The sequence below is a fragment of the Ptychodera flava genome, chromosome 15 (assembly GCF_041260155.1).
Source record: "Ptychodera flava strain L36383 chromosome 15, AS_Pfla_20210202, whole genome shotgun sequence".
Classification (NCBI taxonomy): domain Eukaryota; kingdom Metazoa; phylum Hemichordata; class Enteropneusta; family Ptychoderidae; genus Ptychodera; species Ptychodera flava.
The window spans coordinates 35,853,218-35,925,306 of record NC_091942.1 but is presented as its reverse complement, the minus strand read 5'-3'; the positions used below and the strand labels follow the sequence as shown (position 1 = coordinate 35,925,306).

Sequence of the window (72,089 nt, the reverse complement as noted above, 5' to 3'; positions counted from 1 at the left end):
TGGAAAAAATCAAAAGAGAACAAATCACCAATTATCTCTGTTGCTGATTTATGGACTGGCCAGTTTCTTCAGCCTTGGGCGGTGGATTCATAGGGGGGGAGGTCACCGTGCTTTTGAAATGCCCAATGGGGGGGGGGCAGGGTCAGTGTGTTTTCGAATCTCAATATTAGCTCATACTTGTCTAAAATACATAGTATCAGCCACGAATTTCATAATTTAGTTGCATTTTTGGCGCGCCTTTAGAGATATCAGACATATATTTTTCACATGACGTTCATATATCAGACGTATATATATAAAACTGATTAGTCGTGTCACTCTGTACAATACATGATGACAAGTAAAACTGCATACAAATGGAATTTCTGAAAGTAGGCGAGAGTTTTAGACCAGATTGAAAGATTAAAGTTAAACTGGTTCTGCATTTCGGTGGATGGAAAAAAAATTATATCTTGATCGAATACTATATGTATGATCAATCGAGGAAAAATATGATTTGAAGTGCGTGGAAGATTACCATGAAGTACATCATAAACGAGAATGACGACCTAGATCTTACATTGTTTATATACATCAAGAATTTTACGTTTCTTGAATAAAGGGGCACTATGAGCATCATAACTACTTCCTGATATAATACGCACGATTCTTTTTTGAATGACCAGAATATCTGAAAAATATGATTTGAACATACTACCCCATACCTCTAGACCAAAAGAAATGTGAAGTAAAATGAAGGCATTATACAGCATAACTAAAATTGTTTGCGGAAATACAAACCTCAACTTATAAAATATGCCAGTTAATCTACAAATCTTTTTTTTCACATCTAAAACATGCTGTTTCCAACGCAGAAGTTGTCCATTTTGACCCCAACAAAAGATGTACAATCAATCTGTGAACGAGGTAATCCCTAGAAATCTACAAATCAAATTAAAATCAACTGGACAAACGATTTCAGATAAATAAATGTCTTGTTTAGAAACAAGAAAACCGAGCCAAACTTACGCAAATATTGACGTCAGTTGAGCACATCTGGGTCGACTAATTCCTATCAACCACGGATGAGGGACCTTGTATAAACCAACAAATTCGAGAGCGATCAAACTAGTGGTCGCGGAGAAATAATCTTTGACGAAAGGAAAAGATGTTTTCATCAAATTGAGTACATAATCGCAGAGAAATATGCAAATTTCATGATCTTTGAGAAACCTTTGTGAGGTCATAATTAAGCACCCAACAAATATGTTCTCACATTCTAGACAATCCTTGTCGAAATATCCAATAATATTTAATGGGTAGTTTTTGAGAAATCTCGTTCACCGATGATGTGAGATACTGAAAATAAAATGATGTGATGTATATTCATCCAATGTTTTGCAAAAATAGACAGCAGGGAAGATCAATTTTTCTCACATGATTTGAGCACTCACTGGTAACTAAAACATAATAATTCAATTTTAAGAAAACGACAATATTCTAAGTTAATCTCGCTCAGTTACCCAGTTTAAAGACACCACAGAGAGAGAGAGAGAGAGAGAGAGAGAGAGAGAGAGAGAGAGAGAGAGAGAGAGAGAGAGAGAGAGAGAGAGAGAGAGAGAGAGAGTTTAAAACAGCTTCAGGGAACAACTACTAAAGCCTACAACAGAATTGAACACGACTTCGTTGCGGATACTGGCGCTTTAAACATTTCTTTATTGTTATATACTATCATGATAGAAAGTTTAATTTGACCGTGACCTGAATTCAAGGTTCTAGCATATTTACCTCCCTACTTCTTCATTTTGTGAAGGCAAAGTCAATCCATTTTTAATAACCGTAGTCTAATCAAATACCCTGACCTTAGTCCATCACCAATGGCAGTTAGTACAAGTGAGACTACTGATAGAATGCGAGTTGTATTCGGTCCAAACACGATAACCAACCAATCTGTCTCACCATGTTAACATCAATACACAGGTATTTTCCGCTGCACTGTACATGTGTCGAAAGAAATCGCAAACTAATTATTTTTATGTGCCGCGAAGTTAAACATTTAAATTCGTCTCGGCCTAGGAATGTCTGTGACGCATCTAATGATAGTAATGCTTTATTCCCCAGAATAATATTTGTCGGAACGCTAGACTGCACCAACCAATTGCCATCCGTCGGTGTAAACAAGGTCCTTGTACTTTCAAATTCTGGGATGTGACTCAGATCTTTACTGTTCGCTGCATAATTCGTGATGTGCTACAGAGGGCGCTGTTACAGCAGTAAATCAGTTCAGGCTGCGGCTATTCGCCATTTACAAATATTTTTTTACAAAATGAATCATATAAAAGCATGTAGTATTAGGCCTTTATATTTTGGCATATTGATAGCTCAACAAGGTAAATTGAAGGAATGGATTTCAGCAAATGCTGTCGAGTTGATGCGTGTGATCGCGAACCGCCTACACGAGAGCTCAGCTTTATACACAATATCAATGAGAGGAAAATTCATGAAAAGAGATTAACCACTCAGAGATACGCTCATTAGGGAGGGTTCACTTATTACGGCCGGGGGTGGGCAGGCAAAATCCAGGGGGGTCACCTTAAATTTGAAAACTGCAAAGGGAGAAGGGTCATGTATTTTTCATACAGCACAGAGGGGGGCAGGTGTCACTTAATTTTCATAAGTATCAGTCCCGTCAAGAAAGCAGCATCACTGTTCAAATATATTCTGGATGATAAAAATGATTCGCTGCATGATTTCATTCTCTGAAGTCATTAACTGAAAATCTGAACAAAATTATAATTATCTGTCACATGAACATCTTCACTTGGCAACTCTGAGGCTCGTCTGATTGTAAATCGACCTCACTGACGGCAACGAACAATTCCTATTAATTACATATTAGAGATATAGCAAGTTCTGTCAGGGAAAATATTTAACAGTTACCTGTCGACTACTAATACCATGAAAAGGATGTACTTTTAGGTAAAATTCTAATATCATAATTGTTGTCTACATCTGAACTTTCAAATACCCTATTTGAATCAAGTACATTTGTATCAATTGTCAAACACCTATAAAAGCACAGATAAGTTAGTTTAGCATTGTAAAAAAAGTATTCATACTTTTCTCATAGACTCCCATGTATAGTGGATGAACATTTTCGGTGAAAATTTCAAATTTCAAATTTCTTGTACACATAATATTCATCTGTAACCATCATATGCCAATCAAGTACAATTTTATTAATTATCCTACGTTTGTATATGTACAAGTATAGCAAGTTTTTCATTGGAAAAAAATTATTCACAGTTTTATCATAGACTCCCATGTATAGCGGATGAACATTGTCGGTGAAATTCCGAAGTCAAAATTTTGTACAGATACCAGTTGTAACAACCCTATTCCAATTAAGTACATTTATGTCAGTTATCAAATGTCTATAAATGCATAGATATTGCTGTTTTTGTATGGATAGATTCATAGACTACTAGTGAATCAACATTATCAACAACTGATTATCAATTAACTCCAAATATCAAATTTTTGTACACCCACGCTTGCGCAAAAAATAATTGCGATCCACTTTTAATTTCTGTCCAATCCCTTTGAGGTGGAATTTCAAAAATATAGCAAGTCAGAAGAGGAAATTTGAATGTTATCACATTTTGAGTTTGTAAGGTCGGTCATTTGAAAAATTCTGAGAATCTTTTATTGGATTCTATAGCCCCCCTCCAGAGGTGTTTGTGTGTACAGCTTTACTCAAGGGGAGGGGGTTCAGGGTCATGAAATTTTTGTCATCTTAAAAGGGGGTCATCAATTTTTTGGTGCAATGGGTAGGGGGTTCACTTATATTGACTAATGCACGGGAAGAATTTGCGGCCCACTCCCGGCCATAATAGCTGAACGCTCCCTAAGGCCTACAGCTTCTACAGGCCGTTTCGGCAGGATTGGAAAATCTGATCGTTCTCCAAATTGGTAATTTTTAGCATTTTAGTGGCTGTAAAAGAAATAAACATCGTAAAGGAGAATAAGCAAGGCTTAATTTAAAAAGGAGTTTGTTCGGCCTGCATTTTATCTTCCCTAATTAATTGAATGATGAAATAACCCCCTCCCCGAACATGGCCATTTAAAACACGTATATAAAACTTCACGTTCATGATATAACCCCCTACACAGGTCAATGTTCTCTCGTACCAGTCCAACTGTTGTTTCCATCGCTCTCCAAGTAGATATCGACAGTCAAGAGGGCGCACTGTATCGACACCAGCCATATTTCACAAACGTTAGATGAAGCCATCACTGAATGAGGCAATCACCGGTAGACCATAACCCAATCACCACAGAGTTACAATGGGCTTCGACGTCGACTGGAGTGTAACTCACACAGTAATGATGAATCATTTCTGGTGGACAAAGAATGAATCACGTTTACATCTATGATGGGCCCTGAATGTTGCAATGGCATCTAGAATACATTGGTCATGCAACCCTAACAGGCATTCATATTAACCAGCAGGACACTGAACTTTAACGGGGAAGTAAGTGTTTTAATGGGCCTTAACAGTTGATATAGATGCATGGGGTAAATACACGTATTTTCCATTCGAACCCCATGTGCAACAAATTCCTTGTGGAGACGGCTTATGAACAAAACTTCATAGTTTTTTGTTATTATATAGCCTCTGTTGATGTAAAAAGAAAAATCCAATTTGCACAAGTTGTATGCGTGGATCTCCGTAAGATTTGGCAATTTATGGCTAATCGTTCAGATAAAATCAATAGACATGAAACTAAATGGGGACTCGGAGATCGGGGAGATTTTCGGAGAACAATAGACAATTATCTATTCCGGAAGTAAACGGCAATGTCCCATACGGACGGGACATTCACAAATTCAACGGTATTTTCTTATGTTCAAACAGACCCCCTTTGCGATAAAAAAAGAACACAGGGCAGAGATAAATGCGTGCGTTTTCTCCTGTAGCGCAGTTTCTGCCCCGATTGCTCCTGGCGGCGCTTCCGTTCGATTAACAACAAAAATTCACACACATTGAAATACCCAAGAGCATTGACTCTAATACCGGGCGTGATATTCTATGTAGCTATCATACCGTCTACTGTGTATGTTTACCAATTTGAAAGCGCTGTTACTATGACAACTGAAAATCGACACTTAATGTTTTCCTCCTTCATGCGAAGACTGTAAGATTTCGGGTCAAAAATTCAACTTAATAATATGCATAGTCATATCGTCTTAAAAAGCGTGTCGGAGATCTTTTTCACCAGATTTATGGGCTCTGAAGAATCTTGACGGTGACATATTAATTTGGCACCATAAAAAATTTATTGACAACCGGCAAAAATGCCAAATATCTTTTTTTCACCGAAATTTTATTTATTACAAGGGTGGGACGTACACTCTACATGACAATGCATTTTCTTTGGAAGGCATTATTTCTCATCTCGACCTCTTAATACGTTTTGTAACACATATCATCCTATTTTTTCACTGAAAAATTGAAAAGTTTCTCTGCTATCACTTGCCATTGTCTCCGTAGCTGACGATACCGCCATTCTCTCTCTGCGCTATAAAGCGAGCGCATGCGTCGACGGCGCTTTCAAACTTTCCCATTCGACAGTTGTCACGGTTCCAAACTTTAAACCGGTGAACACTTTTGCAAATTAATTACGAAAGAGAACTCGGAGGAGGTGTGCTGCGAAAATAAAAAGTCACACTCATACTACTGTAGTATTGAAAACGGACACGTAATAAGAGGTGTAGCTGTACATAATGGTGTGAATAGGAATACATTTGGTACGAGTAGTTTTGTTTGATCAATTCGAATTCCATCTTTTTACCTAATATGATGATATAGAAGATTATTATATTTTCCTTCAATCTCCCATTGTAACCTTATCCACTGTAAACACTTCTTACATTATAAAAAAACCAAGATTAATTTCTTACACGATTAGAGTACAGTAAACCCGTGGTTTTTTCGTGTAAAGTTTGTACACTGCTGTTTTCGATAGACTCAAAACAAAATTAGTGCTTATTGTTTCTTATTTTGTGTCCTTGATTTGTGGTGTCCATTTAAAACTCGACGTGAAATATATATTTTACGAAGAAATACAAAGAAATACTGCATCCTGAAAAAGGTTTTATGATTGGTGCAAACAGTGTCGTATTCTTGTAAGGTCCAGCCTTCATTTACAAATCGGTAACGCTATGCAATGTATTGCTGATAGAAAATCAGTTATCGAGTCTTCATATCATTTAGTAGACTCGTCCGTTGAATTGTTAAATGGCAGTCAGTTTTCTTTACCGCCCTGACGAATTATCCCTGTGGAGCTCCAAGGAGATATATCACAGTTCATGCAATGACTCGCCAACCAGACACCTGCAGAGTGACCCTTACTAATTATACTGAAGCGGTTTCATCTGTCGGTTTTATCAATGTTCACAAATTTATTTGAATTAAGACAAATATTCATAGTAAGTACGCAATACTACATTCTTCTTTTGTAAATAAAATTGACAAATAGGTACAGTACAGAGGTGACAATTAGACACGTAGCATTACTATGATTTACGAAATCACTGATACCAATCGAAGGTTGCGACACAGACTCGAGGGCGTTATATTTCTGTCAATCAGAATGACCATGGCGAATGATAACATTTAACATCGTTAATTATGTGTTCGGTGTGAGTCATATAAGTCAATAGAACGTTTAATTTGGTTGCTTGCACGACAAATTCCGTATATATACATACATACATATATATATATATACATATAGTGTGTGTGTGTGTGTGTGTGTGTGTGTGTGTGTGTGAGTGTGTATGTGTAATTTTATACTTATAATTCATAGAAGGCAAAATACACATATTTTTCCCAGCAAAGAAATGTACATTGTGGATAGAGAAAATGCAAGGGAAACGGCTCGGTGGGAGAACTTTCTAGAAGCCGGTCTTTCCTGTGCCGGATGACAGTTTAAAAAAAATTGACCAATTCAGATGCCCTCAGGTAGAATCTGCGGAAGTCAGTCGCTCAAAATATGATCCCTTTTTAACGACAAGAGTACCTTCATGGGGGAGTGCGAGAGGGGGTATCCTTCCTCTCGTGAGGCAAGTTTGAAAGACATTATGAAATTTTGATGCCTTTATTTAATAAGTGCAATTTGACATAGAAAATTGCTTTAATGTGTTCCACTTTCAGACACACAAAGAAGAGATGTTTCTGTGGGAGAGAATGAAGGGGGGGGGGTATACCCCCTATCAAATGGCAATTTTGAAAAAATATTCGTTTTTGTTTCTGTATGTACAGTTTGAGAATACAATTGCAGGAAACATGTTTGTAAAGCAAAAAGAAGAAAACTTCGGAAGAGTATGAGAGCTATCTCTCGTGCATCAATTTTGAAAAAACTATCTTACTTGATGCACTTAATAGGTTCAACCTGGGAACGACAACAAACTTACACAACGTGTCATGTTTTCAAATTAAACAGACATAGTCTAACTACAGTTCTCAGTGATATTTTATAGAAATTAGATCACATAGACAATCAGAAAGTCAATCGAATCTACTTTTTATCTGGAAATCTGTAAAATCAGTGAAACTATGAGTTAAATGATGGCTAAGCTTTGATCTCCACTTGATCTAATTACATAACACACACACACACACACACACACATATATATATATTTATATATATATATATATATATAGTCAGAAGTAGTCATACAGTCTCAATTCACTCGGACGGAAATAGGAAATAAGTACAGCAATAGTGTATAGTAACGTCATGCAAATGCAAAGAGTGGATCATTATGTGTTCTCTAAGATGGTGTCAGATGAATGATGAAGATATGACATCAGCAGGATTAGTTTATAACAATTATCATGTAGCAAAGAATGAACATCATCAAAAGCTCCATAAGTGTTCATCAGTTATTTACCAAGGCGACTGTTTCGGGGATTTGAAAATAATACAGTCAACTGCCTTGGCTCCCCAAGCAGTACTGATCAGGTACCACCACACCTTAAGTTATTCGGAGTCTGATGTTATGTATGATGTCTTTAGGTGTTGTATTGAATTTTTCAAAAAGTAGAAGATATCTTGACATAGCTTTATGAAACTGTCTGATGTTTTTCGGCATCCTGTTGTACAGGCTGGCAACTTTCGGAAGAAAGTATTCTATTAGAAGTATTGCACAAGCAGTGCGGAGATATTCTGGCAATATAGTGCCATTAAAGATGTATGAAGGGATGTTACTTTCGCGATCTGGCATTCTCACCATGAAAAACTTAAAATCGTCGCTCTTGTCAAAGACTTTATAGACAAATATTCCATCGACTATGGATATGTCCAATTCAAGAAATGTAGCATGTTGCCCATTATGTTCACATTTCAACTTGAACTCTGCAGGATAAATTTGATGATACGATCTACAAAACTCTTCACCATCATTTAGGAGAGATATGTCATCTACACACACACACACACACACACACACACACACACACACACACACACACATATATACATATACATACATACATACAGACATACATACATACATACATACATACATACATACATACATACATAATACATACAGACAGACAGACAGACAGACAGACAGACGGGCAGAGACACACAGAAACACACACACGCACACACACACACACATACACACGGCCGTGTCCATAAACCTTAGAGAGTATGGAAAGAACAAGGCACAAATAAAACAAACCAAGACACAGAAAAAGCTTTCTCTGCTTTGATGTTATTTAGGTGTCATCAGATAATCACTGATCGGTGCACCCTATAATCATGAGCGGTTGAAGCGTTATTGTTCAATCGTGAAATTTCCCCGACTCGTCTGATATATCTAACAATTTCACAGTTGATTGCCGTGGTCTGCCTGCAGCAGCAAACATTTGCCCATTACTGTAGAACGAATCCACAGAAATTCTTGATAAAACCTGCTGTTCAGTGTCTTCTTTGGGCCTGCAAGATGAACTGCGGTGAATCTATACGGGATCGATGTCTCCATGTACCGATTCCATGTTATCGAGGTTCAATGTACATGGTTTTCGATTTGAAGTTTGCGAGACTTTAATTGATAGCTTCGATTTTGAGATCCAAAACGCAGCCTTGAAAAGTATCATTGGGAACAAATTTGAACCAAATTCGTTAAAGTGACATACTTTGTTCTGACATTTGTTTGAAATTTGCGTGGTATGTATACTCCTGATAATCCCATATTTTTTCAGCCGATTGCTATTTGAATATTTTCTGCAAAAACAGAAAAGCTCTACAATAAAATTTAGCACTTCCGATTTTTTTCCATTTTGGACAACTCCTTCCTAAATCTCATGGTCGTTCCGTAACTTGAAATAGGTGCGATACATGAATGAAGACTTGGCAATGGCAAAGTTGATTATCTACTTAATGAAAGCTGTTACTTACCTTTTGAGTGGTCCCAGTTACATAATAAAACTAAGAGCCGAAGTGTTTGCACGTATGTAGACCATCATGCAATAGTTTTATGCTTTTAAAATGGTGTGTGACCACTCAGAGTGCTTTGAAATTTTTAGCATAACTGCCGGTTTGTTCTTTTTAGATGTGTGCTTGCAGTTTTTCCACAGTTGATGACGACGTCGCTTTCGCGGTTTTTCAGCTTTTACTTTTTCGTCTTTTTCTTAGAGAACGAATATATATATATATATATATATATATATATATATATATATATATATATATATATATATATATATATATATATATATATATATTCATATATATACGTATGTATGTATGTATATAAAATGTTTATATATATACAATATATATATATATATTATGTGTGTGTGTGTGTGTGTGAGAGAGAGAGAGAGAGAGAGAGAGAGAGAGAGAGAGAGAGAGAGAGAGAGAGAGAGTATGTGAATCAACCTGTAAATGTATCTCAATATACACAGCGGTACATATTTTATAAAAAGGTAATACGGTCATTAAAAATAGCATGTCGATGGCAAAAAATAGAAACGCTGAATGAAACTCCTACACTTTATCGTTTGTTTGCCGTTTTACCGAAATGGAAACCGATTGTGATCTCTGAAGACGTTTGATATGGCTTCTCGATCTTTTATTGCCGAAAATATTTGGCAATGCTCAGGGGTGAATCCCTTTTCTGTCATCGGAACACCGACAAACGAATCTGCAAACATGTAACATCCATTTTCCGCTCGGCATGGCGAGACCTCATGATACCATGAATCTACAGTGCTGAAGGTATTAAGTACATGCATTTTAGATCGATATCAATATGCTTTTAACGTGTTAAAGAAGCTATGTTGACATTCCACGAGCGCCTATTCCAGTTTACTTACTGTCTGCCAGCTTATTAATCGTTGCTTTAATCAAATGTCTCTATTTTACATAAGTAAAGCGTAAAGCTGTGAATTGTATCATCTCGCTTACTTCAGGTACTTATCGCTTGCATTATAGATATGCGTCATTTTTTTCAGCCTAGACACCGTCAAAAGTAAGCTGGTAAAAGTCTTTGTTGCGAAACTTCAAAACTTCAACACGAAAACTCTACTAAGTTAGCTATTGCCCGATTTGTCATCATTTGTCATGCGGACTTCAGACACACGATTCTGCATTAAATTATAAATATCATCTGTAGGAGCCATAAAACTGCAAGTAATGACTAACGAGTCATCATTCTCTTTTCCCGAGTGAAAAGAGCGGAAAAAGAGTTGGTCTTTTTTTGTCAAAGCGGCCCTGTCATATTATCGCAGTAGACCCAAACACAGAAAGACCTCTAAAATGATAAACCCTATTTCCTAAAGCAATGACGAGAACGTGACGGGATCTGATTGCTACTGAAGGCTTTGCATGTTACTAGAGATTACCTTTAGATCCTAAGGGAGCCTTGAGTAATTACAGCGGGGTGGGCCGGGGGAATTAGAGGGAGGGTCTCTTTTTAGAAAACAGTTCAAGGGGAGGGACACTTTTTATAAACCTATCTTGGGGGAGGGTCACTTTTGATAGAAGCTGATTTTATGGCCAAAACTTTGATTGTCCGTGTGATATTTCCTGAATACATCCTGAATATTCCTACATTAAACACCTTGAACAGTAAAAACTGATAAAAGACAAGCGACAAAAACATATGCAACAGCTGGAAAAGTGTATATCAATTATCAAATGTACATAAATGCAAAAATTCTTGCGTGATAAATTGCGACTGTCCCTCAAAAAACAACAACCAGCCCTCCCCCCTGTAATTTGTCCCTAACATAACAATTGAACCAACTGTTATATTAATTCACTGATACTGTTTCAGTTATTCGTGGGGAGAATACCGCAGTGGTTGGGGGAAGGGTCAAGTTTTAGAATGTCGGACAAGGGGGAGGGTCACATTTTAGACAGGAGGATAGGGGAAGGGTCACATTTTACGGAACAGGTGTGCGCGAAATTCCCCCGACCCACCCCCCTGTACTTACTGAAGACTCCCTAACCGCAGCACATAATTCTGGGCCCTTGCCATCCATGATAAGTAATTGCCTGCAAGGGGTTGTAATCAGTTGCTGTAATCAGTCGATCGCATAATATATTAAAGCAATGTTCCAAAATTAGCAAACTAGCTAACATTAGACCAGGACCAGAGAATTTTTTAGAAAAGTTTTATCACCTACGGAGATTAACATATGAAAACATACAAATTAACGAAGTTTGACCATTTTGGTTCCGTCAATTCCCAATTTACATCGAAATATTAGGTATCAGATATTTCACTCATGTCCCCCATTCTTAGTTTATAACGTCCAAAGCCACTCCACTTGATGACGAGCAATTTGTCGTGACATGTGTGATCTACTCTATACGGTTTTGATTCGAAGTTCTAGGAAATGTTGTAGGAGTGTTGTTCAGCAAGGAAGTATGAACATTTTATAAAGACGAGTGTTTATCGGCTTCATTGCATCTATCGTTCAAATTCGCATCTTATGAGTTTGCGAGATGTATTTGGAGACAGCAGTATCAAAAATCAGGTAGAACGTTGTCAATTATTACTTGGCCATCGTGAACTTACAGGTAAGCTAATGGCGCAAATCGATAAAACCGTAAACCACCACACATCGAGGCAATATTCTCCGAAGTAATATTGAGATCTTCATTTTTTGTGAAGTAAAACGAGTGTATTGTTTGGTTGTTGTTCTTCTCCTGCCAAGAGTTTATTGACGTAAGAAGTGTTGCCCTTACTAACGCAACACAGTATTTTTGTTGACGAATGAATTTTAGCGAGTCCGGATTAAGGTTAAGTAATTACAGCGACATTCGATTCCACACACATATCGGCAGTGTAGGAGAGTTAAATACCATACATTTCGAAACGATTTGGAATTATTTCGGAAGCAGAGCAATAAACTGCATTTTACAAGGAGAGCAATTATACTGAAAATACATTAATATCGCTAAAAGTCACTGTCAGCTGATGGAGCATGATGTCACTTATCATCTGTAGCGGACAGCACAGCATGGATATAACTATTAAACTTGATAGAATGAGTCAACACGTGTTCGTGTACATACGGTATCAAAGGCAAACATATCAATCAAATTGTTAAACATTGCACAAGAATCACCAAACTTACTTATATGACGCATAACAATACATGCACACATAGACCGGACGGGGTGTCAGCAGCATTATATCAGTATAAATAACATAACATACTTTTGAAAATGTTTCCCTGTAGGCCTTTTAAAGATCCTTCTGCTTTTCAATTTCTGCTCTACCTGAGCTCCCACACGGTATGCGATCTTGTATATACCTAGAACAACGTTTATGATATCGTGCCTCATGTGCAAGCAAATCAGACCCCCTGATTCTAGTGAGAAGCTTTTCATCCCTTTTCTATTCTGCAGAATCAAAACATTCCTCCAGACACTACACTCAATTTTTGAAATTTCCTCTGTTGTCCATGAGCCTTTAGTCTTTTATTTACTTTCCTACGACCTTCTTTGTTACAAAATATGTAGTCTGCTTTACAATCACCATGTCCACCCCGGGTCCTAATGACCAAATTGTGCGTGATATACTAGCTTCTGACGATTGTCCGCAACTTGTTTGAGGTTCATCGTAAACCTTCGGTAACATTCATGATTGATGCCATGCTCTCCAGTGAAATCTTTTGGTATGATCTCACAAGAGCCTTTTGTCCTTTGATGGGATCGTATAGGTTATGAAAGCCTTTGTTTACATAATTTTAACATGTTTTGTATTGCTACATGGCATCTATATCAAAAATAAATGTGAATGACCCACATTTTGAATTGGCAAAGTATTAGCTTATGACACAAGTCTGTTTTTCTTCCATCTTTGTCGTGTACGTTCAGCTCCCTTGTGCCTCAATCGTTTCGTCTAAGCCGGGTCCACCGTCACCAAGAAATATTATGTGTTAGTATCCCTGAAAAAAACACGATGTCGCAAACCTGTAGATTAATCATGGTATGACTTTACATGTGTTCTATTATTTTTATTCATATTTTCATACCCTACAGATCTGTAGATTAATTTTGTACTCAATTCTACAAGTGGGTCTCCCCGGTAATTTTACTTGCAGATCATATGCCATCATCAGACGAGGTAATGTTTGTCTTTGAGGTGCAGCACAGTGCTTGAAAGACTCACAGTACCAGCAAAAAACCATATTACAGACCAGGAGGTCACAGAAATATAAAGATAGATGAAGTGAGAATACAGAACAAATGAGAATTCATTCTGTGTAATCGAATCTAGAAAAAAAGAAACAAATTGAATAATTAGCAAGACAGCAGTATCCAGAACTATAGCAAAAACATACACATCAAAAACACAAATCATGAATGACAGTGCCTTATAGCGATGATAGATGTATCACCAAGACAAGGAAGATATAGAAATTTATTCGAATACGTCTTACCAAAATCTTTTGTAAAATATTTACAAAGAATGTTTATAAAAAATAGACAGTCATCAACAGTCTATATTACTTTATGGACAAAGTCTTCAAAATGCAACAAAACGATATACCAGTACAGTAGAAAACTTGCGAGTTTAGTGACGAGAGAAAAATACTGCATGGTAAATTACCCGATTTTGACATTGATTTTTTTCGTCAGCACATGCAATTTAGTAAATAAAATCCATAAATCTGTTGTATTTGCTTCATTGAAAGGAAACCATAATTATCATATTTTCTTCTTGTTAAAAATACTAAATTACCACAAAAAGTTTATTTAAAGAGGTCCATTTCTATGTAGCCATATTTTTACTAAAACTTGTATATTTTAGAAAGACCAGTATGTAAGCTTTCTAAGACTGTAAGATGTAGAGCATTTCAAGCCAGTTTACTTCATTGAGAAAAGAATGTTGTACCCGCCATAGCTTTTGCGTGCCCCATACGATACACACGACTCCAAATTGTCTCAAGAGAAGTCACGTAGTTTATTGTGAAATATCTGTTAACACATATTTTCTTGTTTAATATGTAGGAATAAATAATCTAAACACATAAGGTGGTCAAAAGTTTGAAAATCACAATTGTTACTTGATATTTCGGGTAAAAAATTTCAAAATTGTTAACAAACAATCATTTTAAAGTCGTCCTATTCTATGTAAAAAATTTATTTTGCTAAAGTTGGTGTCTCTTATCAAGAGCAATGTCTGGGCTTTCCAAAAATGTAAGCTTTATATTATTTCATGCCAGCCTGGTTATCTAAATCTAGGAGAGGATATAGTACCCTACTACTACCCATTTCCCGCCTTTTGGAATGGTACATGCAAATCAAAAAATAGCCCAGAAAGGTGTGCAGCCCAAAATATCCAATGCTAGTATCTTTTTTTGTTCAGCAGAGTTTTTTTTCTTTAGAATCTGATTCTAAATAAAAAAAAATCCGCTTAGTAGGTTTATGCGGGGGATCCACGCTGGGCCCCTCCAGCCCACGGACTAGAAAGCCAACAACTGCATTGAACACGGCTTCGTTGTGGATACTATAGCTTTAAACATTTCTTTATTGATTATTTTGTTATATGTAGCAAGTTACATACTACCTCATGAAAGAGAATTTAATTTGGCCGTGACCCGAATTCAAGGTTTAGCCTATTTTTCTCCCTACTTCCTTCATTTTGTGAGGTGAGGGCAAGGTCAATCCATTCCTAATGTATAACTATCAGTCTAATCAAATATTCGGACCTTATTCCATCGCCGATGGCAGTATTAGGCCTACATGTTGAAACTACCGATAGAATGCGAGTTGTATTACCATGTTAACATCCATACAGGGGTATTTTCCTCTGCACTGTGTCAAATAAAATTCCAAAAGAATTATTTCGATGTGCTGCGAGATTAAACATTTAAATTCGTCTCGGCCAAGGAATGTCTGTGACGCAACTAATGATGGTAATACTTTATTCCCCAAAATAATATTTGTCGGAACGCTAGACTGCACCAACCAATTGCCATCCGTCGGTGTAAACAAGGCCCTTGTACTTTCGAATTCTGGGATATGGCTCGGTCATTTTCTGTTCTCTGCGTCAGTCGCTATGTGCAACAGTGGGCGCTGTTACATTAGAAAATCAGTCCTGGCTGCGGTTTTTCGCCATTTATTTGTTACAAATTGAATCATTTACAAGATGCAGTAAGGCCTTTATATTTGGACTCATTGATAGCTTAACAAAGTAAACTTAAGAAGCAGATTTCAGCACATGCTATCGAATTGATAGTAGTGTGATCGCGTACATGAGAGCTCAGCTTTATACACAATGACAATGAGAAAATTCTTGATAAGATATTAACAACTCAGAGGTACATGTACACTGATTATGTTCATGGACCGTTTCGACAGAATGGAAAATCTGCTTGTTCTTTAAGTTTAAATTTGTAATTTTTTGCATTTTAGTGGATGTGAGAGAAATAAATATCGTAAAGGTGAGAAAGCCAGGCTCAATTTAAACAGGAGTCTGCCCGGCCTGCATTATTTCTTCCCTGAAGAATTGATTGATGAAATAATAAAAAACCCAGAACATAGCCATGTAAAACACGTATAATTTGCTTTGATATAACCCTTACACAGGTCAATGTTCTCTCTGACCAGTCCAACAGTTATTTCCATTGCTCTCAAAGTAGATATCGTTAGACAAGAGGGCGCAATATATCGACACCTGTCATGTCTGAGAAACGTTAGATATAGCCATCATTGAATGAGGCAATCAGTAGACCATAACCCAATCACCACAGAGTTACAATGACGCTTCGACGTCAATTGGAGAGTACACAGTACTGATGAAACTTTTCTGTTGGACAAACACCATGTGTACATCTATGATGGTCCCTGAATGTTGCAATGGCATATAGCATACATTGGGCATGCAACCCTAATACAGTTTACAGGTATTCATATATTAACGAGCAGGACACACAGCTGATATAGATGCATGAGGTAAATACACGTATTTCCATTCGAATACCATGTTTACTGTGCAACAAATTCCTTCGTATTCTTTTTGGGCTAATGTGCAGCGTTGAATAAGCTGTTACCCAATTGGGTAGCTGAATCTTTCCAATATAATTAAAACAAGGCAGTATTGCTGAAGGCAATGAGTACTAGGGCCGTGATAGAGTAATTTTGAGGACAATATATACTACTATTCAAATATGGTCTTGAATTTCCTCCTGTCAATTAGGCATTTGATTAACTGGTTATTAAACGAAGCAATGGCATGACAACGGCAAAATATGTCTAGCAACTTTTGTGGAGTTTGAGGCAGGGGTTCTTTATTTATAGTGAAAATTGCTTAAACTCCTTAAATATTCAAATTACAGCAAATTTCTTTTGTTCTCGATGGTAGATGTCTAATATTTAGATGGGCATATTTAGATTTCTACCCTATAGTTATCCCTATATACCAAAAATCGGACATCCAACTCTATTGGCTTGCTCAGAATTAGATATGCGCATAATTAATGAGGTACAATATGTGGTGTCATAAAGGTGTCCCATCATACCAAATATGAAGGGTGTCGCACTTTTGGTTACTGAGTTGTGGACAAATATATCTATTTGAGGTCAAAGGTCATTGAGGTCACTTGACATTTTGTCAAAATAATTGTATTGCTAAGTTATTCCTATATACCAAAAATCAGACCTCTAGCTCTATTGGCTCGCTCGCTTGAAAACAATCTCATAAACCTGGCCATATGGGCAACTGTGTATGGGCAGCTGGATGCTTGACTTCCCGGAGAAGGCGAGCTGTCACGTTCAAGCTCAGGATTATTTGTCGATCAAATTTCAGTAAATTTACCTTACCTAGATGAAATTTTGTCTATAGGCTGAAATTTCGCCGAATTTTGACGAAATTGCATCGATTTTTCAGGTTCATATCCGACATTTTTGAGTTTTGAGTGCAGACAGAAATAAGTTTTGAGGCAACATGGCTGCGACCCCATGTTGACCCCGGTATATGCTAAAGTGAGGGTTGCGGGCTGCGGGCTGCGGGTTTTTAGAATTATGGCTAGATTTCTAATATATGTAATATGGCATTTAGTATATAAGAAATAAAACCTTTAGAATGTGTCTATTATCAATAATGATGATCAGGTCTATCATACAGTATCCCTTTTCCTGCGAAGTCCATATTTCACCATCAGGTCAAGATGGTTAAAATTAATGAAACACTACTATATGGTGTATTTTAACGTAATACTGTATATTTGAAGGCTGTTGAAAACATCAATGCTGTAAACTTGATTTTTTGGACTAAAGATGCTATAACAGACCAAACCAAATGGGTGAAAATACGTCATGTTTCTGAAAAAAATCAAAATCTGCTAAACTAAAAGCGGCGATTCCGAGGACCAATTTATTTATTCCGAGCTGCCTGGCCATTACAAATAATTAGGGATCTGAATCACTTTTCTTTCTTGCCATGGATGTGAGTGAGAAATATACGTAATACCAGACTGACAAAAAAAATCGCGCCTCGGAAATGTCGCCACTTATCGCGGAATGAAAATTGTTACATTTACGGTATCAGGCCATAGGAAGTAAATTCTCTGTAATGCATCCATTCACAATTCGGTTCCAGGGCAACTCATACAGAAAATTAAACAATGCCTGGTTAAATGCAATGCATAAGGAAAGATTTGACTTAAAAAAGCGTGGAAGTGATGTGTATTGTAAATGCCGTGTATTTTTCATGAAATCTTTAAAAAGAAAAAGACGTACAACAAAGGACTTAGTTTACTTTGCCGTTTCGGTTCAAGCGAGGTCGCGACCTCAGAGAACGACATTCTGCTAACATTTTACGCGAGAATTTCAGTGGGAAAAACACGCCGGTGCGTTGCCTTATTTTCAGGAATCGATCTAATAGGAATATTTTTGGATGAGTTTGTGTTCTGCAGCTCTCAATAATTTATCTCCTAATTATCATGAACGTATGACTTGCACCTGCAGTATGATAGTCGCTCCATGCCGGTATGCCCCTTCAAGCATTTGATCCAGCGTGACTTTGAAAAGTTTCCTAGGACTATAATCGTGTTCACCACAATAAAATTATTTGAAACGGCGTTGAAAACGATTTTGAAAATTGTGCTTTTATCGGCGGTTGAACTAATCTGAAGTGTGAGAAGGGCGAAAATGATATCAAAAAACACACATTTTTTCATACCCGCAACCCGCAGCCCGCAACCCGCAACCCGCAAAATAGCGCATCCGGTTGACCCTGCCTAGCCCTGCGTACGATGCTATGTGCTACAGCTAACACGCATCGTACGCAGGGCTAGCGAGAGAGTAGCTGTGGGTCCATAGCTGTGGTGTTTTCAGACGGGATTCATGCCTTTTACGGGCTGGTTTTGACTTTTACGATTTTAACCCCGCCACCACAGCTATGGGATATTCCATAGACTAGCGTCCAAATCCGCCGCAAGCACCCTTTGCGCAAGTTTGCTCGACGATATTTCGAAAAATTTTCCATCCAAATTACAAATTGCCAACACTCATCGACAGCTTGGTTATTAGGGACTCACCAGACCAGAAATCCGCTCAAAATTCACTGAAATATCGCCTTTTTTCTAAGTTTGCGCGACATGACTACACGTAGACCGCCATTTTGCTAGCGTAAAACTGTTGGTCGAGGATCCCTGCAGTACGTCACTACAGTGACGTAGGGCCGTGACCTCTCAACTTCTGAACACAAACTAACTTACGGCCAGCATCCGCGCGGCGCGCCACGAATAATTATAGATCCTAGGACTGAACTTTTTTCCCCCAAGTAAAAGTTTGGTTTCAGTTTTGTGAGACTGGGAATGTCCATAGGACGAACGATGGTCATCGATATCACACGATGAATCTCTCAGTTTGTGTTTAGAAGTTGAGAGGTCACGGCCCTACGTCACTGTAGTGACGTACTGCAGGGATCCTCGACCAACAGTTTTACGCTAGCAAAATGGCGGTCTACGTGTAGTCATGTCGCGCAAACTTAGAAAAAAGGCGATATTTCAGTGAATTTTGAGCGGATTTCTGGTCTGGTGAGTCCCTAATAACCAAGCTGTCGATGAGTGTTGGCAATTTGTAATTTGGATGGAAAATTTTTCGAAATATCGTCGAGCAAACTTGCGCAAAGGGTGCTTGCGGCGGATTTGGACGCTAGTCTATGGAATATCCCATAGCTGTGGTGGCGGGGTTAAAAATCGGAAAAGTCAAAACCGGCCCGTAAAAGGCAGGAATCCCGTCTGAAAACACCACAGCTATGGACCCACAGCTAGCGAGAGAGTTGCCGACATCGACGGTTATTTAGAGAAGTGAATAAAAGACTGTCATTTTTGGAAGCGATCGAGTAGCTGAGGTAGGCTGGGATACGACTTGGGCCCAAGAACGCTGAATTTCGGCAGTAATTTGGCTTTTTACGTGAAGTCCCAAAATGGATTTGAAGTCACCGACCCTACGTACGGGTCTTTGCAGGGCTGTGGTGAGCGGGGCGATTAGCTGTAGCGGAACACACAGCATCGTACGCAGGGCTAGTTGACCCCAAGTGAAAATGTGTTCGCGATCAAATCTTCCTATATTTTTTTCAGAATTTTCGACAAAATTGCTTCTTAAATCTTTTGTAAAATATAAAATACTAAAATAAAAATGCGATGTGCCATGTCTCCAGATTTCTAAAACACATCGTTCGTTGACCGTTCGACGGAATACTCATTTCGCAAACTTGTGACGCAGTTGAAATTCAATACTGACCGCCAAATAATCTTAATGAGACGAGATCATTCTAGACATCCTCCAAATTATCCAACCATTCGCATTGGAGTTCAGCTCGCTTAGAGTATCATAACATTCTTCGGCCTTCGTTTAGATCGACCCTAATCTCTCCCATTTAGGAAATAAATACACAAGCTACCTCGACAAAACTTCGTGCACCATCCAGGACCAAACGCACTACAAATCTGTCTTGACGTCATCATCTCCTTACATGGTAATCGGCATACCGTATTTTTTAGCAAAGGAGACACAGAATACGTCGGAGTATTCAGTTTCAAAACGTATTACATTGTGTGATGTTGTCAAAAAAAGGTAATGTTACTGCAGTGGTATAAATTACAAAACACAAAAGTTCAAATCAGTTTATTTTGGACTGGCTTTACCCAACATTTCATATTGTTTCTTATGCCAGATTTGACCACGTACTTACTGGCGACCCCTTTACATGCAAATTTTGTGTCAAATGGTGTGTTCTCCTGGAAAAACAAACGTACGATTTCTATATGAAGGAGGCGAAATTTGCCCTCAAAACTCGAAACCACCCCTTTGGGGTGTACCTAGCTATTTTGAACGAGCTCGAATCTGCAGCTCTATTTCGAAATGATGGTCTGGTTTTCTCAGCTCAAGGATAAGTGTTCTCCATCGCTGTGGGCATTACTATTCTCAACTGGGGGTACAGTTTCCAGTCGTAATGTTTTTCATTGTGTCCGGGATATAAAACCTTTCCTTTTCAAACTTTCACTTTGATTAACACTAGTCCACATCTTGTCAGTGATTAAACATGTTTCAAGTTTAAATGTTAAATTCTGGTCTCGAGCCCTCCTGTTCGACCAAACTGAAATTACCCCTCCCACTTTGGCTCGTCCAGTAGGTGTAGCAAGGGTCGTGCCATCGCTTAGGGAACAGAGGGTGCATTAATTGTTGCATTTCGATGCACATTTTGATTATATTCAGAAGGTTTTGTGGCAAAAACTCAGATAGAGAAGCATTTATATTCACATCTCACTTATTCATGACTGGCTGAGAGCAGCACTTCCATTAAGTTAGCATCATTACGCCATTTATTATGCCAAGAAAGATGAAGCCAAGACATTTTGCCCTCCCTGGTCTCAGCAAGAAATGGTTATATCTTACAGAGTTTTTTCCCACGGAATGAAAACAAATGTACTTGGGGAGGTTTTCGGAGAACAACACACATTCTATTCCAGCGGAAAACGCCAATGTCACAAACGAACGGACATTCACAATTTTAGCGGTATTTCCTTATGTTCACGTAGACTACCTTTGCAAAGAAAAAAGATCACAGACCTCAGATAAATGCATGTTTCGGCCGTAGCGCAGTTTCTGCCCCAATAGCTCCTGGCGGCGCTTCCGGTTGATTAACAACAAAAATTCACACACATTGAAATACCCAAGAGCATTGACTCTAATACCGGGCGTAATATTCTATGTAGCTATCATACCCTCTATTGTGTATGATGTTTGCAAATGTGAAAGGGCTGTTACTATGACAACTGAAAATCGACACTAATGTTATCCTCCTTCACGCGAATACTGTAAGATTTCGGGTCTAAAATTCAGCTCAGTAGTATACATAGTCACATCGTCTTAAAAAAGCGTGTCGATGATCTTTTTATCAGAGTTATGAGCTCTTGAGAATCTTGACGGTGACCTATTAATTTGGCATCATGAAAAATTTGTGACATCTGGCAAAAAATTGCCAGACATTTTTTTACCGAAATTTTATTTAATACAAGGGTGGGACATACAGCCTGCATGACGATGCACTTTCTTTGGAAGCATTATTTCTCATCTCGACCCTTAATATGTTTTTATAACACATATCATCCTATTTTCTCACTGAAAAATCGAAAACAAAAAGTGTCTCTGCTATCACTCGCAATTGTCTCCGTCGCTGACGATACCGCCATCTTCTCTCTGCGCTATAAAGCGAGCGCATGCGTAGACGGCGCTTTCAAACTTACCCAGTTGACAGTTGTAACGGTTCCAAACTGTTAACCGGTGAACAGTTTTGGAAACTAAATTATCTGGCTGTTGGCACTTATCAGCGCCAAAATGATGGATGTCACGTGACTGCAAATTAATTTCGAAAGAGGACTCGGAGGAGGTGTGTTGCAAAATAAAATGTCACACTCATACTTCTGCATTGAGTATTGAAAACGGACACGTAATAAGAGGTATAACGGTACACTTAAAATATGTGTGTTTAATGGCCTGAACAGGAATACGCAAATTTCTTTGTATGAGCGGATTTGTTTGTACCGCGATCCATTCGAACTCGTATATCACCTATTATTTTCTTTCAATCTTCCATTTAAACCGTATCGACTGTAAACAGTTCTAACATTCTGAAAAAAACGACACTCTAATTTCTTACACGATTAGGGTATTGTAAACCCGTGGTTTCTTCGTGTAAAGTTTACAAACTGCTGTTTTCGATAGATTGAAAACGATATAATGCTTATTGTTTGTTATTTTGAGTCCTTAATTTGCGGTGTCCTTTCGGAACTCGGCGTGAAATATATATTTTACGCAGAACTACAGCAGACTGAAATAGGTTTTCTGATTAATGCAAACAGTGTCTTATTCTGTAAGGTCCGGCCTTTATTTACAAATCGGTGACGCTATGTCTCCAGTTATTCACAGCAATTTCATAGATAGCAAAATCAGAGTGCCACATTATGTTTGCGAAATTTCAGTGAAAAATAAGTCGCTACACATCTCGTTTGGAAATTGTACGTGCTAAGACGGATCTTGCCAAGATCAGACTTGCTCTCTATAACTCACAAATTCGAGCCTCCACTTCGCATTGCAATGCTCATTATCATTATCGTGAGACAGTACAATTCTTTTCGCAATTAAATTTACTACCTCAGGTATTCTGCAAGCATATAGTAAAGTATGTGTATTTAGTAAAAGTAACTTGCTGTTAGGTTAGCATAGTTCCCTTTCAGCCTTCAAAGTAAAATAAAAAATGATGAAATGAAGCCATCCCCAGTTATTTAATAAACGTCTTGACGATGTCAGCTTTTGCTGGCAGATTACTTGATACTGCTCTCGGTAGCCAAGCAGCTATCACGTGGTGGAATCTCCTTGAACAGTTATCGACTCTTATTATTGAGTAGACCTGATTGGTAAATTGTGAAACGGCAGTCAGTTTTCTTTTCCGCCCTGGCAAATCCCTGTGGAGCTCCAAGGAGATATCACAGCTCATGCAATGACTCGTCAACCAGCCACCTACAGAGTGACCCTTACTAATTATAATGAAGCGGTTTCTTCTGTCGGTTTTACAAATCTTCACAAATTTATTTGAATTTATGTAGATAAAATGAAAAATCTTCATGGTAAGTACGCAATACTACGATAGAAATATGTATGCTTCTTTTGTAAATAAAATTGATAAAGAAGTACGGTACAGAGGTGAAAAATACACACGAAGCATTACTATGATTTACGAAACCATTGATACCGATCGAAGGTCGCGACAGAGAGAGAAATGAAGGCGCTTTATTTCTGTCAATCAGAATGACCATCATGGTGAATAATAACATTTAACATCGTTAATTATGTGTCCGGTATGAGTCATATAAGTCAATAGAACGTTTAATTTGGTTGCTTGCACGACAAGCTTCCATATATATATATATATATATATATATATATATATATATATATATATATATATATATATATATATATATATATATAATATATGTATGTGTGTGTATAAATTTATACTTATGATTCATGAAAGCAGAATATATATATATATATATATATATATATATATATATATATATATATATATATATATAAGTATACAGATGTCCTCATGGAAATTACAGTGCTCGATGTTAAAGCAGAGCGTTATAAATGATATTATATATAATAATATGTAATATATAATAACATATAATAATATTTATGTAAAATGTATATATGTATAATTTATACTTATAATTCATAGAAAGCAGAATACACATATTTTTTCCCAGCGAAGAAACGTACATTGTGGATTGAGAAAATGGGGGGAAACGGCTCGGTGGGGGAACTTTTCAAAAGCCGGTCTTTCCTGTGCCGGATGACAGTTTAAAAAAATTGACCAATTTAGATGCCCTCAGGTAGAATCTGGGGAAGTCAGTTGTACAAAATATGATCCCTTTTTAACGACAAGAGTACCTTCGTGGGGAGAGTACGAGAGGGGGTATCCTTCCTCTCGTGAGGGAAGATTGAAAGACTTGACGATTTGACAAAGAAAATTGCTTTAATGTGTTCCATTTTCAGACACACAAATAAGAGCTCGTTCTGTGGGAGGGAACGAAGGGCTATGGGTAAACTGATTATCATATGGCAATTTTGAAAAAAATATTTTTCTCCCTGTAGGTACTGTGTGAAACATAGAATTGCAGGAAACATGTTTGTTAAGCAGAAAGAAGAAAACTTCGGAAAGGTACGAGAGCTGTTTTTCATACATCAATTTTGAAAAGCTGTACCTAATTTTATGCACTTAATAGATGCAACCCGAAAATGACAACTGCAGACAACGTGTCATTTTTTTCAAATTAAACAGACAAAAGTTCTCAGTGATGTTTTGTAGAAATTAGATCACAAAGACAGCAAATCTGTCGAATCTACTTGTTATCGGGAAATCGGTGAAATCAGTGAAACTCTGAGTTAAATGATGACTAAGCTTTGATCTCCACTTCATTACATATATATATATATATATATATATATATATCTATATATATATATATATATATATATATATATATATATATATATATATATATATATATATATATATATGCACACACACACACAAAACACACACGGCCGTGTCCATAAACCTTGGAGAGTATGGAAAGAACAAGGCACAAATAAAACTAACCAAGACACTGGAAAAAACTTTTTCTGCTTTGATGTCATTTAGGTGTCATCAGATAATCACTGATCGGTGCACCCTATAATCATGAGCGGTTGAAGCATTATTGTTCACTCGTGAAATTTCCCCGACTCGTCTGACATATCTAACAATTTAACAGTTGATTGCCGTGGTCTGCCTGCAGCAGCAAACATTTGCCCATTACTGTAGAACGAATCCACAGAAATTCTTGATGAAACCTGCTGTTCAGTGTCTTCTTTGGGCCTGCAAGATGAACTGCGGTGAATCTATACGGGATCGATGTCTCCATGTACCGATTCCATGTTATCGAGGTTCAATGTACATGGTTTCGATTTGAAGTTTGCGAGACTTGAATTGATAGCTTTGATTTTGAGATCCAAAAACCGCAGCTGTGAAAAGTATCATTGGGAACAAATTTGAACCAAATTCGTTAAAGTGACCATATTGAAATTACCTCTATTCTGTAAGCGTGAACAAGTAACAAAGTATGTATTTAAAATTGTTCTGGCATTTGTTTGGAGTTTCCATGGTATGTATACTCCCGATAATTTTTAGCCGATTGCCAACTGAATATTTTTGGCGAAAACAGATAAGCGGTTAAAAATCAATCAAATTTAGCACTTCAAATTATTTCCATTTTTGATAACAAGATCACACGGTCGTTCCGTAACTTGAAACAGGTACCTTACTTGAATGAAAACTTGGCAATGACTGTTCGCAATCGTTCTTCTACCTAATGCAAGCCGTTACCTGGCTTTTGAGTGGTCCCAATTACCTAATAAAAACTAAGAGCCGAAGTGATTGCAGGTATGTAGACCATTATGCAATAGTTTTTTGCTTTTCAAATGGAGTGTGACGAGTAAGTCCTTTGCAAATTTTGTGGATAGCTACCGGTTCGTTCTGTTGACGGTCACTTTCGGCGTTTTGCAGTTTTTACTTGACTACATATATATATATATATATATATATATATTAATATATATATATATATATATATATATATATTATATATATATATATATATATATATATATATATATAATGGAAATGGCTGTCTTGAGTTATCTTAAGCAAAGTGGTACAATTCCAAGCTGACACGCTTGTGGCAACAAAAGATAGTCAAATAAAGCACAGAGAAACATATAGGCAGAGTGGCAACACTTGCATGCCTTTTGTTCCATGGTCGTCTCGGTAGACTATTGGCTTTTCATATTAAAATGAGCTTCAAAGGTGTTAAACTTTTTGGAGGCTTTGTTTGTGGTTGATAATTACTTGAGATTATGCGAAAAATACGACGAGATGGCTTCGTACTACCAGTCGCGTAGCAACCATAGTTACTTTGTGAGCTCTCAGGCCAGAAACACTGCCTCACGCCAATCAAAACATAACACGCCAGCAGTTTCATAAACATGTCCTTCCTTGACGCACGTGTAAAAGACGGTATGACTGACCGTAGACCATTGAGTAAAACCAGACAGTATCGATAAAAGACTTTCAAATTTGGTTCAAATACACTCATTATATATTCATAAAAATATGAGAGGAATTTTTAAAACGGTAAAACTCATTTTCCTGAAGCTCAAAACACTCCCGTTTTCGCCAGCACGTCAATTCTGCTCAGCACCACACGACAACAACAACACAAACTTTGCCGAACATACTTTCGCTTAACAATTGGCGAAAATCCGAAAATTACCGAAGGATTCATGGTCGGCACTCTTCGGAAAAGAGAGGCGAGAGCAACCTGAGGCGAGGCGAACATGGATGGGTTACGTAACCGCTTCACGCCTTAAACAATGCCCGTTGCCACTCTATCTATCTTTCTCTATGAATAAAGGAAGCTACACACTCGTTATTGAAAACATTTCTCTATTCTAAATGAAGAACCTCACATGGCAACAGCAAGAAAATAACTTTACAATATTGAAGTTATCTCTACTCTAAGCGTGACCAAGTAACAAGGTATGTATTTAAAAAATAACAGAAAGTGTCCACAGGCCCGACGACGAGCGCTCTCTTAACATGAAACACGCTGGTCCACAGTGCCAACTATGTCCGGACGAATCAGACCACGGAGAACAACCACGTAGCAGCTCGACGCACAAGTACTATAATCTTCGAAGAAAGTCACAGCATGAAACTCCTACCACTAGGACTTTTCTAAATAATTGTAATGTACTCACAGGAACTCTGATACCAGAACTTCCTCAGGCGTCAACAGGCACACAAAGTTTCTAGACGGCAGTCACAATTTTGGTACCAGCGGGAAAAGTCAGTGAAGTCGGGCTCGCTCTTCAAAGTTGGGAAAACTCTTGGACACGGAATTCCGACGATCCCAGCACTTACGAAATGTCAATGTGACGTGGCAATGAACACGTTTACATACGACAAAAATACATTATTAATTTTTTAACTCCTGGTCACGCATATAAGCAAAAGAAAACAAAAAGGAGTTCAAACTATGTTACCTGGTCACTAGAAAAATGATAGAGGGCGTTTCGTTCTGTTCAGATGGATGTTTACAGTTTATCCGCAGTTAACGTTCGCTTTCGCGGTTTTGCAGTTTTTACTTTACGTCTTTTTCTTAGAAAACGAATATACTTACACACACACACACACCCACACCCACACACACACACACACACACACACACACACACATATATATATATATATATATATATATATATATATATATATATATGTGTGTGTGTGTGTGTGTGTGTGTGTGTGGTGTGTGTGTGTGTGTGTGTGTGTGTGTGTGTGTGTGTGTGTGTGTATGTGAATCAACCTGTAAATGTATCTCAATATACACAGCGGTATATATTTTATAAAAAGGTGACACGGTCATTAAAAATAGCATGTCGATGGCATAAAATAGAAACGCTGAATGAAACTCCTACACTTTATCGTTTGTTTGCCGTTTTCCTAAAAGGAAACCGATTGTGATCTCTTAAGACTTTTGATATGGCTTCTCGATCTTTTATTGCCTAAAATATTTAGCAATGCTCAGAGGTGAATCCCTTTTCTGCTATCGGAACACCGACAAAAGAATCTGCAACATCCATTTTCCGCACGGCACGGCGAGACCTCATGATACCATGTACCTATAGTGCTGAAGGTATTAAGTACGTGCATTTTAGATCGATATCAATATGCTTTGAATGTCTTAAAAAAGCTATGTTGACATTCCACGAGCGCCTATTCCAGTTTGCTTACTGTCTGCCAGCTTATTCACCGTTGCTTTTATCAATACGGCTAGTTTTCAATCGGGTTCGAACCCACAACATACGGCATCAGTCGCCTAGCGGAGAGGCCACAGAGAGAACCGCTCGGCTAAATCTCCACTCCCAAAAAAGAGTGGTTCAATAGCCGGCTAAGTTGTTATATTTTTCTGACTGAGACCGCTCCACAAGTTGTAGAGTTCGTGAAGCACTCACGCACGCATGCTCACTATCACACATCGCACAATGTCAAATGTCTATATTTTACCTAAGTAAAGCGTAAAGCTGTCAATTGTATCACCTCGCTTACTTAATGTACTTATCATTGCATTATTGGATGAGCGTTTTTATTTCAACCCATTTATCGTATAAAATAAGTTGTAAAAGTCCTTGGTGCGAAATTTCTAAACTTCAACACGAAGACTCTACTTAGTGAGATATTCTCCGAGCTGTCATCATTTGTCATGCGGACTACAAACGTACGATTCTGCATCTACAAATATCATCTGTAGGGGCCATACAACTGCAAGAAATGACTAACAGTTCATCATTGATTTTTCCCTAGTGAAAACAGTGAAAAAGGAGTTGGTCTATTTTGTCAAAGCGGCCCTGTCATGTTATCGCAGTAGACCCAAACACAAAAAGACCTCTATAATGATAAATCCGATTTCCTATAGCAATGACGAGAATGTGATGGGATGTGATTCCTACTGAAGGCTTGCCATGATTCCAGAGATTACCAATAGAGCTTATTGCAGCACATAATTCTAAGCCCTTGCAATCAATGAATAAGTAATTGCCTGGAAGGGGTCTTCAATTGCTGCAATCAGTCGATCGTATGATATATTACATGTAAATCGCTATTCCGAAAACCAACTAACTAGCTAGAATTAAATCAGGATCAAAGAAATTTTTTGAAAAAGTTTTATTATCTACGGAAGTCGAGGTTAACATATAAAAACATATAAATTAGTGAAGTTTGGCCATTTTGGTTCTGTCAATTCCCAATTTACGTCAAATTTTTAGGTATCAGATATTTCACACTGGTCTCCCATTCTTAGTTTTAAAACGTCCAAAGGCACTCCACGTGATGACGAGCAATTTGTCGTGACATGTAAAGTCTATCCAACGTTTTGTGTTCTAAGCTCTAGGAAATGTGATGGTTGTAGGAGTGATGTTCACATTATGATTAGCAATTTGTCGTGACATGTGTAATCTACTAAACATTTTGATTCGAAGTTCTAGGAAATGTTGTAGGAGTGTTGTTCAGCACGGAAGTTTGAATATTTTATAAAGACGCTTGTCTTTCAGCTTTATTGCATCTACCGTTCAAATTCGCATCTTATGAGTTTGTGAGATGTATTTGGAGATAGCAATATCAAAAATCAAATATAATTGAAATAGAACGCTGTCAATTATTACTTGGCCATTCTGTCTTACCCTGAAGGTTGCAAGTGTTAGACGTTAGAGTGTAGTTTTTGATTTGAACATCACAAAACCCTAAATAAATATATTCTGGTTCCTTTTGTGTTTTTACATCTAAACTCGACATCTACTCAGGGTCCAATAGAATCTCGCAGCTCTCTGAAATTCGAGACATGCTTTTCTTGGTTCGCCACCGCAAATGGGGTTTTCGGTTTCACAGAGAAAAAAATCACTTGCGACCTTCTTTGGAGATAATCCCTTTAATAGAAGTTTAAAGTTTCTAAATAGCATTTTGTGAGAGAAAGTGGTGTGTCTATCCCAAGGGACAAGACCATGCATTTAGCCTGGATAGTACATCGGTGGTGATTAGAACGAAACCTTAAAAGGTAAGCTAATAGCGCAAATCGATAAAACCTTAGAACTACCCCACATCCAGGCAATTTCTGCCCCGAAGTAATATTGAGAGCAAAAAATTTAATCTTCCTCTGATTAGACTGTACCAAAGTCTCATGAAACAAGGACTTTTAGTTTTTGGTACACGCGTGAGCTCTTACATCCACGATACGTGAGCTGCTTAATTTTAGAGCCCTGCAAAGTATATCGTGGACTCTCACTTAAACGTATGCCAGTCACCATCATTTTTCAACAGAGCTGAGCAACCAACATACATGTTGATCATAGTGTTAAAAGAACTTTGAAGTAAAAACTGATTATTGAGAACTGCTGATACACCATTATGACAAGCATTGTAACCTTTCATCACTGTTAGTTTTAAAACCTCTTTGCTTAAAATGGTGTAAAGTCGGCTTTTTTTCAAGATGTTGCGAATGAAAACTGCTCTGAATGTATGTATGTGTGTGTATGTGTCAAACTATTCAGATATCATCTTGGGAAACTTAATTGCTCGATGCTTAAACCAGAGCGTTATAAATAAATAGATAAATAAATAAATGCATAAATTAATTAATAAACAAACAAACAAACAAACAAACAAATCAATAAATAAATAAATTAATTAATTAATAGTTTATTACATTTACTTATTTAATCCGCGCCTGATACTATCTTCCTCTGTGCATTAAATACCCAAGAGCCCGTGGCGGAGGTCATCAAGGTGTGCAATCGAACGTATGGTGACCTGTGATTGTTGGTTTTGAGATTTCTAACTCCTCAGTGAATCTTGTCTGATGTGGCGATGGCACGACACGCTCAGGTGTGAATATGCGAGGAAATAGTGCATCACGTTGCACGTGAAACGTGATCGTTTGTGCATGCGGTATGGCGCCATAAACTGTCAAACTGGCCTCTTTTCTTCAGCTGATTTTATGATAAACAAAATAAATTACTGTCATTCACAAAGTGATCAATATAACTCATAATTTATATGACCACACGCAGTTGTTTTTATACAATTCATTCATCTCGCTACACAAGAGCTGGAGATGACTGTAGGAGTAATACCTGAGTTACATACAAAACATTAGCGAACAATTATCGCCAACTTCAAAACATGAACCGAAGTATGACTGCATTTCGTAATCACATAGAGGAGCTAAATAGTGTAATATGTTTCTGCCTATATTTTTCTGTGTGATCGAATGTCTGCCAAACTGTTCATGACTGTCTGGTTGCATGCACCACCAAAATGATACATATTTCTCACGTTCATTCTAAACGGTGCGGTATACTAATCGAGTACTACATGGAAAATATGCCTATAAGTATTACATTATTTATGTCAGAGGTCTGTGTTTAAAGTGACACTATCTTGTGTTTTAATATAAATGAGAAAATATTTTACTCAATTTTGTGCACTCCGTTCATAAATTCAAGGTCAATTTGTTAGCATCAACAGCCGTGCCAAGTCTGTGACGATTTTTCGAGGTTGACAGCATTCATCAGCATTCAAAACTCGTGAAAGAAGTGACGGATAGTTTTAGACTTACCTGCACAAATTGCTCATTTGTTGACAGTGTCAAAGCGTCATCATAAGCTAACAAAAACGATGTGCGCTATAAGACTAATGCAGATAACTGATTTTTTTACGCCATGAAATATATAGTTATCGAGTAGACATAATCCCGTGGACTTTCCAGGTAGCTGCTCAGATCTACTGTTATAAAAAGACGCAGACTGACTCCATTTTTCAGTTTTCACTAAAATACTTCACATGGATGGCGATTACGTCACATTTTAGAGTCGTGACTTCCCGTGATGCCACAGTGGCCTCTTTCAGGAACAGGTTATTAAAAAGGAGGCAATAACCCACTAGTAGTGCGTGCTTTCGAATCTGAATGGAATAATATTTATGTTCAGAAATATTGGAGATAATAAAACCATTTCTATGATTGATGAATTGCTATTTCTGAACATTTACCCTGATACTTTAGAATATTAAAGCAATATTATTAATGTTCAAGGTATTCATCTATGATTTGGGCGAAAATAAGTATATTCTTTGTTGTACGTCAAATCGAAATTTCCAAAGGTTGCCGGCAGAGCTGTTACAAATTACACCGAAATATACCCAAAAAAAATCAATATGCCTTAATTTGATGTTTTTCCTACACAACATGTACATTCCTGTAACTATAGGCCTCCAGCAATTCATGCTGCCGGTTCACGTACTTGTGCGCCCGAGATAATTTGTTGTGCTTCCAATATACAGCGTGTCACATCTAGGCTTTCAAAGTAATATGACTGCCGTGAGGAAATATTTATTTAAATGTAGAAATCATGGCTTCTTGCAATTGAATATTGCCATCGATGGAAAATTCTGGAAGAAAAGTGGACTTTTCTCTTTGAAAAACTCCTATATCTCGTGCACCTGAGGACGCAAAAGAAATGATTCAGTATTCCTAGAGACACAGAAAGCTGGTTAATTATTTTCACAATTGGCATGCCTAGCATATGAAACAGTGCAGGTCGATCTTAGACACTGGACTGCTTTACAATTTCCGCTTACAAGTGAAGAGCAGGATTAACATTTTGTTAATCTCTCTCTCTACTTGTCAAATTTTAACACTAGCAAGACTGCCCATCCGTCGTTTGTACTCTGTAACACTAATCCTTCTCAACAGAGTACTTTAAAAGAAAAACCCATTTTAAGATTTTAAGATTAAATTCGACCAATTTGAGAAGATTTCATTCCTCTAACGTGTTCTTGGTGTACTTACTCTATCCAATAATGGTTTGCTATGCGACCTTGCATGCAAAATATTGATTATACAAAATAATCAATGTAATCAAGACTGATGTCGAAGCGTTCAGCTGGGTTCATCGAACGAATGAGGAGCTTAGAAGAGACCATTCTCACCGTTACTCAATATTCACCATCGACATTTCCAAATATATTGACATCGAAAGCCTGCTGCGGCTCTTTCGAATCGCTGATGTAGTGTTTGAGACAGCCGGCCTAAGTCTTATCGTCGCTGACGACAAAAGTGCTTTGTAAAGTGATGCTAAAACTTCGTGCGGCAAGTTCACATAGGATAAAAATAATTCTGTCCGATGATCTTACAACGACTTTAGAGTTCATTCACGAAGCTACAATTACACAGCATCGGTTCACATTTACTTTCCGTTAACATCGCGGTATCATTGACATCGTGAAGACAACAATCAAAACAAACAAAAACAAACACATAGACAAATAAACAATTGAGTTTCTTTCATAAAATTCTCACTTTTAGACCTGTGCCTAAGCGTTGTAGGGAGAATCTATATTGGTCACGTGACTACGGCGCTGGTTAGTAGGGCATGGTGTCCGAGTGTAAAAACAACCTGCCCCACGTTCCGCAAATGAGTCCGAGGTAATCTTCAGGGTAGTCCAGGGTAGTCTTCCTCGAAACGTCTGAGAGTTGTGCTTACGCTCGGCCAAATCTCACCGCTCAGTTCGTTTTTCTAACTAATTAGATCACATATGAGGAAGTATTATGGTAATTGTTGTCAAAATAGCTACCTTGTGACTAAGTATTACTAGATGTTGACCAGATAATAATTTAAGGAGACTTTGGAAGCCTATAGAACCAAGACAATAAAAATCATCGGCGGTACAATTTTTAACACTGAGATGTCTCGAGGTTCTTCGATCGATAAACCTGGCTCTATACAACAGTAACGAATTGATTGAATCGGGCAAGAAACTGGTCTAGGCATGCCATTTGCGTCAGAGAATCTGAGAGGGACGACCACTTCAACTGACTTCGATATGTAACATTGATTTTAGAGATAGTGTGCCCCGATAACCCATTCTCTAAATCATAAGAGAGTCGTGTTTGAAAAATTTAGGCAGTCGTAGGTTGTCATCCATGGGATGATGTCATTTGCTTGTATGACGGAATTTTCGTTCCACATGAATCGAGGTCATTTTGACTCGTTTTAATAGTTAGTACCTCGTAGCCTCCACCAGAAGATCAATTACAAAACCTTTGATCAAACTTTTACTAAGTGCAGGGTCATGATTTTGGCGAAGGTATATGTCAGACCTCTTTATCAAAGAATACTATTATATAGGCAAACATTTTAGACTCCATTTTTGGGACACTGGCCATAAAGCGAATTAATCGAAATTAATCGTAAGAATTTAAGATAATTAATCAGATATAATTCATTATAGCTAGCTGTTATTTTGAATGATTCATAACCGTGAAGAGTTGAATTAGCATATTTGCATTATGCAACACAGGTGTGCGAATACGGGAAAGCACTAAGGTCACAATAACGTCTATGCATGGAGTGTCGGGAACTTTCAGTCATATATGAGAGGGTGGGCTGGCGAAATTTGGGGAGAGTCAGTTTTTACAAACCTGCCCTTCGGGGAGGGTCACATTTCCCAAACTTACCCTGGGGAAGGGTCATGTTTTACAGTTGCAATTAAATAAATAACATACACTTTTCCAATGTGTTGTTGTTCACAGAATTTTAAATAAAATTTCCACAATAATCCTGCAGCTGTAAGAATTTAACTAGCTGTACCCAGTATACATATTACATCCCGTGGGTTTAATAGATAAATATGTTAAATATAATGAATAGCGCAGATGACACTGGTATGGCACTTGTATGTCTATAATTTTATCCATTATTGCCTCCAATTTACGGCTGCAGCCACTATTTAGAACACTCGTTGTCTACATATGAAGTTACATTGCATGCATATATTTCCTCGTAATACATCCACTTCGGATACACTGTTTACCATGATTTAAGTTCGTTGTTACAGATGCTTTGCTTGTTCCCTTACTTGATGCCTTTCATTTATCAGCAAAGGTAGGAACTCGAACTCGACTTTCAAACGGTCCTCGACCCATTCCGTGACGCCGTGCCTCAAAGCTATCGTACAACACATACACAATCACGGAATCGAAGATCTAGAGAGCTGTAAATGTTGACCCGAAATTAGCAGACACATCATGAGCTCATGTAATATGCTGTGTGTGTCAAAGACCCAAGCTTAGAGCGATGACTCTTCACATGTCAGCTGCAGCACCACAATTGAGATAACGAAATTAGTACAGTGTCTGGCGCCTGGTCGTTCACTGTACGGTACACGACCTAAATTGCGATATTTTACGTCTTCGCAAACGTTTCAAGGGCATGCGCAAACATTGTTGGACTGCTTACATACACAAATTAGTTGACATTATCACTTGTACTCGTTTCACACTACATGCACACATAGCTATCGAATCGATCATGAGACATAGGGTCGTTCATCCGTAAAATTGTCCTATAGCCCTACACTACAGTTCGACATTACATTCTAGATGTAGTGGAGATAACTTAATCGGCGTCACATCTTCACCGTCAATAGAGTCTGATAGATTGATACAATCCTTTAGTGCGCTACAGAGTTCATTTCTTCATGAATTAAGTCATTATCCTCTTCAATTGTGAAAATGCAGCACTTCAACTCTACTCCGTAAAACTGTGCTAAAAGCTTCGCGTATGATTAATGTGGTTTATTTCTAATGTAGATAACGATCACGTTATATGATTGTTGATCACGATGAATAAATCTTTATGTTTTTTTTTGTAATTTTACTGGCGTGTTTTTGCGTGTGACAGCTGTGCTTATCTAAATTTTAATGGGCTGTTTCCGTGTGTGATATCCAATTATTCTCTAATTCGCCATGTTTCCGAAGAGACCCAACTAACCATAGCTAATTGTGCATGAAACACACCACTCATCTGTACACTTTTTTTAAAACGCTTTACATCACTCTGACAAAATCGTGCAACAGATTCGATTCAGACGATTTTCCTCATCAGACGCCAGCCACCACTGACAATTTTTTAAATTTTAATTGAGCGCCAGACTGATTACCAAACCATGATTATGTTATCGTAATCCCGACAACTCTATCTAAAATTTGCCGACGCTAATTTTCTTGCAGAGAATGTAAGCAAAATCTGGGCACACTGGGTGAAATTATGATCTTCTAAATGGACTTTAGGCCCCTAACAAAATAAGGTTAGGTCCCTTCCATATTACTACATTATCCCATCGTGCTTCAGTCGTACCGAATTTGTTTGCTATCACAAGACAAATGGCAATCATAGGCTTTCTAGGACAGAGCTGTTGAAACTCCATATTATATGTTATCCGTAACTCTGGTCTTCACCATATCCCTGTCCTTAGTTTCACCTTTCAACTATTTCCGTGTTTTTTTTTTCACGGTGATGTCGTGTTTGATGCAAGCGCCCACCTGCTGGTTTCATTTTACAGGATAAGTCATATTAGGTGAGACTGAGTTTTTAAACTCATTTCAAAAATGAATGTAATTTGGTTTACCTATCGTCGTATCACTTCCAAATCGTTCTGCGTTCATCTGTCAAAAGACATTCAAAAGGATCGCATCAATGACAGTCTCAATTCAGATGATAAATTAACTATCGTCATCCAATCGAGCGAGCAAACAAACCTTGTCTGACTGTAATTTCAATATGCGCATATAGACAAGGACATTCAACCGGCATAGATATCGCCGTTGGGACATGCATTTAGCTCGGCTATAAACGGCGGAAATATCAATCTGTATGGATGAAGACACAGGAAGGCCAAGGAGAGTGACAAGTCTTTCGATGGTTACTTGACTCTCCTCGAAAGTCAGGATTTCTCTCAAGGAAGATGAAAATATTGAGGAACCTAGATAGAAGAAGTATCGTGGGCATGAAGGTGTACAGTCATTTGTGTTTTTTATTCTTATTCATGATGTTATTTTGCAGTAGACAAAGTTTTTGACCTATTCACCCGACCATGGACAAAATTGTTTTTCAGTGTTACTGAATTAGAGATAGTTACTCATTGGAGTTACAATGTCTTTTGTTCCCACGATCCCACACTGGCAAGGATAAAGTGATACATATTTTGTTTTTCTTACAATTTACGTCATGACACGAATGACTTCAGAGTTGAAGTACATGCACTGTCCGTAGAAATTGCAGGGATACCCTTGTAAACTTGTCATCGATGATGACTTGAAGGTCGGAATGACAAATGATGACGACAATTTTATGAGACAAGAATAACAGTGGAGAGCATTTGGTCCGTAGAATATGCACTTTAACACTGAGCTTCATATCATGGAAATGGCTCTGCATAATTTCGTTTCTGCATGATTGTTGTTTGGGAATTTCTCACCCACATTCTCGATTTTGCTGTCTCGGTGTCGTAGCTGCACATATATTAACGATCTGCTTCTGTTCGTGAATAAAATATTTGAGAAAGACAGAATTACGACACTTCAGTTTGCCTCGTCTTCTACCGATGAAAGTACAACGCCCGTCCGAAGAATGGCATTTTGAGGTACAGGATTATGCTTGTAGAAACACGTATTAAATAAACCGTTACAACTTTCGCGAAGCCATTAGATGATTGTTATGATGTTCAGTCAAAAAAATTAACTTATCCCCAATCATAGCGAAAAATGCAATTATTGTAAAGCGTGCAGCGGTAATGCCAATGAATTTATTCTCACAGAGAGCAATGACACTGAGAAAGTAAACACAGATTATATTCAGGACACGCCTTGTTATTTCACACAATCTCTCCGAGAGGGCGCAGGGATATAGATGTTGACTGAATGTACAACGGCACCCGCTGTATGCTTTTATACCAGGGTTGTCAGTCCCTCCCCCGGCGATATCCAGGTATTAACGTGAAAAATTAAATCGTATCCTACCTGTGAACGTCGTATCTCAAATGGATGCGATGACGATTAGTGAACACGAACTACATGCGATGAGGAGCTGAGGGCTATTTGAAGTGTTATTAAAGGCACACATGTTCAGGAAATTATGCACTGAAACTTGACGTTTTGATCTTATGGCTGTTACGACAGTGGCACATGAGTTCCGCCTTCATGTGGAAGGAATGTGCCGACTACCTAATTGACTACAAAATATCAATAGATAATGAGAGATTCCCGCTAATGGCAAATTCTGGTTTCCATGACGACATAAACAAAAGCGAGTAGGGTTGGGAGTTTGGTCATTGCGTAGGTCTTACGTTTTCTATGTTAGTCACTATGTTGCTATTATTTATGTGAGTTCTTGGCTTTTGCTCTTACGAGGAACGGTATTGATTCACCTATCCGAATAATTCTAAAACGACTTTCGCAAATAGGAAATAAGTAATGTTCGAAATCCAGTTGAATTGAACTTGACCTCAATGCAGGTGAAGAAAACCTTGACATATCCGTCTGTTTACTAATACAGCTGTAACCGCTCATGTACACTTGTGTCACACATTTTTCACGCTTTCTCCTCGCAACGAGCTCCTCGGCTCATGACCCTGATAATATAGGCAAATATCCACGTACCGAGAGCGAGGTTAGTTCAAAGAGTTAAGGTCTCGACCAACCAACAAAGGAGGTAGAGTGTTTTTCTCAAGATAGCAAGCTGAACGATCTTAACATTTGAAGTTCTAGGCTGTACGTCAAGGAGCTAGAAGACAATGATGGTGTACCTTTCTGACGATGAAATATCAAAGGCCAGCTGATCGTGTGTGTCAATCTTGAGATTGGAAGTTCAAATAATATAAAAGGATTAAACCATGCAAATGCCTATGTAGATTCAATTTGATCTGTAATAGGTTCAAAGTTACTTATAGTCTCCAAATTGTCAAAACCGACGTATTTAGCTCCTCGCCAAAAATGTTGTCATTTTAACAGTTTGATTCATTGTCCGCAGCTTAGACTCCAAAGGAGCAACACAGTTTTCGTCTCGGCCACACTGTCTCCTTCCTGTACGCACGGATGAAGACAGATCAGGTATGTTCTGACCCATTCCAGTTGCCTGTGTTGAATTTCATCAATTGCGTGTTTCACTAGAGATCCCACCTTGGGTCTATACTGACATCAAATCACATAAACGCTCTTTCTGAAAAACGTTACGATAGGACGAAAATAAGATATACAATGTGAAAAATTCAAGACATGTCAAGGAGAAAATAACCGTATGTACTACAGTGATCGTTACTAAGTGCTGTAGACAATACGAATTATCTATGCCACAGACGTTAAATGTGTTAAAAGTGTGTTTTATGTTGATTTAATGATACACTGCGACTATTTTAATCGTCTATTAAGCTATCAAGCTATTGACATATATTGACCTCTGGGGGCAACGAACGACATGTATCTACAAAAATCGCTTGATTTCGGTCTGTCTCTTTTCTGCTATCATGAATGAACTATATGGTCCTATCAGAAACCATCACGTAGATCGGGCAAATTGTGTTGATCGATCGTGTTTTTAATACGAACAAAGCCTTGTAATTTCATCGAATGTACACAACAGTTACAGCAACACCGTAAAATCTGCCTATGTACCTGATCATTTTCCAAAAGCCATACTATCAACCTAAGACACACACATGTATTTTTAATTTGGCCCCACTGGCCTTAAATTACATCCTGTGTTTACTAATAGCGATCGATTCACAATTTATAATGACAAGAGTGCAACACGATTTGCACTTTTTGACCCCACAAAATTGTTGACTCACGGCCCGGCTTCCTGTCAAGTGGGGATTATTAGGTCGGTCTGAATGAAATCCCGATAATAACAGAATTCCGGATGTTAGCACTTCTCGTCTCCCACCTTGACAGGTCGCGGTCACTTGTAGTCCACGTGTCATGGTATTGTACTGGTCTGCGTGCTCATCAACGCGTCAATATTTGTTCAAGCTGGGCTGTTGAACGGCAAAGAGAAATGTTTTTCTCTCCAAACTACAGGCCAGCACACTGTAATTCAATTCGCAGTACATTGTGTCAGAACACTTTAGATCCCTTGAATAGCTGTCTACATTAGATTCATAAGCACACTCAAATTACTTCATCAAGTATACACCAGCATATGACTACAATCTAGAGACAACCTGACAAATGCCTTTCTGTGACATGTGATTTTGTTCGAGGAGAAAGAGACATTTTTCAGCAAGCGAGTTCCAAATAGAAACCACAAAAGGATGGTTGTGTGCACCATAATGACTTGCAGGTGAAGTAAATACGTTCTATCGCCAACAACTTGGAGGTACTCTTGTCTCAGTAATTTGACGCAAGGTTTGACCTTAACTAAAAAAATGCAAATAAAAACATATTTATTTAGAACTAACTAAGATTATCATATAATATCATGTATCACAGCTTACCTATGTTAATACCTTTACATTAATAGCTTATTCATAACGTGCATTATCATCACACAAAGTCTTCCATAAATAACAGAAAAAGGTTGAACGAGTTAATGGAATGCAAAATATGAGACTAATCTCGCACTGATAACTAAATATGGAATGTAATGAATTTAAATGATTGTTCTTTGCAACCTTTGGTCAGCGAAACATAGAGTGAGAAATTACACTTCGGAGCTTCAGTTCATTCAATACAAGCAACCTCATGCATTCGTTCATACATCTGTAGTTGTTCTCCAACCGATATCTAAATTTATTCAATCCGTAAATCCTTGAGATGTATCATAATTGACTGAGTTTTTTTCTCCAGAGTCTACGAATACATATTGCGTTTACGCAGTCTACATCGACGCCAAATGCATATGCATGGATGCGCCTCCTATAAGCATGCGCAGTCGGTGATCATCGACGCGAACTGTGTCTATAACGGCAGTCGAACTTTTGCACAATCATAGACCAAGGTTACTCCACAGGCGATAGATGGAAATCTCGAGGTTGGAGGAGTGTATATCCGGGAAAATTGAAACGTAGATCATACCACGACGACAACTTTGATCTCATTTCTAATATGCGTCTGAGATATTCGGGAGATAACAGTGTAATATTTTCAAGTGTATCTCTCCATGAGCAATCTTTGCAAGATTAAAAAAAATAAATGGAGCACGAATTTAAACAACCCACAAACTAAACTATTTAATAGAACTCTAGCTCATCTCCATCTTGCAGGAGACTCGATGCTTCAAATGCTGGTGACAGATCACAAGCTCATGGAGGAAAACGAAAAATACCACGACTGCACTATGCGGTAGATAATAGTATTATCCAGTGTCAATGTCTATACGTGTCATAGAGATGTCTCTACAAATTTAGGATGTCTTTTGCTGTATGATAATTGTACTTGTATCAGCCTAGGGCCGATAAAAGTCATAAAGCAGCCCACAATGAGAAATAAATACAAAATCACAGCACATCATACCTTACGACATACATGTAACTATGAAAAATGCACGCATCATATCCAGTCATTATATTTTCCATCCGATAGCCATAAGAGACAGAATTTAAACTATTTATAAGTTTATTCGGAGAAATCTACCGTTCCATCAAAGTTTTATTCCTAAAATACAATATATCGTTTAGTATTGCGTTTTTTCACCTCTCAATTTAGCGTTTGATTCGGACTGAAAGCCAGTGAGAATGAGCTGAACCCGATTGTGAGCATTAGGGCATGGATTTTTCACGGGGAACGGTTTTATAATGCACATCCATCCATCCATACACACATGAACATCTACCTACCGTTACCTACCTATACCTGCCTACCTACCTACCTACCTACATACATATATTCGTCAAACAGCACAAATGAATGCAATTTCTTACTTCAAACTGATCACATCGTCGAAAATTACAAAATAAAATCCCTCATAAAGACATGAAAGTAACTCCCGCGAAGACCTGCATAAACATCATGATGACGATTTAGGCTAAACCTAGCCGTCTTTTACAGTGATAAATATAAGGGCTGTAGACAGATCTCAATGTTACTTCATTTTCAACCTAACACAGACCCTTTGGCAAGGTAAGTGAATATTTTGTCCAAGGGTGATCAAAGTTGCTTCACCTGAAAGATGCACCGATGTGACAAAGGTCAAATCAATGTACTCATTGTGTCGTCGTAGATTGAGATCTTTATAGCCAGCGGTATTAAATCGTCCTCCTTCCTTACAAAAAGAGAAAACTGTTAATTATTTTGAAGAACACGTCTTCGGAGTTTTCATGTTGATAATACTGCTATAGGGGCCTACGGACGAAAACTTTTTGCGCTGTTAATGAAGCTTAACACGCCATGTGTCCTGCTTACAAACGTATTTTTATGACATTAAAGTGACACTAGGCGTCTGTTCCTGATCTATGATAAATTAACGTTACGGAGACAAGGCAGTAAGTCCAGGCCACTTATGACCTTCATGATTCCCTTCAGTACTGTATCTTATATACTAATCAGTTCATATAGCTTAGATAAAATGAACGCCGGGGAAATAAGGCTGTACTTTTTTAAAATTCTAATCAGAGCTTGGTCGTTGCTATGGAGATTGAATTTGTACTGCCTTCGGTCTATCACGGAAAATCTCCGTCCTTCTGTAATCCATGGATTGGAAGCTTTTTCCAGGTATCGTATTATTAAAAGCATACCTGGAACCATATTTACGTAGAAAATCATAAACAACGAGCATTTCCATGCAACGTTAAACAGTCAAAAAAACATCTAGATTACCCAGCTTACCTGAAGAGGGGGATGTATACATATCAGGCATTCGGTATTTATTCCTACATTTCAATAATACAATTATCTCTCTGGCAGATTCTTTTGAAGTACTGGAGAAATTAGCTTGACAGGACATGAGGATATTTTCAACAGTCAATAGAGATATTAGATCTAAAACTAGGAATTTTTTTTACCTTGAAGATAATATTTGTACGGATGGGAGTCAGCTGAAGGATAAAGGCATTAAACTTCAACTGTCACAATTATTACGATTACTGTCATAAAACATGTAAGTGTTATGTATATATATACAAAAATATATATATATATATATATATATATATATGTATATATATACAAAAAATATATATACACATGTTTTACAGATGACTTGTGGAAAATATGAGAAAATATCCTAAAGGTAAAAACAGTCTGATTATTGCTAGCTGCATGAAACTTAAGTAATACAGATACAATTACTTTGTGCTTGAAGTAATATTATTAATTATTATGTATATATTTGATCATATTTCTCAATAAAATTTGAAAAATGATCAGCGGGGTTATCTTAAGAGGTACACATTTTGTCCATGGGTCACACGATCCGAGATATTTTGATTCCTGGGTGATTTTTATTTGACGGTTTTGCTAAATATTGACAGTAAATGCAGACGGTAGGTATATTTAAACAAAATATCACTGAGCGATGTACCAATTTATTGCAATTATGTCTTATTTGGAATATACTATTACTGCCAATCACGAAATCTGCATCTTAATTTCATACAGATTGAAAAATTGCTGTCTTTAAAGGATAACAAGTGAAGTATGTTTATTTCCGAACTTTTAGAAAATCTTTGCTTTGATTCATACATCACATTAAGATAGAATGCGCCCGGGGACACATGTTTTGACTCCCAAAACTTTACCTTTTTTGACCTACGACTTTCTTGGGCTCACTTTGAAGCCCTTTAGCTAAGAAAACTTCCACCGTCCTAGTTTTAATCGAAAATTTTATCCCCAGAGAGTTAACACAATGATGGTAGCCATTTTGAATTTCAAATGTCGGTAAATCTTGTGTATTTTGTTTCTCTGGTAGCAAAATTTGCACGGTGACCCCCGATTTTTATTCTTGATTTTGAAAGTGAATGATTGAATGATTCCTCTAGGAAAATTGGAGAAAAATGAAGTCTTTCACTTTCGAGGCGCACACTACCTTAAAATACAATATGATGATCAATTTTGGAACTTCTGCCCTGTATATGGTTTCTGTTAAAACTTACGACTGTGAAAGTCTCCTCAGAATGGATATAGGTTCTGTACATCATGTACATCAAACACTGCCTTGAGCATCAACCGTGCCGTTTGTAAAATGCACATATTTATTAATGCATCAATGTCGCCCTATTTATCGGTGTCACACTTCGAAATGAAGTTAGTGAAATTTCTAGCTGTAGGCCAAATGTCAGGGAGCCCGGGTAGCCTGCAGAAAATAGACCTTGTTCTCGTAAAGTTTCAGATGTTAGACTAATTTCAAATTGATTTGCATTGGGGCAAGGTAACATACTACACAGTCGGCCGACTAATGTCAGATATAAATAGTACACCGAGCTGTGCTGTGCCTTACATCGTGAATTCATGGAATTATACACGCTACACTGCTCGCACCGCCGCCAGTAACGGAGAAAAGCGGAAAGTGAGGCTGAACATTGCACGTACGGTACAGGACTCACAGGACTGCACACAGCAGTTTTCATCGCACTGCTAACGACACTGCTGAAAGCCCTCATTATTTCTGCATGTTTTCGATGATTCATTCATCTGGGACTGTTGCTAAGGGCGACAACGCACACGCGTCGATTTCAGCATAATCTGTTGTAATACACCGAGGAACGTCTCTAGCGACCGCTGATCAAAATGTTTTCGAGTGATGGCGACCTGCAATGGACGAACATTTCATTCTACGTTCAAAACATCAAATCTTAAGAATTGCAAAGGTCTGACCGGTATTCCTTCGAGTCAGTTACTGTTTCCCTACATCTTCAGCTAGAGTGACTACCAGTCATCTAATCCTCGAGCAACGCCCTCCCCCGGCGCATGTTCATTCAACGTGACAAGCCATGGCATGTAATGAGCTTCTAGATTATGCCTAAAATTGTCGGTTTCGTATCTCTATACTTTAACAAACGAAATGTCTTCTTTTCTGACAGTTTATAGATCTCACCTCCATTTACACGTGCGTCCTGTGCAGAAGAGAGGTATAAAATTAATATACGGTCACAACAGTATTTGTCGATGTTCACATCCATTAATAGCCTTCCATACCGAAGATGTAGGTAAACGACGTTTTTGGAGTTGTTTCTAATAAAGCAAACTCACAATGACACATAAAAGAACACACATACAAAACTCAATGTGTTTGGTTCGAGGCAAATACTTCATAAACAAGGTCAGTATGCTGGGCTCGGAGGATCTGCGGATGAACGGATGTTTGGTTGTCATTGGACGACCTCGTGAAACAGGGAGGAAATTTGTTACGTAAACATCGCGCCCATTTGTAATTTGTCTACGTGACCCGATACGAGAGAAAAGTCAGTGTAAAATAAAAACCTCGAAACGTTTTTTTATTCTCAGAAACATGTTCAATTCGCAGAGTAACAATCCACAGGTATCACCCATGCTACACTGAGTGTTTCGCCACTGTACGAAAAACATGGGTTCAATGAATCAATGACTCGCGCATGCTCCTTGATACCAAGCTACTTGTTTGTCATACCTGCTTATAATATATGAATGAGATGTATCAGTCACGCACAGGAGAGCAGGATGTAGAGTATAAAAGGCCCTTCATCCGCTGGCTTAGTCAGTTGTCTCGTATTTTCTGAGCAGAGCACACTGATTTTCGCCAAATCAGTGCAATTGCTGTTGACCAGGCACCAAAGAAACAGACTTGTGCCTTACAGTAACCGATTCTACCAAAGCATCGTAACCGTACACTACGTTCCGGTAAATCACGGCTGCTGCCAACCCAGAGTAGTCATCCAACGTATCCATTCAACAACAGCTGCCATCATGCCTAGAAGTCGATCCCTCAAAGAAAGGTTTTCCGATGAGAACCTGAACGTGAAAGAGAGCAAGCGACTGGTTGTCATGGGAGCTGCCGGCGTGGGCAAGTCGTCGGTCATTTCACAGTTTCTGTACGGCAAATTCGATGAGAAGTACAGGGAGACTGTAGAAGATCTCCACACGCGGGAATTCGACATCAACGGCCACACACTTCATCTAGAGGTTCTCGATACCTCTGGATCATTCTCCTTCCCGGCCATGCGCAAGCTCTCCATAGCCTCTGGCGATGTATTCGTGCTTGTGTATGCCATCAGCGACAAAGAATCCCTGGAAGAAGTGACGAGGTTACGAAATCAGATTCTGGAGCAGAAGGGTGGGAAGGCGACATCCATCATCGTGGTTGGCAACAAGAGCGATTTAGAGGAAGAACGTAAAGTCGAAAAGGACGACGTCGAAAGTCTCACTTATCAGTGGGACTTGGAGCACATTGAGACTTCAGCAAAGGACAATTCTAACATTGAACGCGTCTTCAAAGAAGTGTTGAAGTCAGCCAAGCTACCAACTCATCTAATGAGCTCTATTCTAATCAGACAAAAAAGTTTACCGAGTGAAATTCACCAACCAAAAGACAGGCACGGCCAAAAGAAAGAAGCATGCGTCATATCGTGAATGCACAGTGACTGTTTTTTCCGTTGACGAAATTAACGGGATGTAAGGCTCTACAGGTGCTGTTTTCGACTGTCAAAGATGGCTAAAAACGCAGCAGGTGAGCGGGCAGTCGAGCGACAAAACACAGATTGAACAAAGACTCATCAGTGCTAGGACATTTTTATATAAGTATTACACTTTTATATGTATTGCAGAACAGTTTACTGAGCATTGTGAACTCATCGACGAAGACTTACGGGGAACGGGAGCTTGAAACTTGAACGAGCACATGCCTGTCTTTTGCAAGAGCGCCGTACGTGCCGTAGTACTACGGCATGATTGACCGATTTTTATCTTTCCTTGCGTGGGCGTTTATGCCTTGAACTGTAGTTTTGACGGCTTCCATTCATAAATTCTACGTGCCATATAGTCATACAGTCTGCACGATTACTACTGTAACAGAGCAGAACGGGAAAACACTTGGCGAAAACAAAGGTAGTCCGGCCAGGGCAATTTCTAATGGCGTAAGCTGCAGCTTAGCACTATGGCATCAATTCATATTGTTATTCACGTTTGAATTCGACAAACGTTTGCTATCATATAGAATCATTCAATACAACGTTGTGCAGAGCTACAAAGAGGCACATTGAATAATAAATATTATTATGCTTTTGATAAGCAACAAGATATTATTTTGTACGATGAAAAAAACACTTTTGAAATTATGTTGATGATATCAGAAGATGAAACGCTATGTATGAATCAACATTTAAAGCATTGGAAATTCCATAAAATGCTATACTTTTTTATACATTTGTGGATTGTTTTTAGGCGTAAACGCATTTATATTCTGCGAAAAGTAAATATTTATAACCTTTTTTAATACAGATGTAAGTTCCGAGTAATTTTCAGAGAAAAATACTTTTCAGAAAAAATCATATCTATCATAAATGTTGTGATTTTAATGTATGCTTTTTACGAAAATATGTTGTGAATTTTGTATGGGGAAAATAAACACATTATTTTTCAATGTAACTTTACTGGCTGTTGTTTGGTTGCTGTATTGTGTACAATGCGTCGGGAGTGTGATAATTGCGTCCAGCTTAAAGTATAGGTAGCAATTAGGGTATGAAAGCTGTAATGGGGACGTGGTTTAATGGAACGGATATGGTGGCGGAAGGTGCCAATTGTCATATTTCGTATATTTTTGTCACGCTACTAAATTTTCTGTCAGCATGCAGTCCGCTATTCGTAATGGCAATAAAATATATGCGTGCACGGGCGACAATTGTCTAGGCGGACAACGACCGAGATGAGCTATTACTATCAATGCCGAGCTGTGATTCATAACGTTGTCATTGATTTAGGGTGCGGCACATGTGCACTTTTATCGACCTTTTACGGTTTTTATTGCTGTTGTTCCGAAAATATCATAAAAGCTGCGCTTCGTAAATTTTGGTGGATTTCGATGTACTGAAAAAAGGAAAATACCAGTGAACTCTGCTTTATAATAGAGATAAAATGGCCGACAGACAGGGGTCTGTATTATTACTGGAATACTGTATTTGACATGTCCCAGCCTGTGTGTGAACAAGGCTATATTTACAAGCATGCAGCACACTATGACGTTAAGTAAACCCGGGCTGAGATGAGCATTTTTTAACATAATCGGTCAGATGGATTATCATTTTAAGGGACAGCTGCTGTAAAATTCAACAAGAATTTCACTCATTTATGTTTACGATAACGTCTGCATTTTGCTATTTGTCTCCAAAGTGTGTTGAAATACAAAATAACCATACCAATGCGATCCCATGCAATGTGTATTATATTCAATGTTACTATGAATAAATGCAAGTCCTTTAATTCATGTTTTCTAAAAATATTGGCCGTTAAAACAACCAGGAACCAGAAGTTGATCTAGCAGTCATTTGTAAATGTCTTTAACAGAAACTGTCTTTTACAGAAGAAAACCCATAATACTGGAAAATGTATACTGCTTTTGGTTGTATACAAAGAATTGGGAGACATCAATTTTTCTGATATTTAGCAGATTTCGTTTATTTGGCTAACACTGTGAACGGATTTCACTATAATTTTCTTTTTTTTATCCTGTCCACAGAAAACAGAAATATAAACGTATTCACAATTTTGTTTTCAGGAAAACAAAAACAGAGAAATGCGTTAATTGCATGTAAAGTTATTGTTAAATATTGTAACATCTATTTTGATAAGAATCGCAATGTCCCAAGAGGTGCTATGGTGTGCAATGAAACCACACAGCTCAAGGCCCATTTCCTAGAAATTTATTTTGTCAAATCCTCCTGGTTAGATTCACTCATTTGTCTAGCTAACCAGCCACACTATATTTATATTGAAAGTTCCATTATTTTTCATGTAATCTCAAGGACATTGCCAACTTGGCCAAGTGTCTCCTCTCAGCTTTCAAGCTTTCAAGAGGTGTCGTGAATACTCTCTTATTGCGCTATTGAATTACTGGCGACTATGAATGGTATTATATTTTTACAGACACAGACAAAGGCACAAAGACTCGCACATACAGAAATGAAACTCTAAGATTTGCTCGAAAAAAAACATTCGGAAAACTAGTGCAGATTACCGCCCCAGGGGATAAGATGTCGCGACAGAAATGGGCTATGTACATTCGCCACAGAATCAAGGCGTACTTTAATGTTTGCTTGGTTGTCATAGTAACCTCTCATATTTTTCACGATAGCGCTCGTTTCAGTTCATATGATCAGACGTTCTGAAATCACGATACAAGTGCACGTGGTTTCTGCAAGGTCATACTAGCCCCAGGACAAAATCGGATATTTTGGATCAGACGGCCTAAATTGCCACATCACCATGGCAACAACAAATGCATGACAAAATATTCATTCTTTGATTCCCCTCTTTCCACTCCAATTGTCCCACGTTGCAGATTGTGTTTTGGAGGAAATGAAGACGAGGATTTAGAGAAAATTGCTTCTTTGCATGAGCCATCCATGCTAGACACATCTGATGGCAGGGATTAAACGTACTCTTCAAATGTAACAACTGATGTTGTAGTGTCTTCGGGAACTTACGAATCGCTGAGTCAAGTATTTCCCTTTGACAATCAGCATTTGTGCCTTATCACTTCAGTCGGCGTATGTGACATAAAAGACGGTATTTTTCCACCAGCAAGCGAAACCATCTGTTTATTAACAACTTCGTGCCTTCCGGATAACCGATGTCTTGTCACTTTTGAAAGTACACGGTACCTGATCGTTCTATCGAATATAAAACGAGTGAATTTGCAGAAGGTATGAACTGAAGAACAAATTGGTCAGCATTAAAGCCGTTTCAGTCTATATTATTGTAAGCAAGATTTACGTTTCATATGAAATAGACATCAAATCAGGTCCAATAATCATTATCATTCAAGGTAACTATGAAATTTACCAGGTCCAAGGAACATATCGAAAATGACAAAGGCAATGGGGTCATCTTGAATCACGAAATAGTGGTGGTACCAGGTGTCCGGAAAAGGTAAGCGTACCCTGCCAGCTAGCTGCACCCGTCAAGATTGACCCAAAGCGACAAATCCATTGTTATTTGGTGAATTCACCAAATTACTTTTGTAAGTCAAACTTTGGTATGCTGTCACTAATCATTGGAGAAACAGACAGGTCATATTTTGATACAACATCTCCGTATCTACCGTAGAACTTCTTAAATGATTTCACTAATCTACTTTCTGAGAATCGTTAATGGTGTTAATGAGGAAAACATACTTGTCATTAGGGATCACAAAAGAGGGTATATTACTAGTATTCTCATAAAATGGACACGGAAGTATACCAACTGCTGTTTACATCGACTTATTTGTATATGTTGATGAGTAGATTTATCAAAACACAGGAAAGCAGCTCCCACGATGAGATGTCTTGTCGATTGTCATGAGCGTTGCCATGGTATTTCGATTTTCGAAACCAGTGGTGATTCTCTTCTAGAATATTGGATTTTTAGCTTCTTGTGACGTCAACGGCAGGTTGTGGAATAAACTTCCGACCAAGAACGTTTTCCGATCTGCTAAAGGCAAACAAAACAACTTTTAAGGTTTCAAAGGACAAACAGGATGTTTTCAAGAAAGCTTTTACCGATCAAGTATTTTGTATGATCTATACGTCTGTTTGCCATAACCTGGTGTTATGGGTTTGGATGTTTTGGAAATTTTTTGAGTGGCAATAATTCCAGTTTAAGGCAAAGGACATGAAAGACGTATCTCTAATTTGTAAGAAAAACATACCAAGGGATTATGGTCTTGGCAGAGACTGATCACTATTGCCAGAACGTAGGGTGCACGTAAACAATGACTGTTGTCTTTCCTAAGACCAGAGAGACTTTCGTGGTTTTCTAATCAGTGATTAAATGAGTCGGCAACTTTAATGTCTGGCTTATCAACGCATTTTGTGCGTACTTTAGAAGAAAACATGCGTGATGAGCATGCTCTTATTCACAGTCAAACTGAAAGACCTGTATTCGAATTATCTTAACATATTTATTTAAAACATTGGCCATTACAGTCACTGAACCTTACGTCCATGGAGTGAATGAGAGGGGAAATACCATATATTCTTCATCATCATGGTCTATATTATGATCATTCTAAATACTCAAGCCAAGTAGTAGGAACGTTGCGGTGAGGGACACCGCCATTGCCAGGGACAAGAATTCTCCATTTAAAGTGGACCGTCAGGGCTGATAAGCTCGGATGTGCCAATCTCTGCTTCGAAATGTCTGTTTTTTTAAATTTGTATGGAAGTGAACCTTTGGTTACGTTATCGACTTGGGATATTTTACCTCGATTTCGAAAACGTTCAAAATTGCTAAGAAACCCGGCAAGACTGCGAATGGCGGAACGATGTTTTAAATCATCGAAATTCTAGGGGGTCGAGTTGTTGTGAAAATGATACAGCACGGACCCCTTAGTAACGGATTTCGTAAGTGATATGGCCGGTGTCTTCATGTATGTCAGAAATTTATAACATCTCACTCCTGTCAATAAGCATCCTCAGCATCCAGTGCGTACCTTTCAATCATGAATCAAAAGTATAATCTGAAGCAGTTGTCTCACTGCAAATAATCTTTGATCTGCGAAGATGAATCAGACTGATAATTTTATTCTTTCAAGATAAGCCATCGCCGTGTCATACTCGTCTGTAACACATGTGATCATATTCACTCGATCGTTGCTTCTGTATTGATAAATATTCAATTTTTCAAGTCCCTCCAAATTATTCTCATTTAGGTAACTCAAACGTGCTTATGATAACGCCTTGGGATGTCGGTTTGGTCGCTTCTTTGATATTCTTTGCCGTAAATGGATCCCTAGAACGTGTACAAACATGATTTTACTGACTTTTCTCGCAAGGACATGGTTACTTTTACAGACTTGATAAGATAGTGTATGTGTGTGTGTGTGTGGGGGGGGGGGGTTGACAGCAGTGTGTGAAACAGTAAGTTTTGGATAACCTGCTTTTGTGCTTATCTGAATGATCTGACCTGAAAAAGGTTAATTTATACATGAATTCAGTATCGCATCAATATTCTGTATCAACAATACGACAGGGGAAAGGGCTGCACAACTTACCAAGAGACGAAGAAACTGTCCAATGCATGCAAGGATTTTCCTTCGCATTTAGGAGTTAGTGCCTGGAGAATGGAAGACTTGAACTTTCACCGAACCCGAAATCGGGCCAAAAATCAGGTGCTACCGAGGAGAATTCAGTACTAGAGAAACAAATTACTCAACATTTAGCGAATGCCGAAATTCACAATGGCCGCCATCCCTGTTTGACTTAATGGGGAAAAATTATACTTTCGATTTTCACTGGAATAAGCCGACTGAAACTTTCTTTACTGCATGAGCTTCAAAATTAGCCGTCACAAGCGGCAACCCAAAAAATATTGTAAAAGTTTGAGAGTAATTTATTTGCACTTCCATGAGCAAGACTCTCATAACATGAAAACCCTGGATATCCAGTGCTGGTCTACGCGAGAATACTCAAAAGTGATCAAATACTCACCGGCCACAGATTATCATCTCATATTACATACTCGCTGTAGAATCAGTGCATCCGAGCATCTCTGCACACTGCACCAGCTGAGTTCCAGGGGTGGATAAAACTTGAACAATCATATGATGAAAGAACGGTCCTTTCATGGGTATCGAATGAAAATCCTCACATGCCAGTCATGCTCTCATATCTTCTTTCTTACCGAGATACCTATTTTTTTTCATAGTACCTTTGTTTGCTGTTACAATTTCCAAAAATGCATCCTTCGAACCTGGGGCTGGCCGCCGGATATTGTGCTGTTCAATGTTTCTTGTGGCCTTGACTTCGCAACAAATACCGGGTCGCTTACCTTGTGTGGACGTGCCCGCTGAGCATTTCGCCTACCTTTCGTTTTCAACTATTTATAAACGCCCTGATTCTAAAGGCTTGCCTGGATACCATAATCAACGAAGCAAATCTTCTTCCAAGGCTTCATACAAGCAAGGTTTCAGAGTTCGTTACCGTCTTAGATTTGAAGACCTAAGGGTTGGCGTGTATTTGGCGGCTTTCGTTACGTCTACTGAGATGCTTGACAAACGTAACTTTTGAGACATGAAAACTGCCTCAGTCTTCTCAGAGTTCGTTGAGATAAAATGAATAAGGACAAAAGACCGTTTCTGCATATATGTGTAATGCATATTGTAGTCAATAGCCATCATAACTTTATGTTTAGCTTGTGTTACTAAGGATGTACCATACTGATATAAAAGGTCCTGGACAACGTCACCTATTTTGTCTGTTTTTAATCAATAAAATCTGCAATCCGTCTATATAGTAATCTATGAATGACATTGGAGATATGATATGATGAGCGTCAATACAACTTCACAGTGGTATGGGTGAAGTGTCAACTTTTGTCAGAACTACAGCAAGCTCCCTGTCCTTATACCTCACATATGATCCGGTTATCATGATTGGCTGAGATCTAATCACGTGCAACGGGGAAAAGTGGTAACTCTTACCTTCTTGATGATCCTTGCGTGGAGCTTATTCTGGTTGAGTACGCATCTTTCGGTGCATACAGCCACGGTTTCAAATTGGCACGCCGATTTGACTTCAGCAGAATTAAATTGCTTTTTAACTACAAATGACTGGAACTACCGATCAGTAAAAATATAACTCGGTCTCTGTTTTAAGACGCTATATGAATAGAAGTAGAAGTACGTTGGGATAATGCGATTTGGAAATGAAGTGGTTCTAAGTAGCTACTCGGAGAACCAAGAATTTCAGACAGCCATTGAAGGCAGTGTCACCATTTTGTCATCGTCCCTGGGGGAGGAGGTAACCTTTCACTAAGGCATCATCGATGTTATCACCCTCATCATTTCCTTGACAGGCAACAAATCGTGATATTGACCCTGCTATTAAGTGATGTATGCTGTATGAAATTATGGTCAAAGCTTTGCTCTGCCAACCGGTGTTTCAGTACGTGTAAATTATATATATATATATATATATATATATATATATATATATATATATATATATATATATATATATATATATATATATATATATATATATATATATATATATATATATATAATGAAGATTACTGTACAGAGAGCGAAAATATCATGATGTGTAAAACATTTTTCTCTGGCGGTGGCATGACGGTTCATAGAATTCATGTCAGGAGATTTCTACTTCGATACCCTGGGGTTTTAAGATAACGCACGGCAGAATAAAACGACATGGCCCACTAAAATTGAACAGGAAATTCGATATCTTGATCATTAATTGATGTGTATTTTTTTGAAATCATTCGAGATATTATAATTGTAGCAGATGGTATGATTCATTATTCTGGCAATATTACTGAAAGTTACAGTTACCGTATACGTAGTACCTCGGTCGAAAACAAGATAATGGAATAGATTACGTGTACAATAACACCCCGGATGTGAAAGAGGAATGTGCGGTTTTCGCCACTGCCCAATACGACTCGAAGATATTGCAGTGATGATTGTTTCCTCAGCAGGCGACAGGTGTATAATGAGAGTTGAACACTTACTTGGCAGGATTTTATCCCCTTAAGTTTGGAAGCAGGGAAATACGAGAAGTGGGTCGATCATTAAAAATCGTGCAATCAGTCTGGAAATGACTGAGCTGGTAAAATGGACACGATACCGTTAAAGTGCCTGGATGCAATACAATAGAAGAGCTAGTATATTGACAATCGCACAACGTGAAGTCGTTGTCGTGCTGTGAAACGTATATTTTACATGGTGCACAGTTCATGAATGAAATATTCAACACTTAGTTCTGGATAATCGTGGTATTGCCATGACAACAAATGGGTGGATTGTAAAAAGAATTAGATACTATATAGATTTAATCATACTAAAATTTGTACAGCAATAAACATCAATACTTTGCTGTATAGATAGATAAATTGATGGATGAATGATGGATGGATGGATGTAGGGAGGCAGGCAGATACAGTGGCCAGGTAAGCTTATGCAGGTCCATGCGAACATTGAGACCTGTTATTTTAGATGTTTAGTTTGTCATATACTTGGCATAAAATACGTTGAATATTGCATGTTGCTCAGTCAATTACTCGAAAGTACGAAACAAGTTAGCGGCTTAGTGTTGCAAGAGCTCCAGCCGTAAATTAGATCACGGTACACAGCGTGCATGGCAAATACATGGCGCAACACCTGCGCCTGTCATTTTGAAAGTAGTCTTCTCCAACACCCTATCTATGGGTGCAAAGACATTTAGCCTACAGCTTTAAGAATTCATGATTTATGATGACACGATAAAGGTAAATTTGATGTACGGCTGGCGTCATCGAAGCTGAATGCAATAAGCCATAGTTATCCAGTTTCTATGCACAATGTCAACGTGATAAAATGTAAGGGGATTAAAAAGAGTCATTCAAATGATCTGAATGTGCCATTCGGTGAAATGACGTACAGACTGAGAATGCAAATTAACAAAAGAGTTTTTGTCTATCTATCTAGCCGTCTGATCAGTAAACTCTAAAGAGTTGAATGCATTGTGAAACCTTAAAAACCTCAAAAGTTAAGCATAGAAGAATTGATGATTTCTATTGAAAAGGTAAGAGTTAACGACCATTTTGACATTGCTTGATACACACAAAACAGTTGTTACTGATTTAATGATGATATTTTCATGGCCGATGCTTTACAACGAACATTGATTCCAATACCTTTGTTAAAGGGCCTTGGTTCAATTTCACTCACGTGGTATACATTTTGCAAAAGTTAGCTGTGTAGAATGTCCAATTGGCCTAAAAAACGTGATGTTTTCCGTAGGGATACCGTCTTGTGTAATTGATATATCGTAGAACTTGAATTAGACACTAACACACACAATATTCAACTTTTACTCCCCGGAAACTGCCTGGTAAAGTTATATATATGGAACTGTTAAAGTTTTACGATACAAATTCTGAGAGTGCATGTCAGCATGCTGGGTGCAAGCTATATATCTTGTGTGCAAGCGTGACTAAAATAGAACTTGAAACTGGACGAGTAAATGTACGTCCCGATATCAAACATGAATGCCTATACTCAAGAATATTGACATGTGAAAAGCCCCTTCTATCGTTAAAGGTGGTGATGATATTGGCATTGATAAACATTGAAATACTGAAATCCCCAATCGTGATATACGTTATAATTGGAAAAAATTCTGTAGGCCAGTCTCAAGTACATACGATGATCACCAGAGACTGACAAAGCATATCGAATTTTAGTGAGTAGAGAACCATCTGTTTCCAGTGATGTGAAAGCTTCCAAGGTTAAACACTGGAGGTAGAACAGATTTATGTCCAGGGTGAACAACCTCTATTAAATGTCAAAATGTCATCGACCCCTTTCATTCGAAATTTGCCCGATTGCCATCAAAGACTCGATTTAGAATTTGAATTATCAAAAGACAAGCACGAAAAACCTATGTAGATATTCAATAGTCAAAATCAAGTTTTCGAGGTAACTTTATTCGGAACACGATTGGAACTAATTTGGGATAATTGGATGGTGAAGTAATGTCTATTTGATCTGCAAATGTAAGCTCATCTACTTTTATTTTTAAGTTACATACTTGTTTTTATGAGTAATTTGTAATATCGCAACATTCAGCTAAAGGGCACCTAACAATTTCAAGAAATATGAAAAATATGAAAATCCAATTATCCCGAGTTAGTTCCAATCGTGTTTCGGCGAGTTATTGTTAATCACCAAAAGCTTTTGGACGATCGTTTTGTTCTAGCCTGCATAATTTGACGTCTGGCGAAGTATAGTTAACGTGACATTCATTTATTATTTAGGTTGTTATGTTACAAAACACTGTCTAAACTCGGATCTTTTTTCCCAGAAACCATTCCCTCTAAATTGCCACAATAAACTGGGGGAACATGGCGTACGTATTCCTTCGGCGAGCAATTAATAGTAAAGAACACTGAATCACGACTGCGTTTGACTACGTTTACGTAACAAGATGCGTCTTGTTCGATTCCTCTCCATTCTTCATGGGTTCCTTCGAAGAATTTTGCAGCCTTTGCGACCGGGAGGAAGTGGGTCACTTACAAACAATGAAGTTGAACTTTAGAAAGGAGAGAGAGAGAGAGAGAGAGAGAGAGAGAGAGAGAGAGAGAGAGAGAGAGAGAGAGAGAGAGAGAGAGAGAGAGAGAGAGAGAGAGAGGGAGGAAAAAAGCGTAAATTAAAGTGTTAAGTATCTAAAAATAAATATAGACTAGGTAAAGTGAAAACTTTTAATAAGGGTTTAGATAAGAGATGTGTGTAACTTTAGCAAGAACACAAGAACAGATGAACCGTATCTATTATGGGTTAGTTTGATTTTTGGCATTATATTCAATTATGCATTATATTCAATTATCACATCAATTATAGCCTAATAACTTCAAGCTACAGCTTTGATGCATTTTCTCCATACATGTTGTGTATTGCTGTTTACACATATTATTTGGAGAAAAATAATGTCATCTTTTTACAATTATTTGTACTATCCATTGTCTCTACAATCTTTTCAAAAATTACATAAGATTACAGGAATATTTTTTCCAAAAGATAAATACCTTTCGATGATTGTTCAATCTTTGAGTCATATGAATAAAACGCATGTCATGATTAACTTTCCTCCATACTTAAATAAAATAATAAGGTGGCCAGATGTTGTTGTTCTACTTACCGCCATCTAATACATAGTACATGTGTACATTGTTTCTAATTAGAAAAAGGTGTGTGTTCGTCGATTTTTAGCCAATCAGAAATTATACTGAGCAGGTCTACGAGATGTGTGTTCGTCAATTTTTAGCCAATCAGAAATTATACTGAACAGGTCTACAAGATGTAAGATATGTGTTGTTTAGCCAATCAGAAATTAACAGGTCTCCAATTGTGCACGATGTAAAGTCAGAGATAATGTATTTTGTATTAAATCACAATTTGAAATTCTTGGAATTTAGTATGTCGAACTTTCCCTTCATCAAACAACCCTAAATAGTAATGGAAAATTAGCCATCAATACATACACTTAGCCTTTCTAGTCCCCGGGAACACAGTCATCACATGTATGTCATGTAATTGTCACTCTATCGCCCTTTAAGTTGTTTCTGACCGTGCACGCGTGAACACAAGAATGTATCGAAATCCTGTATATGATACATCATATACATATGTATCAAGTTCGCGTCTCAGTAAGGTGAGCACCAAATCAACAAGACTGTGGGATTTAAGATGCTGTCGATACAGAGTACTCTAGGATAATCGTCAACACAAGGAGAATCAACATTTGTTGTCGCCAGCGAAGAGATTTACTCGTAACTGAGTACCTCATACAACATTGAAAATAGCGATTAACTTTCATCTGCCCGAGTACCATTGTCAGTTTGCGTGAAGACTCCGCCCACAGATGCAAATCGATCGACTGGTAACCAATGGCAATAAGCAACAGAAATCAACTCACCCTGGGAAATTAAATATTTCACGCATGTCCATTTCAATGTAGCCAAGGCAATGTTGAATCCTCGCTTCAACAAGTAGCGATGTGCGTCCTGAAGTCCAAAATCACATTATCAGTACAGCAGAGAAGGACAAAAGCTCACGAATAAAACCAAAAGTGTCAGCACCGATGTATGTTATGTATGTACTCTCTGAACCAATAAATAGTAATTTTGCAATCATACGATTGATTCGGCACATAGCAAATCCAGTGTTACAGTAATACTCATCGTAGACTTGGTTCAAGTGAATTTTTAAAAAATAAAATCATTTACAGCAGTTTTTCTCGTGTCTCTTCTATTTCATACAAATCTACTCGAAATTTGGTAGCCCAGGTCAGATTTTCCTAGCGATCGAACGCGTTGCCTTTGAGTCTGCGCAGTCCGCGAGTTAGTTTGTGATGGATTCGGTTGAAACTCCCCTGTATCGCCTTCATCTCACACCACGGTCACCCCACTGATATGTTCCGTATGAAAACCACACAATCATCATTAACCCCACCATGAATCACAGACTTGAACCAAGTCTATACTCGTCGTTGAGTAATATAGCATTTGACTTGACATGGTTTCTGCCTTTGAGAATTATTACGTATAAACTCTGTGTTATGTCTGAGAAGAGATTTAATTTTGTTTGACATATTGAAACTCGAACAAAATTTAAGAAGAAATCAAGCCTTTAGTGCAGCGTACAGAGAGTACATATAGATATGCTAATGAATTAACCTCTAGTGTGTTGACAAACTCTAAATCTCATTGTGCACTACCCGAGTTATTTCCTTATTTTCAGTTAGTGTTAGTTGATGTAGACAAATACCGAAGGCAGCGAGTGCTTACTAACCTCCCAGTGGTAGAGCTGAGTGTGACAGGACTTGTGTTAGCGGTGAAACCATGTCATATGTTGTAAAATAAAGCCTACTAGAGTTGTTTCCCATACTGAAAATGTATATGAGGTATTGCTAATCACAAAACTAATTAGCCAGCAGCCCGTCTTTCAATAGCATGTCTGTAAAAATAAGGAGTTTGCCTGAAGAGATATTCAGAACTCCGAGATGCATAGAAGTCTGTGAAGAGAATGCTTTTTAAATTATTTCAATGGATGGTGTTCTTCTCATCAAACAACAACAAAACACCCATCATTCTCTCAATGTGTGCACCGAGGAATGGTTATGTCGGCCGTCTTGGACAACTCATTACAGTAAAATTAAAACACGTGAACACATGGTCTCATGTGTACGGCTTCTATTCGCCATAAAGAGATAGTCGACTTCATTTCACTAATTTCCAGCTTCAAGGATTCCATATAAGTGACAGCCATATATTTCAGATAAAGACATTCAGCTCATTGTGATTAGGAAGTAGAAATCAGCATCTGTTCATCATTAAACACTGTTAGAGCACCTTTGACAAAATATTTCTTTATCTTTCTTTAAATTCAAATATATTTCTAGCGAAAAAGTCATGATTCAGACACCAATGATGGTGGCGTTGCTGATATTTGAATGGTGAAAACAGCATTATATGTGGATGGCCTTGTCATGCAGCTGGGGACCTGGAATATCTGCAACTCCAATGTGACCTAGTTCCTACAAGAGTGTCTTAGCCTCTACATTGCACACGGGATGAGTGTATTCTGCAGCTGAGGTCAGTTAAAACCCTGGAGATGATCCTATTACTTTCTAACGAGTCTGTTGCTTCGAGGATTAGCATGAATGGATAATCTTGGCTTCAAGCGACATGGAAGTGAGATGCAATTTTACAGAAAGTGTTTCGGATAACGAGCCATTTGTTGCGTTTCCACTGAGCCCAAAGTACATACATTTTTTTTTGCATGGAGCCCGAATTTAAAATACCACAATTGTCGGTTACTTAAACGCGCACGTTTAAGCATGGACTATTAAGTGTGCAATGCCGCATTCGCTGCTCGGTGACTCTCAAGTGTGAAAGAGCCCTGATTGCCTGACAAGTCTTGCTATATTTTTAGTCGGTAACAAAGAGAACTGAAGGCTGTCTGACGGCAGAACATCCAATTTTTCATTAAATTTAATTAGACTCGATGCATTGTACGCATATTAGTAAAGAAAAGCGAAGGAAATTGTACGGCTATCTATAGTTATGTAAGAGGCGAAATGACAAACTCAGAAGAATTGGAAGGTGACAGTATCATTGAAACAACCCAATAAAGTCTAGTATAGTTTCTTTTTCTCGCTAGAACATCTGTAATATCAGCCTCTTGTTACAATTTTGTACAAATTTATACAGAGAAATCACAAAATAAATAAATTACCTAAATAATTACGTTTTATAATCCTCCCTTTGACCTTTGTACTCTGGAAATGTTGAAAACTAATCAAAAGACCCTACACGTACATACTGACGATGAAAATGCCGTGTATGGTATATTGATCGAGTTTTCGACTTCAAGGCGCCTTGTTTTTCTCTGAATTCCAGGGTCTTCTCTTCTACAAAGCTGAAAGGTTCGACTGCAACAATCGTCGTGCGATCTAGACTGATTGATCACTGTGTAATGTTATCAACACTATCATCATCAAGGTAATTAGTACACCCGGCCATCTTGAACTCAGAACAAATTGATTAAAGCCGAGATAACTCTCCTAAACGAGATCCGATTAGTGAAGCAACTGATTGGAAATCAAGGGTAAACGTATCATCCTTCAAATGCGCCATAATGATTATCTCAGCCCATAGGCTACGATTACTCGCCATCTGCTGCAATTTCCTTGTAAGTGGTGTTTTTGTATTCATGAAAGTTTTACGTTTAGGACGAAGCTATATTTTTCACATTAATGGTTTATATCATCGTTACGCCTGTTCTTATGAATGTAGCTTCAACCTCAAATATGAATGTACAAAACATACTCACGGTCAGGCTTTTATGAGTATACTTTATTTCAGGACACACAGAATCGCAGGAGCCTAATAGTGGACTTCATGAGATTCAAACTATTTTTACCCTTGGTATGGCAACTTCAGTTGTGATTGATTTGTCCCCACGGACACCGTCCGTGGGGACTTATACGTTTGGTTATGTCCCTGCGTGCGTCTGTGCGTGCGTGCGTCCTTTTACGCAGATATTTCAGAGATGCCTGGAGCGATTTCATTCAAACTTTGTACAAGGATTACCCCTTATGTCATACATATGCACGTCGATTTGTTTTGTGACACATTCCAATATTGCCGTATGGCGGCGATTTTGTTACAATTTTTTCATGTCTGGAGCCATAACTCAGGCATGTCTCAACCGATTTTATTAATAGTTGGTACAAGGACATTGACCTATGTCATACATGTGCATGTCGATTTGTTTTATGATACAATCCAATGTGGCCGCGTGGCGGCCATTTTGTTACAATTTTTTACATGTCTTGAGCCATAACTTAGGCACATTTCAACCGATTTTATTCAAAGTTGGTACAAGGACATTGACCAATATCATACATATGTACGTAGATTGGTTTCACAATCCGATGAGATATGACTGCCTGGTGGCCATTTTGTTACAATTTTTTCATGTCCAGAGCCATAACTCAGACATATTTCAACCAATATCATTCAAAGTTGGTACAAGGACATTGATTTATGTTATACATATGTACATCAATTTGTTTCATGAGATGTAGCAGTATCATGTCAATTATTGAATTTTCGTAATTAGGCTGATATGTCAAGAAATAGTACATCAAATTTCATGAAACTTGGTACAGGTGTTGAGCTCACATTGCTTTAACAGTGAATAAAGACATTTATCAGTGTCATGTTAATTAATTTTTAATTTGCATATTTATGAACTTTCTTAATTAAAGTGATATGTCTACAAATACTGCATCAAATTTGATGAAACTTGGTACAGATGTTGATCTCACAGTGTTGTAAATACAATTCAATGACACTTAGCAGTATCGTTTTAATTAATTGCTAATTTGCATATACATAATAAATTTTTGTTTTTAAGGTGAATATCCAGAAGCACTGAATCAAACTTTACTAAATATGATACAGGTTATAATCTGTCAGTGTTATAATAGAATGCAAAAATGATTGGCAACGTCCTGTAGATTAATTACTAATTGACTCATTTAATAACCCTTTGTAATTAGGATAGAAGCTAAGGTTGGTTTTCATCACCATGGAACTCATTCTTGGCCTTTAAGCCCCATCTGTATCGCAGTATTTTATCACAGACCTAATTAATGGAGAGGACTCTATCCTCTCCGATGACTTGTAATCAAAGTACCTATTAACAAGTGGAAACTGTGTCATCAACGATGACTTGTTTTTTATTCTTTTGTCGGTCATGTCCTATAATGCAATTGAAACATTGAAATTAGTTAGGTGTTCCGTATTGCCAGTAAAAGATGGATTCAGTTACCAACAGAGCTAAACGCGCGGCTTTCTAACTGTTACATATACATTTCACTGTGCATTTGATAAAAAGTGCATTGCACAATTGGAAATATATCTTAATTGTCGACACTTTTACTGTGGCCGTTACTTTGAAACTAACTCGGAAAAATGAAGATTGAACGGTTTTTGAATTACTTGTGCTATGCAGCTTGGGTTCCTTTGTGTCTATATACCATATCCCAAATAGAAAATGGGTATCAAATGTTTGACGTAATGAAAATGAGATGCTGCACAGGCAAACACCTTACAGAAAGGTCCGTGTTTTTTACCATTCATTTTATTTTGTTCTACTGCCCAAAAATGGCGCCAATTTCCGGCTAAGAAATATTTCATGTGTATGTGAATCGGCCAATGTTGTTGGCGATAACGGGAAAAAATACGCTTGGTAATGTTAATAATGCCGTAGCATGTTCTAAATAAAGCATTGTGTCTGCAAGCTTAATATTTTGCATTTCAGGATATACTATGGATGAGAAGAAAACTTACTTATTCTGCAGAACAAATAGGAAGAAAGTGTTATCACAAATTACAGCTATTGACCCTTTTTCATATCAGACATGTACTCACTATTTGATGACGTTTGAGAAAACGTAGAATATTTAATTAACAATAATTTATTCATTTATTTATTTTTTTATTCATTTCAATCAAAAATTATTTTCAGTAGTTAGCTTGCTCAATCAAACGATATATTCTCGGGACGTCCAGCGAAAATAATTCACATAAGAAGGTAAAGTGTCAAAATTAAAGGGACAAAGTCGGCCATTTTTCATGAATTTTGTTTGATGCAAGATACTACTTATATTGTTTGACATGTTGAAAGATACTAAATAAATAGATGACCATGTATATCTTCGACCCTGGTTTTAGACAAATTAATAAGTGAAACCATCGTGAAAATGAATTATTGGTCATGACCATTAATTCATTTTCGCGATGGTTTCATGTATCGTGTCTTAAACCGGGTTCAAATATACGCATGGTCACCCATTCATCAAACAAAATTCATGAAAAAAGGCCAACTTTGTCCCTTTAAATGAAACATCGATGTAGAACCTGGCGAAATGGCGACGACATCTATCCCTATTTCACGTTGTTATATTTGACTCACGTGCGGGAGCCAATTTCACACCGCCCTGTTTTGTTTCTTTGTGTTTGCTGACATGCCAAAGATGACGTAAGGTTCTCGGTTTCATGTAGATGTTTTTCTCAGATGCAGTGCGGAAAAGGATTAGCGTTACTAAAAGGTCGTGTGGAGGTAATACACACTGTAGATAATCTGATTATAATTTCACTTCAAGATTGTGATTTGTCAAAAGAAAAAGGCTGTTGCTTCTTAAGGACATTCAATTCATATCTGCTTCTACATCCTTAAAAGGTGTATGGTAAGAGTAAATAGTAAGAATGGACTGCAGTTTAGCACACGTGAGGAAATAAAAGAAAAAAGGAGGGCCACTCAAAGGTAAATAATACTATTAGATATCCAAATTCAAATATTCAAATAAAAGCCTGTTACTAAATGTTATATGATTGTCAAATTCTTAAGAACAGTCACTGCTTCTCTGTTGGTCAGAGAACAGATTATGGGAAATAATGCGAGTGCAAAACGCTTCGTCTCAGACACCTGGTGGGCCTCAATTCTGCAGCGCAGGCGCAGACAACAGTCGGTGTCAGCGCCCTATTTTGAGGCACTATTTGCGGTCCCTAGTCACAACGATGTGGAGGGTTATGTCAGTAAAGATGACAACAGAAATTTTCGATATGGTTGTCAGAGAAAAGTGGCAGCTTCAACAGTTCAATGAATTTGGCAGAAAGCTGCTGCCGTTACTGTACGGGCTGGAACTTATACAAGGCAACCTTGTGCAATCAAGTTACGTCAAATCTTATACATCACCTATCCTTTCAACCTTGTACTCATGTCATCTGAACGAGAACCTCTGTAAGAAAGTTTTAAATTAGATGAGGACATGAAGAATGACAGGAAATATGCATTCTACTCCGCGACACATTTGCAAAATACCCACTATAGAGAGTCTTCCCTCCTGATTCCAACGCCATGGATAAAGCCAGAGTACGAGGGGAAGGACTTTATATACAGGAAGAGCCCGAGTATGAGGGTTTTATTGGACTTAAAAATATCATAAAAAACTTACATTTCGGAGTTGTTTTACCTTGACTATCTTGTCCATCAGTGTAACACTTTTAGCACATTAATTAAACCTTGATTTTAAAGTCACTTACATGTGTAATGGAATATACACAATAAATGGTGCGTTACAATGTGCGACATGTGTAGGATGTCGCAACCGGTCTTCCTCCCAAACGATGAATAATTAGCTCCTGTTTTAATTAAAATCTACCAAGTCTTATAAACACTCTGCTGCCGTCGTTTTGTCAGTGGGTTTCGTCAAAGTATGTCTCTGCCTGCAGTGGTATCTCTTTAAATTCGGTCCACAAAGAAAACAATGCGCCCGTGAGATCGCAAACGAAAGTGATTTTTCATATATTCGCGAAACGAGACTACTAAAATCTCCACAGACGAACACAAAATTTGCTGGAAAGAGTTGGCTGAAAACTGAAATTCTCAGTGTTTCAGTTTCGCAATATGACAGACTTCCCATTGATTTCTTTGTTGAAACCCGTAGCGTAACGTCATAATGGGAAATAGACTTGACCAGCTGGCGTGTAGGCTCTTACAGCATACAAGAGACGTTTGTAGACATTTTGATTTGAATTTCTGAGATGAAAGTGGTACAGCCTTCGTCACAATTTGGTGAATTCTAGACGGTATGGTACAAAAGATGCACACTGAAGGTTTGGGCTGCAACCATGGGTCGAAAAATGGACGTGAATTTTGAAATAATACTCTTTTGACTCCACTTTGAATATCCAAGTTCATTTGAATAATTTATTCCATACAAAATCCCTAGGGCTTTGTGTATAAAACCGGGGCCTTGAAATGGATTTCTATCACATATAATGCGCCACTTTCATGCGTTATAAATAAAGCATTTCATAAACTCAGTTTTTTGTTTTTTTAGATTTTACCCTACAGTTTCTCTGTGCTTCAATGCCCTCCCCACTAATGCGATTTGCAGTATGATTGTCACGAAGGGGCCTCGTGAATGTATAAGAATTCCAAATGGAGCATTCTGATTGGTCAATAGCCACGTGATAGTTTTTTAATTACCTTTTAAGTCTGATTAATTTCTCGGTGAAAAACGACAAGGACAGCGAATATTCGCTGCGATCACCACAAGACTAGGACCTTCAGTCAGAATCGAAATTATACCTCTTTTTCATATCAATTTTAGAGCTGTTGGCACAAAATTTTAATCTTGAATACGGCCAAAGAGGGCCAACAGCAAATCCAGAATAATTAAGTATGTAATTTGGTATATGGTAACATGTTGTCCAAAGGAGTGGATTGTGAGTATCGCCGTGGTAAAGTGAAGTCATTGTATCAGTGAAAATAGCAAGTCATTGTTGTGGACCAGTTAGTGATCATATTGTTATGTTACTTTGTTGATGCCTCTGACAGTAATGAGTTATGCGACTATTTTAGACTCGAATAAAAATCCTATAAATACAAAAAATTCATCATGATCAAACTTGATGATTCAAACTTACTGTTTTGAGTGTTATTAAGTGTAGAAAGGTAGCATTGAATTTCCTCATCACTGGCCGTGGTCTGACGTAACATGCACATGTCAAAATGATATAGATACGGTAGACCACGTGATTGTTTTGATAGAGCAGTGTGCTGTAATATTGCAGAATAACCTGTGTACAGCTGAATAAGAAGTATTACTGAACAAGGTTCTAAAATTGGAAACATCCTTGACGAGGTTGTGAAGATAGGAAACGTCAATTGAAGTGAATGCGGTTTCACGGAAGTAAGTTCTTAAATCAGCCATCGTAATTAGTGTATGTACAATTAAAGAGTTGAGTCATCGTCCTATTCTCCGTCACATCTACAGTCAATTATCCCTCTATAGATAAGGTATACACTGACGAGTGGAAAACATCGCCAGAGAAACACTCAACTCTAAATTCATAAATAAACTGCGGAGAAGGATGTACCAATACAGCCAGGCTATCACATTCTTCTCATGGCCCTGTGATTCTTTGTTTGCGACGGCAAAATTTTACAAATTTATACCCACGATAAAAATAAGCTCAAATCCACGATGCACATCGCCGTAGAGTAGGTATAAGCCGTTCTTACGTAAAGATCGCTAATGAAAAATTTAAAATTGTTATTTATTCGTCCGTGTATTTATTTATTTGTTTGTTTGTTTATTTGTAAACAACAATAGACGAATGGACTTGTAGAACCCTGTATAAAATTTACATGTATTCCTAGTAAATTTCCGAGAGCTTTGTTAGCCATTAAGACGTTTTTGCCTTGTTGCCAAGAGCAGTATTCAGAGTAAATATGATAAAACGTCTTGTTCTTCCGCATGTCTGGTACTTAATGTGACGCTCGTAGCATTGGCCATATATTATGCAACAAGGGTTCGTGACCTGTAATACGACCTGCTTCTTCAAAGTTGCACTTTTATAACCGATGTACAGGTTATGGTATGGTTACAGCGCCAAATGACCATCAGTGGTGTTATATGGTGCTTACAATGTGTATCAACTATATAGTTTCCGAAATGAATATGTCTCTGGTTTACATATACGTTTGCAAATTTTGATGTTGGGAGCAGCAGTTGGGGGCCATCAGTTGATTCAATTGGACAGCATGGACACGATGAGAATGACCGATTGCAGGATTTCACCCTTGTGATTGGAGCTTTCAACCTAAGTTTATTTCTTAAACGACGATATCTTGACGTCTTGTACATGTTAGGTAGAAAGAGTTCAGCAAGATATATATATATATATATATATATATATATATATATATATATATATATATATATATATATATATATATATATATATGTATATATATATATATATATATATATATATATATATATATATATATATATATATATATATATATATATATATATATATATATATTCAGTATATCAGCAAGATATACCATAGGCCATATAGGCCATGTAGAGTTTAATATATTACGAGTAGAATTTAAATTGGATTCTGTAACTTACCGGAAGCTATTGAATTTGAGTAGAGTGCGATGCGTACATATTTCTTTGGTTGGGAGATAAGACCGGAAGCAATATTATGTGTACTTTGTAGTCACCGACTGAGAAATCTGAAATACCGTATAACAGGACATTGGCATCGTCCGAGGAAAAAGTAGAGTTAACAAGTTGACCAGTTTGGCGCGAGGCTCATGTTTAATGCATAATTGAAAAAAGTAAGACGTTTAATAACGTCTTGTTCGTTGTCTAAGTTTTTTATTCTTATTTAATGAATGTTTTACTATGGAATGTTTTGATGTGTATTATACTAGTATGTTTGACACAGATGAGCTTATCCTGAAATAAAGTAATATATTATTAGTATTATTATTATTATAAGATTTTATTGCACCCTTTCTAAAAGCACAGTTATTTTTTTTTTTCGGGGTTTCATATGACCTGATCGAACTAAGTTTTGGACTCCAATGAAATGTCAACGCTTAGTGCATAGTCAATCATTGCTATGGAAAAGTATGTTTGAAACACATCGAAAGGAGAGCTGGCTGTTTGCAGCGTGGAAGAGTGCACTCAAGCCATAATTCAGTCAAGCATGTAGCTCTCAGGTTTACCATGGCCCCAAAGTAAATCCGTTTTATTGTAATAAATGAAGCGCTCACGCCACATTTGCCACGCACAGTGATGATCAATCTGTATACTTTTTAGTCATTCAAATACTTTACATTGTGTTTTTAAAAGTCGTATGTGCATAATCAAGGGCAGAAAACATTAGTAAGAGAACGAGCAGTTATTAGTAATGCGGTTCCGTCTGCCTGATAAGCAGCTCGTCGGACATTGCGCAATTCGTAGCTGGCCTAATACTTTAAATGGTGTTTAACATCCTACATTCAATACCACTCAGTAACGGACCATCTCAATACATGAAACAGCTTAAATTTGATCCTCAACCAGCAAATAGCAAGCATCTATCTTCGGCTTATATTATGTTTGTAAAAGTGATAGAATCATGCGACCTCAGAATGCAACATCTTCTGTGACATTTTGGTTAGCAAATTGATCGATATGACTCCTCCATTAAGTCTGTTACTTGCACGTGAATCGGTACTATGTCATACTATCTTGTTTTAAATATATTGACATGATAGTGCTGAGAAGGATTTTATTAATTTAATGGCATCCCTCTCTGAAGTGTGACACATGTTACTGTGAAGAGTAGAGGTGTGTGTGTGTGTGTGTGTGTGTGTGTGTGTGGTCTAGGAGAGTTTTACTGCATTTATCATGTTCAGTAGTTGACAACGTTAATAAAGGGATCTTTTGGCATCTTGTTTTCTGTCGATGACAATGGACTGGGTTCAAATGAATCGTTATTGTTTAATTAATGCATTTATCTTCAAATTCCCAACGAATACAACCTGCAAACATTTCACAAAGCCTCGCAACCCAGAGCAGTTGCTACTATCTCAGCAGTAACACGCCATTACTGCTCAACGTACATCATAGTAGAATAAGCTCACTGATTGTAGTTCGCTCATTTCAATTCAATGGGTGGAACACCTTGTTTTGGTTTTGAAACCCCGATCGATGAACTGAGGTATTTTCTACGAAGTGTTTATATGATGCACAGATATATCAGCTATTTTGAAGTGTCAAAGTTATCATGTCCTCCTCGTTTACAAGCTCTCCTTTGGTAACATCTGTGAGGTTGGTGAGTAGGTGGAAAAGGTGTTGGCAGAGAGGACGCGCTAACCCCCACTTTCATGTCGACTTCGTATAAGCGTGATAACAAAAACAATTGCATAAAACTCAATCGACTCTTGAAAGCTTCATTGTGATAGTCTTAGATATTTACATCAGACTATCATAATTTTGAAAGAATTCTACCATTTTTAAATTAATATGAAAATTAGACAAAAGTCTCATTTTTCCATCGAAAGGCCGGCAGTGTTACATGGTATTATATGCCACAATCCAAACTAGGTTCGATAGTTCTTTAAAGCCAACTTTTCGTTCGGACATGATCGTTTTCTAAATCGAATAAGAAACTCCTTTCTTTTACTGCCTACCGTATACATACATACATATACATACATACTTGCAAGCCTGCTGGACTATTACTAGCTAATGTACTGTCCGTTACTCTATCTGGTTCTTGGAGTTACAGTCTGTTGTTGTTTTTCTCAGTTAGATAGACCGGGGTTGCTCTCGATATCCCCACATGTCAACAAGTTTAAAAAGAACAGCAAGCGCAAAAAGGCGATTACGGGTACCCTGCTCATTCCAATGTGGCCATCACCATGTGGTCTGACTTGCAACGGTTGAGTGCAACAACCAATCCATTGACGCCATACCATTAACAGATAGACAGATAGATAGATAGATGTATAGATGTATAGACAGACAAATAGATAAATAAACAGACAACGTCATACACAAATCACCGTGTCTTGTCCGCAAAATATATTGTTTACAAGGATATGATATTATTCACATGTAACATTGTTACTGTGTACTTCGATTTAAAATATCTTAACAAATGTAGTAAAGCTACAAAATACGCGAGGCTGTGTTAATTAGGCGGTTTTGACACCTCATGGGAATTCATAAGTAAATCTATAATCGCCATTTCAGAACACAAGGGAGTCCCATGATACTGTGGCCTTCACAGTCGCATTCTTTCGAAGTGGACCACCAAGACAGATGGAAAATGCAAACAACCTCCCCGAAATCATCACATGAAGGTAATCAACAGGTGTCTGTTTATCAAGCAACACATACATGTAACAGGTGATAAAACATACAAGGTTTCTACAACTTAACTTGATTTATAGAACATATAGGAATACTGGGTGATGGTTTGATTTTCACTTGCTGGATAGAATGATAACTACCAAAATAAAAACTACGGCGCAACGGCGCCCTGAATGGATATGGTGTTCAAAAAAAATTAAAAAGCCGCACGACCCTTGACTCAGATTTGTTTATAAATAGCATCCTCGTAATTATTATCATCGTGACGAATATCATCAATAGCCTCCGCCGCCACCATCGCCGTCATTATCACTATCGTCGCAATCAGTTTGTGGTCGTCGTCGTCATAATTATTGTTTTTCAGTGACATCACTCAAAGTGAAATGTCTATGTTCTGACAATGTTAAAGGAGTAATAACGAGAAATTTGTAGTACAGTAGAAAAAAATCTAAAGATTGACTCAAAATTAATGGATTTATTTTGTAGTAAATGGTACAGATAAGTGTATATTTTTGAAATTATATTGAAAACCATATACATGTACTTTGAAAAAACCAAATAGGGTTCAACGTAAGGTTACAAAAAATATAAAAGATGATGTCATGTAATCAATGCCTGAAAACCATAAACTTATACTTCGAGAAATAACATCGCGCGTGGCGGATTAATTGAGAGAAAAAAAGACGAGATAAAAAGTAGCTGGTAAACGGGAAAACAAAAATGGGAAATAACAGGTTTGAAGGGATCTGTCCTTAGAGTATAGTGCAGAGGGAGTTGTAGATTGTCATACCTAATGAGAGTCAGTTACTTTCGTTTGTTGTGACCCATACGTGATCAGGATTTGCCAATGATAGTCTTTGTTGACTCTTTAGAACTTTCCCTCCCGCAAAATATGCTGGATAATAGATGAGGTCAATAGTAAACATATGGGCAAAGCCTATTAAAGTTTTGAAATGTCACTGAAACCGCATGTTCTTTTTGTATTCATTGCTTTGGTCTGTTCAATCAATCTTAAGGGCGATAACAGTAATTGCTCACGTAACTCATGCAGATTTCGACGGAAATTTTACAATATATGTGACCCACTACTTTCTTTTGTAAACACAGGGCCCAGAACACTTTTAGATTGTGTCTTGACAACCGCCA

General features: G+C 37.8%; 1 protein-coding gene across 1 annotated transcript; it reads left to right on the top strand.

Annotated features, from left to right (window-relative positions):
• The first annotated feature begins 45,627 nt into the window (after positions 1-45,627).
• Positions 45,628-47,586, top strand: LOC139152026 (ras-related protein Rap-2a-like). Its single transcript, XM_070725110.1, has one exon. The coding sequence runs from the start codon at positions 45,910-45,912 to the stop codon at positions 46,570-46,572; it is 663 nt and encodes a 220-aa protein (XP_070581211.1). The 5' UTR covers positions 45,628-45,909; the 3' UTR covers positions 46,573-47,586.
• Positions 47,587-72,089: the final 24,503 nt, after the last annotated feature.

Bases quoted from the DNA above. Each gene is read 5' to 3' on its own strand.
- LOC139152026 (XM_070725110.1), top strand. From the start codon at position 45,910: ATGCCTAGAAGTCGATCCCTCAAAGAAAGGTTTTCCGATGAGAACCTG.